Source organism: Chenopodium album, chromosome 15 (genome assembly GCF_948465745.1).
Source record: "Chenopodium album chromosome 15, dcCheAlbu1.1, whole genome shotgun sequence".
Taxonomy (NCBI): domain Eukaryota; kingdom Viridiplantae; phylum Streptophyta; class Magnoliopsida; order Caryophyllales; family Amaranthaceae; genus Chenopodium; species Chenopodium album.
The window spans coordinates 23,521,540-23,593,628 of NC_137848.1; positions in this window are offsets into that span (position 1 = coordinate 23,521,540).

Genomic DNA, 72,089 nt, shown 5'->3' on the forward strand with positions numbered 1-72,089 from the left:
GTTGATTAGATGATGATGTTAGAGTAGTAGTTTGGCTAAGGATTGGGTAAAACATGTATGATTGATTGATTGTGCTTAATTTGGGGATTATGTTGATTAATTGTTGAGATTAAAGTGATTAATGGAAATTGTGCATGTGTGTAATTCGATTAGGTCTTGAGAATTATGCTAGATTGCATTGTGAGTCTACATTGATACGGACCATTGATTTGTAGCTCACAATTGTCGATTGAGTTCGGTTAGTGACGTTCCTAGTTAGAGTCTCATGTAGTTGGCGCTAGCTAGACCTCTAGGAGATAGCTTGTTGTGGTCTTTTGATTGCTCTTACCATTAGTCTTCGCAACCTTTGATTTGCATGTTGTTCCCGAGTTGCTACAATTGTCATGATTACTTGTTGATCCCCATTCCCTAGTGCTTTGTTTGGTTCTTTGTTTGGTTAGTTGTTGTATTACCTCTTTACCCTTAGACTTCGACCTACCTTAGGCACATAATTTAGAGTGCTTGAACATTACCGTTCCTTTGGGTTCAACCCTTGACTTATCTCTATACTCGTATTTAGGTTTGTTAAGTATTAATAAATTTGTTTGGCTCTAGGAAAGATTAGATAACGACCTACATTTTTCCTATGTCATGTTTCCATTGCCTTAATTATTTCTTTGTCATTTTCATTGTTAGCTTAGCAATGCTCATCATCTTAAGTATGGGAATAGCACGAGGAGTAAGCGGAAGAAGACATATTATTAAACTCGGAAATCATTACATCAAATAAAGAGATGTCCGATGGGACTTGGCTACTAACTATCCTAGGGGTAGACTTTGAAGTAGGAGGAAGAGAAGGAGATACTACTACAAAAGGTTTAAAAGACTCGACTAAGCAAGACTTGAATTCAGACTTAGACTCTGACTCAGACTCAGATGACTCAGACTCGTCGAACATTGGTCCTTCTCCTATTGTTATGGAGATCCTCCTACCACTTGGCGTAGTCACCTTCAAGGTCTTTCCCCATCCTTGGACTAGTCTTTCTGCCGGAGTAATGAGCTTTGTAGGATCGAAGTCTTCGCTTTGCAAGGCTGTTTGGATAAGCGTTGAATTGTCATCGTTGCGCTTAGGCTCGTCTTTCTCGTAGCCAAAGAGTAATCCCATGACATTAAAGTTGCAATCCAAGAAGATCTCGAACCAGGTTGTCTTATCCCATCCTTGACAAAGGGTTCAGGAAATTCGTAACAAGGATATTTCTCACCCTCTCTTATGAATTGTCCGTTTAGAGTGAGAGGATATTGGTCCATTAGGATTGCTTTCTTTTGGGCACGAGCATTCCTCCATGCATTAATCTTTTCCCGGGCTTGCTTATAGCCTTTCGGAGTCAGTTCAAAACCAAGTCCAAAAGTATCTAATTTAGGAAGGCTAGGCGATCCCATTTGTGTTGCTACTCCTTTCTTCTTTCCTAGAGTCATTCCGGGAAAGTGTCCTTGTTTTCGGAGTACACCATTGAATATCATATTCGAATGGAGGTCGTAGTGAAGAGGGGTCTTTTCATCTTCGTCGATAAAAGAGACCTCTTCTGTATTAAAGCCCTATAAGTCTTCATCGTTGTCATCGTGCTCCTCATTTATAATAGGCTTATCTATTGCCTTAATGAAGCAGAACATCATTGTCTCACCTAAACCTCTTGACCCTAGCTGGGTAATAGCTTAGGACACATCAGTTGAATTGCAGCTGAGTAGGCTTTTGTGTCATGCCCTTCTTCAGTCAAAAAACCTTTTCTCCCCGTTCGGGGAAAAGATGTCTTATTGTAGAAGCATCGATAGTGACAAGAATTCCTCCAACTATGGCCTTCACTTGTTGATGAAGGGATGAAGGGACTGCTTTAAGGTCATGAAGCCAAGGGCGCTCTAGCAACAAGTTAAAAGAAGCTTTGGTATCTACCACTTGAAAAGTAGTAGCATGCTCAATGACATTGCCGTGACATTCATCGTGATGGTCCCAAGGACTTAGCGACGAGTGTTGTGATAAGCCCTTATTCCTTGTGTAGATGGAGACAAATCTTCATCTTTTATCCCTAACATCCTCACGGTTCGTAGTGGGCAAACATTAATTGCTGACCCATTGTTTAATTTACAAGAGTCATTTGGACATTCATTCTCTTGCAAATTACTGTGAGGTTTAAGGCCTTATTATGCTTATCACCTTCCGGAGGTAGATCCTTGTTAGAAAAGGTGATTAAGTTGATGGGACTTGGAAGATCACTCGTGAGAAATTAGCTAACCCCTCAGGAGTTGTTTCAGAATCTATCCCTACTCTAGCAAGAGCATCTATTACTGCAACTCTATGCTCACGGGATGTGGCTAGCAATTTCCATACATTCATCTCAACCTTAGTTTTCTTGAGTTGTTTTAGAACATCATTGTTCTCTTTGATGGGTATGGGAATTTTTTGAGTAGTAGGAATGGATTGTGTTTGTAGGGAATATTTCAAGCATCCCACACTTGAGCCCCACTGTGATCATACACTTAAGCATTGTGGCTTCCAAAAGGAAGGAAGCTAGAGCAAAAGAGTCGCCAACAAGTTTTAGGAACTTGTAAACCGTTCACAGGGTGAAGGTTACACCCCTTAACGATCCAGGAGATCGTTAACTCCAATAGGTCTGGAACCATCACTAGAAGTTCGGGGATGAAGGTACAAATTCAACCTAAAAGAGATTGAACCTGCCCTAAAAATAGGCCTCTAATTTATTCTTCTCGTATTCATGTGCGCTTTCTTACTAACATACAATCAATAAATTAACCCTAAACCTGTTTAATCTATGTTGGTTGAATATTAATGCACAACAAATCTATTATTGGCGATCACTTGAGTTATAATCACATTAGCCTAAACAAGATTATTAATTATCTTATTAAGCGTGATTACAAGTACAAATTCCCTTTAAACCTGCAAGGGTGGGCGTGATCAAGCAATAACAATAATAATAAATATAATATCAAGCAACATAATAACAACTTTCTTTTTTTGAATTTTCTAGTTTTTCGCAGCGTTATTTCGATCCTAGTTATGAAAGATATTTCCCAAATTTTCTACGTGTAAAAGTCCTATGTTTTTGACGCCTTACGGATGGTCTATCCAATACGGACCTTTTTATGCTTATGCCAATAATTTCAATCAAAATTACTCACATGAATACTTAGAACGTTTCGAGTCTTATACACTCATTCTAAATTATTGCCAAAATAACTTTTAGGAATTAAAATAGAAATCCTCCCCAATTGAGTCGCCAAAAAACTGTAGGGAATATTTTAAGCATGCCATCCTTGAGCTCCATTGTGATCATACACTTAAATATGGTGGCGTCAAAGAGAAGGAAGCCAGAGCAAAAGAGTCTCCAACAAGTTTTAGAAACTTCTAAACCGTTCACAGGGCGAAGGTTACACCCCTTCTCGATCCATGAGATCGCTAACTCGATAGTGGTCTAGAACCATGACTGGATATTTGGGGATGAGGGTACAAATCCAACCTAAATGAGATTGAACCTACCCTAAAAAAAGGCCTCTACTTTATTCTTCTCATATTCATGTGCACTTTCTGACTAACATACAATCAATAGGTTAACCCTAAAGCTGTTTAATCTATGTTGGTTGAATATTAATGCACTAACAAATGTATTATTGGCGATCACTTGAATTAAAATCACGTTAGCCTAAACAAGATTATTAATTATCTTATTAAGCGTGATTTCAAGTACAAATTCCCTTTAAACCTGCAAGAGAGGGCGTGATCAAGCAATAACAATAATATAAAGCAACATAACAACAATCGTCATCATCACAATCTCAATCAAAGCATAATAATATAAACAAGATCCTAGGCATGATACTAACAAGATTAATAACAAATCCTAGCATGTCACTAAACATTAAAGATCAAATCTTTATCCCTAACATGATACTAACATGATAGAAGAAATAGGAAGCAACCTAAACATAATACTAGAAAGCAATAAACAGCATCCTAAAATGATACTAGGAATTAATATAATCTAAACATGATTTCTATATCAAAAGAATAATTAAGCAATTAAATTACTTACTTTGATGCTTCTTATCTCTTGCTATCAAAACAATACACACGTTAGTAACTTCAATGAAAATATTAAATCTAACGATGAATTCAAATAATTGAAATAAGGATTTAGGACCAACGCCTCAGAAATTATCAACCTTTCATGTCTAGGGAGAAGGCAACTTCGAGCTTGATTATGTGTGTCTAGAACTCATGAATGCGGTATTTTTATTTGAAAAGGGAAGGCTCAGAAAAGGGAGAAAGAAAAGCTATTAGCTTGAGAGAGAGAATAGAAAGATGATTGATGATTGTTGACGAATAAAAACGGAGAAATACAACCCTATTTATAAAAAATAGCCCTGAACGATCAGAAAAAAACCGAATCTTATTAGGAGTAAAACTGCTTCCGTCGCAGAACGACAGAGTCCAGCGCGATGCGACAGACCTGTCGCTGTGCGACAGGCTTGTCGTTCAGCGCCAGCTTTGTCGTTCCGCGCTGCTTCACGCGTTTTCTTAAATCTTGTACGAAATCCTTAATCTAATTAAATTCGATTGACAACGTTCGTACTTATCTTTGAAAATCAGATTTAATCCCTTTAAACACTTGTTTTAATCCAAATAGAATTCTTTATTTTCATAAAAGATATAAATATCACTCCTAATCTCATAAGAACTCAAAATAACCTTCTAAATTATTCTAGAAGATTAAAATCAATACAAATAAATTTAGGAATATTAATTAATGAGCCTTCCACCAAATCATTGGGCCATAAAACCATCTCAGGCCCAATTTAGTATTTTGACCATAACTTCCTCATTATTCATCGGAATTGGGCTTATAATATATCGTTGGAAAGGTCTTTTCAAGCCCAATTTAACTACACCATTATTGGACCCTTATTATGGACCAAACTAAATTGGACTGGACATTTTCGTAAATAGAGTTTGTTTTCGAAAACAGAAAGAAGAGTTATTTTATTAAAAACAACCGCATCACAAGACTTTTCACACTTTCACCTCGTTCCATAATCAAATGACGTGAAAGTTACTCATCACTGGGTTTAGTTTTTGGGGATACACAATTAGGTGTCTACAATTATAAGAGTCTTGAATTTAACTCTTGAACCTATGCGATCCTTAGGAGGAATTTTCTTATCCCCTAGGAGGTCTTTAATGTTCGCTTTGTCCTTTCTCATGTTTTGAACCTTGTTCTTGTCCTTTAGAGATCTTCCAAGGAGGAGGAGCTTTGTGGGACACAACTTCCCATAAAGGCCTAGCGCACCAATACTCATCAAATCTTTTTGCATCCTAAGAAACAGGAAATTCATAAGGGAGGCAAAGATCTCCTGAAGGAATGGTTTGAGCAAGACCATATTGTCACTTTACCCTAGAAGGGCAATAAAAAGTTAGCTTTGATAAACTTGGAATTCGACAAAAGGGTTGAGCATTAACACCGATCATCTTCTCAATTCTCCACCAAGGAACAATCCACTTGATGGAAAAGTTGCGAGTTTTAAAGATCCTACTCCACTCCCGACGCCCCATCATTATGGAGAAGCGTTTCTTCCTTCTTACAAGACAATTAGGAGTATATTTTCAATGTTTTTAGGAGGGCTAATTAGCTCTAGCCTTTCCATTAGCCAAATCTACAAAAATTCAATGCAATAATTTATTATTACTATACAAAGTTATATATTTTTTATTTCTGTAATTAAAAATATTGATTTTCTACCTGTAATAAAATTGGATAGCCTCGATGGGGTGCTTTTGGATCAATTTTTTAGCTCATATAAGCTAAGCATTGTTTCTCCAACGATTAGTGGCATGGGATTTCTCCCGGCATCCACTTGCTCCACAACACAGGCTAAAATAGCTTGACCTTTATGCATACTACCATTAGTGAGTAAATATTGGCTAAACATAAAAAAAGGAAATCCCTTCTCTTGTAAACATGAAAAGATGCAAACATTTTAAGATCAAATTCAATGCCATTAACTATGAATTTCAAATCATTACCCTTGAGGTTAAGAAATCGCTCAAAATCTTTGTAGTAATATTCATCCAACCTAGGAATTACTGCGAGATCTAGAGAAGGGAAGCCAATGATGGCACCAAATTCTTCCGGCATAGGGGAAATTTCATCATCTCGTAGTCTAAGGCAATGGGTATTGGGATCCCAATATTCTAAGGCGGTATGAATAAAATCTATATCAAGATCTACCCCCTTAATACCATATAAACCCCCCAAATGGAAAAAGTCAAGCTCTTTTCTATCTTTAGCGGTTAGAGAACGACACCACTCACGGGTTGTATCACAAAAATTCCTAGGCATAACAACTTATTTGGGAATTAACAAGCTAAAATTTTGTTGGTTCGAATTGTGCTGGAATCGGCAGATTTGGGGGCTATTTATAAACAGAAATCGACGCAGATCGAATTCCATTCGAATTCGAAAAAACAAAAACCATCACGCCGTGACAAGGCTGTCGCTTCGCGATAGCCTTTATCCTCTATGATAAAACAATGCGCTATACTGAAAGCATTTTTTTCGACTTTGGCTCGGGTTTGTACTTTCACTTTACAGTTTCCCAACCCCTTTATCCTTATTCAATTTTATTTTTGGCTTATTTTAGTCAAATTTCATTTTTTTCATTTTGTCTTTTTAGGGGAGAAAATCGTATACCCTCCAAGATAATAAAAATAATGACGAAAATTTTTGTGCAAAATTTATTACATTCCTTTCACACACACACATGCACATAAAATAACATAAAATGAAAAATTAAAATGCATAAGATTAAACTATATAGTAATACTAGTATGTATATACATCGCATAAGAGTCGATAACATGTAAAGTCCTATATAGTCAAAAGAAATAAGCACAGGTATATCTATGACCCCGGAGGACGAATGCTGAATGTATCGTAAAACCGCAAAGTCCGCTGAGTCAACTCCTGTGCAAAGTCAGCCTCTCTTATTGGAGGAATCGAAACAGTAGGGCCAGCACATCTTGGCTCACAGTGCTGAGGCTCTTACCGCCGTGGTTTCTGCGACGATGAGCCAACCTCGTATGTCCCACCGGCCGTGAAAGGGGCAAGTATCGGCGTGCCCTGACCAGGTGGTCTCATTGGCGTATCCTCGGAAGAAGAGCCAGAGTCCTCCAAGAAAACAGTACGATCCTACCCCTCTTGCCCGTCCCGGTTCTTAACCGAGGTACGACGGTGTCGCGATCCAGATCTCTCCCTTTTACCCTCTATCCTCAAACGAGTACGAGACGGAGGAACTAGATGAAATCAAACAGTAAGATAAGTCAAATAAGAAACAGAAATGCAAATACAAAACAAGATAAGAGACATACCTCTCTCGCACCACCATCCCGACGGCATGATGTCTGATGGCTCAGCCTCACCAGCTGATAACGAAAGACGTCCATAGCTCTCGCCATCCTCGTCATCACCTCGCGAGTAAACTACAAAAAGAAAAGGGATTAGAAATAACCGAAATATACATACAAACAGAAACAGGAGATAAACTTGCCCAAGTTTGACGTAGACGGATCGATCTCTCCACTAGACGCCACTCCTCAGGAGTTGGGGGTATCGTCTCCCCGACCAGCCCATAAGACCCCTGATAAGCGATGGACATGTTCGAAGGTACAAACTCCGCAGCCTCATCCTCAGCCCGCGAAGATAAAAGATTCCAACAAATTAAACCTCATTGGGGGCTACCAAAGAAAAAATCAATAGATACAAGAACATACCTCCGCTTCCTCCGATATCGAATGTGGTGGAGCTAAATGCAGAAAAAGTCTCTCAGCGTAGTACTGGGTCGGGTGGCTGAAAGTATGCCCAATTGAGGCCAGCTAGCGACGAATCCATAAGAGTCATAAGACTCACCTGGTCCATTATGTGCGGTGGAGGATGAGTCAGAACGATGAAGAATGCGGACAAGTGCTGAATCACAACCCTCTCGCCCAAATACACCATATCGTCGTACGTCCCCTGGAAGTAGCGCCGCTGAGCTGTATACTAAATAGCTCACGTAAGAACGTCCAATCCGACCCATGGACGGAAAACAGGATGAGGATCCTGAGAAAGGAGATATCCGTAAGGTAGTGTCCTACAACGAAGAATAAGCAGAAATAATGGTAGTAATTCGTACCGCTAGAATCGACTCTCGCACGAGTCCAGTAGCAATCATGCCAAGATAACGGCCTCCCCAACTAGCAGCAATAGGAAGCCCTCGAGGCAAAGACCTAGCCGGAGACAAGATCAGAAAGTACTCGTAGAACCAAACCTGTAATAACAGGAAAGTCAGCAAAAACTAGCAAGCACGAAATAGTTAATTAGAGGAAAACGAGAGTATACCTCTACGATCCTCAAAAAGTTAGAGTGGGTGACCTCTTCATTGTAGCTCCAACGACAGGCGAGTCGCAATCTAAGCAGAAAGTCAGCATGCCCAGTCAAAAGTCCCGACCTGTCTAAGGTTGCGAAGAGTAGGAAGGTAGTAGAGCAACGCTCGGCTACCCTTGTCAAGGGAGAAGCTCTTTGACAGAAGAATCAGAAAAAAGATGCGCACCTGCTGCTCCAGGGTGGTCGCATCATCTTGGAAGGCCGCCATTAGTAAAGACCGGCGGACGGATCGACCGCTCAGCTGTCCTGCTCTAGACTCAGCACGAGCTCAGACGACGATAGGACCTAATAGCTCTTCCACCTCTGGTGAAGAAAGAGTAAGGTCCCTACCAAGAGGAATAGTATTCGACCAGAAGAATGGAACTTGTTGGTGGTCTCTCGAAAGAACTCCACTAGAGCCCGCACTAGGAAGCGACTCGACTCTAGAGAATGAAGCACTTGCGTAGTCTAGAACAGAGGAGTCAAACTTCATGACTCCCAAAGCGTGCGTAGCTCCACGTTGTTGCGAAATTAGGTGTACTAGAGATGCCCAATGTCACTGTTGCCCGAGCCATGGCAACGAACACAATCATCAATGATACCACACCGAACGCGCTCCGAGATGTGAAAGGTGGAGGCAAAGTGTAGAGTACGCCTATCCCACTCAGGGAACTCCCCAAGACTTGTGGACGTACCTTCGCCGATGTCGACAGGCTCGTCCTCTCAGTGAGCTCCACGAGAGCGTGAGCTGGAATCACGACGTCGGGCCATACTAATTATGTTCCAACATAAAGGAAGTAAATTAAAGGGTTTTATAGTATCTAAGGTTCGCCTAACTGCATGATACTATGTTCGTCACAAAAAAAAAAAAACAGAGTATGTAGTACCACAACAGATCGTGTTTTTTATTCAAGCAATAACAACATTTTTTGAGCAATCAAACAATTTCTTACAATATTATAGCAAAGATTGTGACAAAATAAGCACAAAAGGCAAGCAAAAATATGAAGAACAAGCTACATTATGCTCATGAACTCAAGATGCCCAACAATGGAAAAACATTTGTTTCTTCACCAAATTGAGTCAAACACGTACCAAAACATTCCTAAGGTGATATAAAAACATAAACAAGCAATTTCATGGAAAGAAATTTGATAAACCAAGCAAAACAAGCAAGAACAATTTTGGATTTTTGGAATATTCGCAAATAAACATGCATGAAATTCTTCCAAATTAAGAGGAGTTGGAGGAAAACTTACATGAATCGGAAAACTAGAGATCGAGAGCTTTGATTTGCAAGAAATTTGAGCGAATTTGGTTGAGAAACGAGCAAGAACGACCAAGGTGAAATTTCGAGCGTAACCGAACGAAAATGAGTAGCAAACGGCAAAAATGAGAAAGAAGGGGTTTTATTCCGGAAAACGTGATTCCATCGTGCACGATGAAACCATCGCGCCGCGACAAGACTAACGCGACGCGATGACACGTGGCAGCGCGCGTTGGCTTTTCTTTCTTCAGCGATACAATTCTTGGGCCCCATAAGTAGCTTATGTGGACTTAAATCGACATTTTAGGTTCCTTGGTACGCTAGTTAGCCCCTATAAGTAAATTGACATGGTTAGTAGTCATCTCAATTACAATCGCAATAAGTGATCAGCCTGATAATGGTCATCTCACTTTACTTAAGCGCCTAAGTATTGGCTCATCACAAGCACCGAGGTATTGGTTCACAAGTAAACGCGAGTGCCAACCGGCTCATTACATCCACAAATGCAACGAGGTACTAGCATAGCAAAAGCACAAGCGAAGCAAAATCACAGCAAGCATTCAAGAAAAGCATCAACATAGCAAATGTTCAAGTGAAGCATTAGCAAATTAAAGATCATTACAAGCAATGATTTTCGACGAATTTCACTTAGGTGTAAAAGTTATCATTAAAATGATCAAGTCAAGGTATAGATGAGATTTTGGAGACAGCTATAAGCAGCTGTCTTCTACAGTGGCAAGGTATTGCCGTGGCGAGGTAATGCCACAGAATTGGAGAGAGCTACAAGAAGTGATCTTCGACGATGTCCCGAGGTACAGAGGAAATTATCTACAACGATGTGGAACTGCTGTGGAAAGGTGTTGCCACAACAACGGAAGATAGCTACATGCAACAATCTTCGATGATGTTCCCTAGCTTGTGGAGGATTGACACAAACAAACAAAAGATGGCTACAAGCAGTAACCTTCGACGGTGTTCCTTAGCTTGAGGAAGAATGTCACAGAAAAAATTTAAGATGGCTACAAGCAGTCACCTTCAATGATGGCGCTCCCTAGCTTGTGGAAGGTCGTTACTACAAAATGTAAACAAATTTGCTACTTTAGAGACGTGTGCTCGACGGTGCAAGATAAGCGTTTCTAACTCTTTTATCTGATCAACTAACGCTAGTTTACAGGTATCGGCGTTACAAGAATGATTTAGGATCGCATAAGTTCTGAATCATTCTCCGTCCCTATCACTTCTTTGACTTTAGTTTTTAAAACTTACGTTTCTCCAAACTCAGTTAAAGTGGAAGCTTCTGTAGACTCAAAATTGTATCTCCACAAAACTAAACCTAGTGATGAGTACTTTTCACGTCATCCTAGATTCCTATGCCTATAAATAGGGGTCTTCGTTCAACCCTAAACACAAGGAAAAATAAGAATTCTAAACCCTAGCATTCTTAAAACCCTAATCTCTCAAGTTCTCTTATTATCATACTACTTTTCCCTTCTCTTTCTAACTACTTTTCAATCCAAATACATTCCATTAAAGCCCTTGAAGGTAAGAAGAAGGAGAAAAGTCCATATACTCATAAGAAGGATATTTAGCATAAAAGAAGAACGATTAGTTTCCTGAGCACTTAGATAAATTACTTTTCTTTAATTGTTTAAATAACTTTTATTTATTTTTAAGAAAACTATCAATTCATTTAATTCACATAGATTCTTGCGTTAATTCAAGACTAGAATTTTAATAATTAATTGATTGTTTTATCACCTAAGTCAAGGCAAATATTGTTATTTCCTGTTCTTTTCACGAATTCGAATTAACTAAGAATAACGAAATTCGTTGCAATGTAATCTTATGTCATTTATTCTTGTAAATAAAATCAACTAGCTTAGTTTTAGGTACCACGTTGCATATATTGTTTGGTGATGAAATTGTGAAAAAAGAAGAGCTAGTAGAGGCCGCACTAGGGCTAGAATAGCGATTCCTCCCTAAAAGAAACGTTATTTTAGTATCCTCGCTCCCGAACTAATTTCTGGTATAAGTAGACCTATTTGGGCATGGGGTAAAATTATTATTTATTCTAAAAATCATTAGAACCCTACTTGGGAGAAAGGCATGAACGAGATTTATGATTTTTCCTGAAACTCATTGTCGACTCCTTACTAGTTTTTTACAAAAAAGCATAATGATAGGATTAACTCTAATTCAACGGTCTCCCAAACAGTCAGGAATTCAAATCATAAAATACCCTAAAAAGTGTAAAGTCCAAGGATTTTAATGGGCCATGAGCATAAAGGAGAAGGGTCCCCTACAATGGGCACACCCTCATTACAGCTCACATCATGGGATTTCCACCTATCAAATCATCCAAATTTTTTATGGAGGTTTAAGCCCTCAAGGAAAATCTTGCCTAGATGTGAGAGCTGGAGGACTTATCATGAACAAGATGCAAGAGGAGGTGGTGGAAACAATTGAAGATTTAGTGAGACATTACATGGATTGGCAAGAGGGTGAGAGGGAGTCGACAAGCAAAAGCGGTTCTACGGTGTATTCGGTCGACCACCTTAATGCCATCAACAGTGTGTCCTGACAAATTTTAAAATTTTGGGAAGGAGATGACCTCGATCGAAGCAAAGTTCGAGAGTGCTTCGTCACAAGCACCAATACTTCCCTCCCACAATAAGGGGAGAGTTATATCTTCTAACTCTACTCCTCTTTCTACTTCAAACAATATGCCAAATGGTTATTTGTTTTGTGATATTTGTGGGTCGTATGATCATGATGCTTCCAATTGTCCACATGCTTTTGTTGATAATTGTGATGATGTTGATAATAATGAAAGTAAACAAGTGAGTTTTGTTTCAAACAACAACAATGGGCCAAGATTTAATGGCCAAAGGAACAATGGGAATAAGAACTTTCACCAACAAGGGAACTTTGATAATTATAACAAAAATGAAGATTATAGAAACCAAGGAAATCAAAATTTTTAAGGAAACTATAACAATCAAGGTTATAGTGGTTAAAGTTAAGGTCAAGGGTATGGAAACCAAAACTAAAATCAAGGTTATGGTAACCATCACAGAAATTATGGCCAAAATCATGGCCGGGGTAATTGGAGAAACTATAATCGGGGCAATTTTCAAAATAACAATCAAAGGGGACCCCCACCCGGATTTGCTCCAAGAACTCAAGGCAATGGTGACAATTCCTATGCCCAAACTTTATCTTCTAGAACTACTTTGGAGGAGATCATTTAGAATCAAACAAAAATCTTGAACACCTACATGTCGGTGAGTGACAAAAAGTTCAATGAGATGATGAAACACAACAAAATGCTAGAAACACAAATCACTCAATTGGCAAACACCTTGAAAGAGTGTGCTAGTCCTTCCTCTTTACCCTCTCAAGGAGTTGATCCTAAGAAACTGGTCTTTTCTATCACAACTAGGAGGGGTAAATTTCTTGAAGAGAGTGTTTCGAGGAAGAGTGAGGAGGGTGAGAAGGCAAGTGTTTTGTGAACGAAGGACGAGCATGATATATCAATAGAGAGAGTCAAGATGCCAAAGAGAAAGTGAAAATTGCAGAAAAGTTGTAGAAGATGTGGTTAAGGCCAAGCTTCTATACCCCTCAAAAGTTCTTGAGGAACAAAATTGATGATCAATTTTTGAAATTTCTAGCCATGCTTAAGGAAGTTCATCTTTCCATCCCTTTCACCGATGTTTTGACTCAAATGCCTAATTATTCGAAGTTTCTTAAGGAGATGTTTAGTGACAAAAGAGTGTGTAATGAAGCTGAATCGGTGGATGTTGGGGAATGTTATAGTGCCTTGATTCATAACGATTTACCCCCTAAGATGAAAGATCCTGGAAATTTCTCTATCCCTTGAAAAATCAATGCTAATCTTTTTTAAAATGTTCTTTGTGAACTTGGGGCTAGTGTTAGCATTATGCCCTACTCCATTTTCATGAAACTTAAGCTAGGAGAGCTCTTTTCAACAAACATGACACTCTAACTAGCGGATCGCTTCATCAAGTTTCCCAAGGAGAGGATTGAAGATGTACCCCTTAAGATAGGAGATTTCACTATCCCCGTTGATTTCATTGTTCTAAAAATATAATAGCAGAAGGTACCAATATACCTATCATTTTTGGGAGACTTTTCTTAGCTACTTCGGGAGCTTTGATTGATGTGATAGGTGGCCTTATAACATTGCGTGCTGGTGATGATAAGTTGAGCTTTAAGCTTAAGTCTATGCATGAATCTTTGTCATATGTAAAAGACATTATGGGTGTGAATTCCCCTTATTTGAATGATAATGTTTGTATGGTTGTGTCTTCATCTAATGATGTTTGTGAAGTTTGTGATGATGATTTTAACAAATTTTTGAGCAAGCTTGGTATTTAAGATGTTAATATATCATCAAAGCTTGATGATGAGGAAATAATCGAGATATCTTCACGGTTTGAGCTCTCGACAAAGGAGGTTGAAGATGACTCCCTATGTGTTGATGGTGTGAAACTGTCCACTAAGGTGTGTAAGAAGACAAAGAAGAAAAAGAGAGTTTCCATGAAGAAGAAATGACCTTGAAGAAAAATAAGCTTGATTCGGTGTCTATTAAGCGAGAGGAAGCGTCTCATGAAGTGGATTTACCAAGGATTGACATGAATTTTGATCTCCTAATCGCTTTGAACAAAATGGTTTTCTTTGACCCTCCATGATTTGGAGGAAGGGTCGAGCTTAGGACCTAAAGCAAGCGTTTCTCGAGTGGCAACCAGGATTTCTAACCTTTTTCTTTTCATTTTATCTTTTCATATTTTTCTTTTATTTCTTTCCTTTCTTTCACTTGTTTGTGTTTGAATTTGTAGGATGTTTTCATGGGAATTGGATTCCTTTGAGCGAGCATAAGCATTATGAGGTGTTGTGTGTTTCATGATGAGAGTGTGCTCGATGTTCTCAAATTATAAGTCATATGGGTAAGGTAATCATGAAGGTAAGAGTTAAATCATTGTTTTATGATGGGAAAATAAGTGCTTTTAATGTGAAGGAAGTTTGTTCTTGGTGTGTTCATTATGGTGCTCTCATTAATTTGGGATGTTGAACCCACTGTCAAAGCGTTTTGAATTTGGTATGTTTAGTGGGTTCAACAATCCCGGGATGGTATGGAAGCTTTGAGCCCACAATCGAGCTCACCGACAGGAGTGTCAAGTTGGCACAGGCGTGTAGCAGCTCGGCGCGGGCACGCGACCTGACTGTGCGTACGCGCAGCCTCATTGCGCGGGCGCGCATATGCCCTGCCGAGCCTTCATCTTCTTCTTTCTTTTCTTTTTCCCTCATTTTCGTCATTTCCTATCTCACGAACACACCTATTTTCTTTTCATAAACACTAACCCTAACCCTCAAACCTCACATTCTTCACTCTAATCCACAAATTTCTAACATAAATCATCATAATCTCACTCAATTTTTACCAAATTAACCAAATTACATACTACTTCCCTTAATTTCTTCTTCTCTAAGCTTTTTCCACCACTGAAGGCAAATTGGGGATTTTCATATTGGAGTGATTTGGTGCTCAAAACTTGTTCAATCTTACTCCTTGTATGGTATAATCATCTTCTCTAATCTTATTTTAAATTATTTCATCAATTTTGTTTGAGAATATGGTTTTTCATAGTTGTGAATAGTAGTAGTACCATTTTTTATTAATTTGGTGATTAATTTGGCAATGTTGATGCTTATAATTGTTGTTGGCTAATTGTTTTTGCTTCACATGTGTTGTTGTTAATTGTATAGCTTGTTTGTGAAAATTTTGGTGACAAGTTGAAGAAGTTGGATTTTGTGATATTGTGGTAGTAGCTTGTGGTGATTGTTGTGGTGATTTAGTTGGAGTAGTGTAGAGTTGTAGTGTTGCTATTGTGTTTGTGGTATATTGTGTAGTTGTTTGGTTCTTGGTTGTCCACATTGTGGTGTAATCATGTCAAAAATTTTGAAATCTTTAATCTTGAAGAAGAGAAAAACCCAAGTTACAATTGAAGAACCTACACCTTCAAACTCACCCTCATCCCAAACACAACAAAACAATAAACCTCTACCTTTACCTCGTCTCAAATTTGCAAACCCACTTCACAAACCAATATACAATGACTTCAAGAAAAGGATCTTGAGGCCTTCTAGACACTACCACCAGCAAGAGATGATCAAATTAGGCATCGATGAAGATCTATGGGTGCTATTTGACAACCTAAGAATTGGTGGTTTTGTGAATACTTGCTACCGGACTTATCTTGAACCCACAAGAGAGTTCCTTGCATCATTTTCAACCACTCTGGTAAATATGCCGATTTTGAGATATCATTCCAACTCTTCAATGAGCCCTGCACTCTATCTTCTTTTCCCCGAGCATGAGTTCTTCAATGGTTTTGCGGAGAACGCTTGGTGGACTGATATATTGGGCTTAGATAAGTTTGTCGTCCGATACTCCCTTGCTAGTGACATTTTTCAGCAATGTCTTCGAGTTCTTCATCGACTTTTGGGATATTCGGTTTTCCCAAAGCAGGATTTGGGTAAAATGTAAAAGCTCGAGTTGGTTGTGCTATGGTAAGCATTAGAGAGGAGTGGCGTAGGAGGTTGAACTTGGGGCATATCTTCATGAGTAGTTGTGTGTCTATGAATGGTGGAAGGAAATCCACGGAGATTCCTTGTGCTAGCATGATTATTTAATTGGCTACAAAGCTTGGGTATAGCCGCTACCTAGCCTCTTGTACTCCGGTGGGGGAGGTGGAAGAACTTTAGCTTGACATCTCACAGCTTAAGCAAGTGAACTTCCTAGCGAAGGATAAAGAAGGTGTTCGATTGGTTGTGAAGGAACGTTCACCGGTGCTATCTTCCTAACCCCTCCTTGACTTCCTTGCACTGACATGCTCCCAACATGTAGTTCGTCCCTTCGAGTAACTGACTCCCCGGTGATGATGAGATGGAGAATGTGCTCGATGAAGAAGAAGAAGAAGAAGAAGAAAAAGAAGAAGAAGAAGAAGAAGAAGAACAACAACAACAACAACAACAACAACATCAATTCTCTAACCCTGACATGGAGGCCTTGAGTGCTCAAATGCATGGCATGCAACTATGTAGGAGAGGATGTACGATCAAGATTTTGAATCAATCTACAACCAAATGAGAGGCATCTCCGAAATGCAACAAGATATGTTCATCCAAAAACAACAAATATATGATTCTAGTGTTAACCGTGGCGATATCACCCTCGTGGTTAATTATCCATATTTTCCGCCCCAACTTGGTCCCGTTTTGTCTAGTGGGGGTAATGGTAAGCCAACATACCCTTATTGGCCGGGTCCGCAAGGATCCAACACCGAGACTCGTTCTTTCACGGATGAGTACGGTAAGTACGATTACTGTGTGTCCGGTGGGAGCGACTATAGCGATGATCCCAACTACCCCTATGTCGACCCCACCCATCCTCTTCCACTTGAGTTGCCTGAGCAATTCACTCCCTAGGCCCCTTGGCAACAAGATAACTTTAGGGGCCATTATGGTTGGCCACCCGGCTATACCGGGGAATGGGATTCTTATATTCCCCCATCCGGGTTTTCCTACAATAGGGATGAAATTGATGATGATGTCGGGCCTAGTGGTTAATAGGTCCCCTTCTTTGTGCTTTTTCCTCCATCCCTTTTATTATGTGGTATTTTGCTTTGAATTGTTAGGATGTTGAGATGTATTTTTATCTAGCTTGGGGATCCTTTTCTTTGTGGGAAAGAACCGATGGGCCAATATTATTTTTGTGTACTTCCTTGATTCTTATTGCCTTGATGTTTTGTGATTGCCTTTCTTGATCGTTGGATGATGTTGTTGAGTATTGTTGCTTGTTTTGATGATGATTTCTATGTGTGTCTCTTAGTTGTTTCGATGATTGTCTTTTGATGATGATGATGGTGGTGGTAATTTCATGATGATGATGCGAATAATGATCTAAATCCCTTTAATCCAAACACCTTGAATCCCAACCCTATAATCCAAATACTTTGTAGATTAGTGTATAGTTTTATTTTGTTATTTTGTTTTGAAGTTACTGACCTTTTTCTTTGTACATAGTTTCCTATTCTATTTTATTCTCACTTGGCTTCTAGGTTCATGTTATAGCTATATGGTGCTCCATGGAGGTGGAATTTTACTTTACCTCATTTATAGTGGCTTAGCTTGGATAACTCAGTGAGATCTTTCTAATTTTCCTCTTTTTCTTTTCATTAATTGTTTTCTTAGACTAGGAATAGTTTAGGATGAGTTGAATTGTTCGAGGATGTTTGCTTTTAACACCATATAGGTTTTTGGGGTCATTAACGCTGTTGTCGAATGACCACTTGTTTGTTGATTGAGATTTATATGATTAGCATGCATCTTTGTACCTTTCTTTCTCTTTTCATTTTCTTTTTTTTTTCTCTTTTCCTTTTTCTTTTCTTCTTTTGATAAAAAAAATGATTTTGAGGCACTATTTTTGGTATCTTTTGATGTTTTGCTTATGATTGGGACATAATGCCATCCGAACTTTTACTTTTGAATAAATGGTTTTCTATATGGTAATGATATGCAGGGTTTGAGAGCATGCTTGGTTGATTCTAGGATAGAGTATTCTAAGGTAGTGTGTTTAGAACTTTTGGGACCTTGAAACCCGAGTCTACTTGTTTGTGGTAAGATGGTGTTGCTTCCTATAGTGAATTCGAAACTAATAATGAGTTATTGCTACAACCATGTGAGGTTTCATTCTTTCCTAGCCTTCTACACATTTTGCATGAGCGACACATGGATCCTTGACTATCAATTACTTTATCTAGAACTTCACTACTTTTATCACCCGAGATCGCAACTGAACCATTTAGGAAGGACAAAGACATCATTTTTGGGTGGTAATTTTTCTTTTTCTAGGATAGATTTTGTTTCTTCATTTTAGGTTTACTTTTGCCTACTTGCTAACCATTTGAGCCATATACCTTCTTTCAAGCCATATTATTCGCTTTTGAGCCTTTTACTTCATTCTTGTTTCCATTCTTGGTTTTTGTGAAGTAATTGATCATTATTGTTGGAGAATATGGTTTATAAGTTTGGATATTTGAATCTCATGTTGAAAGCAAGATTGTATTGTGAATATTTTTGTGAATAATGGAAAATGCAAAGTTGAAAAAGCCCTCCATAGTTAAAAGAGGCGAGGACAATGCAATTAAGCAAAAATAGAAAAATGAAAAAATGAGAAAAAGCAAAGGACAAGCAAATGCTTTGGCAAAAGTTATAAAAATGAGAAAAATGAAAAAGTTCAAAAATATTTTGATGTAAGTGTATTTCTCCCTATTTAGAGCATTGAGGACAATGCTCCATTTTAGCTTGGGGGGAAGCGTTCTTACGCTTTTTGTATATATGATTGTGATTTTGGCTTTGAATAAGCTTGGGGGTGTTGGTGTTTTTGTTTGGTGATTGCTTGATTATGGTTTTAAGGATTGATCACCCTTTGCTTCACAATTAAGGTATACCACCAAATTTGGATACCCTTACAAGACTTTACTCGTCCTCATTGGCGATTTTTGGGTTTAAAGGGATTGTTGTAGCTTAAAACAACCATGATTCTTATGAAAGTGAGTCTTAGTGTACAATCTTATTCCTTTCTTTTTCTTATTTGAATAAGTTTTTCATCCTTTTCCTACTTGCTTTTGTTTTGCTTAAGGAAGAGCAAAAGTCTAGTTTGGGGGAATTTGATGAGTGTCATTTATGACACTCATTTAGCTTTATTTTGGTTGATTCTAAGTTGCTTTTATAGCTCTTTTTATATCTTTTTCTCTAGTTTCAGCCTTTATTTCTCTGGTTGGTTCTATCTTAGTTGTTTTCTTGTATTCTTGCATTTTCTTAGTTTATTTTGCCTTTTCTCTTTTATTTGTTTGATTTTCTTTGTTTATAGGAGAACGGTGGTGTCCAAGGCTCACCATGGCTCTTCCTCGGGTCCTATGAAGCTCAAGATGCAAGTTCATCACTCCTTTGTAGCTCACAAGTCAAGGTGTGCAAGCTCCAAGTCTTCAAGGCTGCGCTATCATGCTACGCCGACTTTAAGAAGCGGTGTTGAACCCACCGTGGCACGTTTAGAGACTGCCACACCCAATGTTCATTAAGTGGAGCGCACAGGTTGCATCAATGATCACACGAGGAGGATCCCTTGCTCCTAGGCGCGCCGCCCCTGTCTCCCGTTCCGTACCCCCTCCTTCGCCGCCGCGCAATCTGAAGTGAGGGCGCGCCTGTACGGGTCTTTTTAGGACGTCTAACTAATTTCTCTTTTGTAGTTTTAATATATATAGATTTTCTTCCTATTTTTTAGTGAGCTTTTTTGGGTTAAGATTGAGAGTTAGATTTTCTTCCTATTCTTGTTCTTAGATTCTAGAGAGAGAAACTTGATGATTTAATTATTGCTACATTTAATCTCCATTTTTTTTTTATTAAAGTTTTGTAAGAATTTTTTTCCATAGTGGCAAGCTAAGAGGTCGAACCAATAGAAATAGAAGGTGAATGCTATAGTCTCGTGTTAAGCTAACCCGAAGAATATAGAAATGGTTTGGTTAAGCAAGAATTAAGCAACACAACAAATCAAGTACAAGAAATCAAAATCACAAGCACTAGGGAATTAGGATCCACATACATTTACAATAGATATGCTAATTGGATATGAGATTGATCAATCAAACATTGCAAAGAAAAATAGTAATTGCAATCAAGAGGACTCGATAGGCTATTTCCTAAGCGTCAAACTAGGGGTCTCTACGGATGACTAGCTAGGAACATCACAAATCAAGTTCAATCGATAAATGTAACCTCCAAATCAATGTGTCGTTTCATTGGAGAATCATAATGCATTCGAGCATGAAAAACAAGGTTGATCACTCATTACAAATTAAGCACATGCACAATTCTATCAACCAATTTAATCACAACATCAAGTTAATCTAAATACACCAATTAGCTATGATCTATCATTTGTGCATGCTTCACCACATCCCTAGCAATGAATATACTCACTACACATTGTGTAAATGAAGAACAAAACAAAAGAAATCACAATGATCATCATCTCAATCTAAATCAAGTAGAAATTCCAATCAATTACACTATCAATCTTAATTTCAAGCAAATCAAACAACCTAACATGAATCTAAAGCAAAGCAATTAATAGAAATGAATTACAGGAAGAAATTCTCACTAATTGTCATTGATTGAAGGAAAATCCACACCAAATTGAAGCAAATATGGAAGAACAAATCAAAACCAAGACTTTCTCCCTCTAAAATCTACGAGCTAAAGTGTCCCAAACTAAACTTCTCTCTCAAAAAATCTAACTCTCTCTAAAAATAGAAAGAAAATCTATGTATAGTAAAACTAACTAAGGAGAAATTAGTTGGATGTCGAATTAGAACCCGTACAAGAGCGCCCTCACTCCGAATTGCGCGGCTACAAAGAAAAGGGTACGGAAAGGGAAGCAGGGGTGGCGCGCTAGCGCATAGGAGGTGCGCGCTCGCGCCCCTGGAGCAACGTGCGATCATCGATGCAATCCGAGCCGCCCACTTGATAGCCATTGGGTATGGCAGTCCAAAGTCAGGTCGACAGTGGGTTCAACACCGCTTCTTGAAGCTTGCGCAACATGAGAGTGTAGGCTTAAAGACTTGGAGCTAGCCCATCTTGACTAGTAGGCTACAAAAGAACGATATTCTTGCATATTAAGCTTTATAAAGCCCGAGGAAAAGCCATGGAGAGCCTTGGACATCACCTCTCTCCTAAAAACAAAGAAAAATAAACAAATAAAAGGGAAAAAGCAATAAAAACTAAGAAAATGCAATGAAAAAGGAAAAGTAACTAAGAATGAACAAACTAGAGAAATAAAGGCTAAAACTATAGAAAAAGACATAAAAAAAGCCATAAAAAGAACTAAGAATCAACCCAAATGAGGCCAAATGAGTATCATAAATGTCACTCATCAAGGACAAGATCCTCATGGTTCTTTAATTTTCAAATTAAAATCTCGAGGGATCCTAAGTGGTTATTTCTTGATAAGTTTAGTTTTTGCAGCAGACTTAAGTTAAGTTAAGTTATGAGGGGATGACACCAATAATCTATTGTCGAGCAGATTTAAGTAAATCAATTCTTGCAAACTTCCCAACTCTTTAGGAATAGTACTAGAAAAACTATCGCTGGCAAAAATTGATGCAGACATCTCCTTAGAGCATATTGTTGGAGGTTGCAAAAAATAGTTGGATTTTCACATTAACTAATAATCTCTCTTGGAACTGGACTCGTGAGGGCGCTCTGTTGCAAATCAAGAGAATCCTATTTCTTTAGCTTATCTATCTCAGATGGGACACTTCCATTTAACAACTAATAAGCAATGCCTAAGAATTTTCTACTTTGAGAGAAATTTAGTCTACTATTAAGGATATCTAATTTACTTTGAGAGGTATTAAGTTTATATATAATCCTCTCAAAACTGATTCAATTTACTTTTAGAGATATAAAGTTTACTTTTTCATAATATTAGTTTACTTACCACAAAAAAAAAGCTTGCTTTTTTGTATGATTATAGAGTGTTTTTTAACGGTTAATATGTGAGGAATCGATGCCTTATTTTATTTTTCACTCTATTTTTATGCATTTTTGTGTATTACTTGCTTCACGGGTTATTATTGCTTTGATGACATTTAAAGACATGTACCGACCGCGCCTAAGGTGGCACATCCGTGCGAAAGTATGCACGTCCGTGCCGTACCTTAACACGACCGTGCAAGATACAGGGTACAACTATTGTTCCAACTTTCGGGTTCTGCACGGCCGTGCACATGGTGGCACGTCCGTGCAACTTAAGATGCATGTCCGTGCCGACCTTGGCACGTCCGTGCAAGCCTGTATTCGAGCCGATTCTTGCTTTCTCTGTCCTTTTTATTTGGGGGTTTTATAAATACCTCCCTTAAGCTCATTTGTACGGATATTCTTCTCTCTTAGTTCCATTAGGCTCATTCTCTTAGTTAGTGCATAGTTTTCTTCTCCCTTAGTTTAGATTCTCAAAAACTCAATCATTTGTAAGAATTATTTGAATTTTGTTTTATCAATTTGAACAACAATTATTCTCAACAATGAAGCATCAATTAGTAATCTCTTTCTCTCTCCTTTGTTGTTTGATTTTTTGATTTTATCTTTGATTAATCTTAGTTGTTCCTTAATCTTTGTTAATTGTTCTTGCATGTTCAATCCATCCTTGCTTTATCACTCTCCTAGCTTACTTGAATTCATGATAACCCTAGATTTAATTGTTAGCTTGTTGTCCACCATGTTTAGTGAGTAGTATCGTAGTTAGGGGTAGGGTGAAAACCCAACCAAGCCATGGTTGATTAACTTGGATTTATTCATGTTCTACTTTGGATTGATAGTTGTTTGTGCTTGAATTGATGGTTGCATGTGTATTTTGGTGACCACTTTATGCTCATGTGTTCATCCTCACTTACATCGAAAGAAGGGGTTTAAGGATGAGTCCTTTCTTGTGCAATTAGATTATGCTACTCTCCTGATTATGGATGTTTGGGTTCATTGAATAGGATGCTTTAGTGTGATAATTAGGTCCCAATTATTTGTGCTTCATCCTTGTCATGTTAGTGTTTTATTTAGGGAATAATTATGCTGTGACTTTGAAATAAGACAATATTAAGTTCCTATTTTATCACCCATGTATGCTCATGAATTATTCTTACTATTCAATATTAGGTTTGGTTGATGTTGAATCCCATTTCCCCTAGCGTTTCTCTATATAGAAGTTAGCTAATCAAAACCCAATTTGTGACTGAAATAGCTTACAACTGTTTGATGAGTATTTAGGTTGTTTTTATCTTCTTTTCATAGCTTTCTTTCTTAATAAATGCTTAGTTTTATGCATTTTCTCTTTATTTCCCTTTTTTTTCTCTTGTTTTGAGTTTTTATGGTTTTTCTTTTGTTTTCTCCTTTATTTCTCCTCTTTTCGTGGTTGTATGTATTGTACGAGGTTCGGGTCTCGATATTGGTGGTTTTCTAAGTTGGAATATGCTTTTGGAGTAAGCTCATAGCATTGGAAAAGCTTAAGATGCAAGGAAGTGGATGCTCCAAGTTCTAGGTCTTGCACTCTCAAGCAGTGCTCTCATGAAGATGTGGTTTCGAACCCATTGTCAAGTCCATTTGAATCTACCATGCTTAGTGTCTATCATCATCATGCTGCATGCACACTTGAAGCCCCTTTTGCGAACGCGTTGAGCATTGAAGAAGTCGAAAGAACCGCACGGGCGCACAGCTCACTTGCGCGGGCGCGCACCACCCTTGTGCTGGCGCGCAAGCGTGGGTTCCCGGTTTCGTTCGGTACACCACTCTTATTAATACTTATTTTAAACCCGATTTTTGTATGATGTTTGTGACATAATTTTAATCATAATGTTAGCTTAGTTTAGAGTTCTCTCTCTAGTTTTAGGGTTAGTTTTAGGAGTTGATTTAGCGAGAGAAAGTGAGAGATTTCATTAAGGATTCGAGAGATTGAAAATTGAAGGTAACAATTGTATTGAAGATCTCCATAATTAATCAATGAGGATTTCTAACTCTATCTCATTTTATTGTTTTGTTTAGATTCATGTTGGTTTGACTTGATTTTGATGTTTGATTCTTGATTAGAGTAGTTGTTCTTCATATCTTGTTGGCTTGATTTCTTTAATTGTTTGTTTATTAGATGATGATATTTGAGTAGTTGTTTGGCTAAGGATTGGGTGAAACTTGTATGATTGATTGTGATTAATTTGGGAATTGTGATGATTGATTATTGAGATTAAAGTGATTAATGAAAGTTTGCATGTGTATAATTTGATTAGGCCTTGAGAATTATGCTAGATTGCGTTGTGCTTTCTAATAATACGACACATTGATTTAGGAATTGGAATTATCGATTGGTTTGGATTTTGATTCTCCTAGTTTGTTATTCGTAGAGACCACTAGCTTAACGATTAGGAGATAGCGCTTTAATTCCAATTGATAACTCTTATCATTAGTCTTCATAACCTTTGATTGGCAGGTTCTTCCCAAGTTATTGCAATTGTCATGATTACTTGTTGATCTCCGTTCCTTAGTATTTTATTATGATGAGCGTCATTTTTGGTGTTCAAAAGAATAAGATTTAGGTTCATTTTCTATATTTTCTTTCATTATTTTCATATAATTTTCTTAGTTTTCTTTTATTTTCCGCTTTAATAACTCATTTTGGTTTTCGATTAGTTTTTACGAGTTTTTCATATTTTTAGTTCTTAATTCGTAATTCATAATTTTAGTTTTAGTTTATTTTATTTTTGTTTTCTCCCTTAGTTTTATTTGTGTTTTGTAGGTGAATAATCGAAGTTTAAGTTGTCGCGCACTCGTGATTGCGCTCTCATCGTTTTTGGTGATGAACAAGTCAATTTGCACATTTAGGGGCTGCCTTGCTCGTGGGCATCACATTAGGTCGACAGTCGAGAGCGGAGACGAACCACACAAACTCCTACTCACGCACAATCTCACAACTCAACAAGCAACTTTCCTTCAATTCACGAGCAACTACAACAACAACCCCTTAGCACCGAAACACCCAAACTAGCCACCAATTGCACCACCTTCCAGCCGCAACAACCTCGAGCTCCCAACAGCCGTCAGCTTCCCCTGCCCCCCCAACAACCGCAGTAACAGAGCACCTAATCAGCCCACACACATTTCACCTCCAATCACCACCAGCCCGCATCAATCTCTGTCACCGGAAACCACCAATTTGCCATCACTGCCACTCCTATCAATCAACCACCAACTATTCCACCACCTTCCCCTGTTTTCCTCCGCAAGCCGCAGCTCCAAAACGCGCAGCCCTTACTCCACCTTTAGCATCGAACAGCCACAAAATACGTAGCTGCTACCTCCTGCTCCAGCCGCAACTAACGCACCTCCATCCAACCAGTTCGCCTCCAGCTTCCAGCCCCGAAAACACCACCGGCAGACCTTCAACATCCACTAGTGCGTTCATGCAGACCCACTAGTGCGTGCGCACAGCAGGGTATGATTTAGAGCCTTTGATTTTGATGGAGTTTGTGCGTTGATGTTGGTGATTTGCGGTGATGACGTGCGAAACATGGGATAATTTCCCAATTAAATGAAGCTAAATCGAAGTCCACTGACTTTGTTTCTTTAAATCTTTCTTTCTTTTAATTTTCTTTTTAATTTCCCTTTTATTTTCTTTTTCATTTTATTTTCCTTTTCTTTTCTTTTATTATTTTATTTTTCATTTCTTTTCCATTTCTTTTGTTTTCTTTTCTCTTTTATTTTCTTTTATCCTTGTAAATATAAATACCCATTTTCGGGGTAAAATTAAGAGAACAATTTTAGAACAATTAGAATCTAATTTTAGATCTCATATTTTTAGCTTAGGTTGAGAGCTTCTCTCTCTAAATATAGGGTTAGTTTAGGAGTAGTTTTAGAGAGAGAAAGTGAGGGATTTCAATAGTTATTTGAGAGGTTGAAGATTCAAGAAGACAATTGTATTAAAGATCTCCATTATCAATCAATGAGGATTTCTCACTCTCTCTCCTCTATATTGCTTTGTTTAATTTTATGTTTATTTTGTTTAATTTTGATGTTTGATTCTTGATTAGTGTAATTATTCTTGATATTTTGTTGATTCTTGATTTCTTTTGTTGATTTTTGATAGATGATGATTCTTGATTAGCTGTTTGGCTAGGAATTGGGTGAAACTTGTATGATTGATTGATTGTGATTAATTTGGGTATTGTGTTGATTGATTGTTGAGATTAAAGTGATTAATGAAGGTTTGCATGTGTGTAATTCGATTAGGTCTTGAGAATTATGCTAGATTACATTGTAATTGCTAATGACACGACCAATTGATTTAGGAAATGCAATTATCGATTGGTTTGGATTGTGATTCTCATAGTTTTTTATTCACAGTGAACCCTAGCTTAACGATTAGGGGATAGCTCTTTGATTCCAATTGATAGCTCTTATCATTAGTCTTCACAACCTTTGATTGGCATGATCCTCCCATGTTGTTGCAATTGTCATGATTACTTGTTGATCCCCGTTCCTAGTGTTTTATTTGTTTGGTTGTTTGTTTTGTTAGTTGTTAGTGTTACCTCTTACCTTTGAATTTGACCTAGCCTAGGCGCATAATTGAGAGTGCTTGAACATTACCGTTCCTTTGGGTTCGACCCTTGACTTACCTCTATACTCGTATTTAGGTTTGTTAAGTGTTTATAAATTTCTTTGGCTCTAGGGAAGATTAGATAACGACCTACATTTTCCCTACGTCATATTTATTTTCTCGTTTGTTTTAGTAGTTGATTAGTGTTACTCTCTTTACTCTTGACTTCGACCTAGCTTAGGCGTTAATTGGAAACACTTGAACATAACCGTTCCTTTGGGTTCGACCCTTAACTTACCTCTATACTTGTATTTAGGTTTGTTAAGTGTTTATAAATTTTGTTTGGCTTAGGGAGGATTAGTCAATGACCTAGTTTTTCCCCGAGTCGAAAATGGGGCCGTTGCCGGGGAATGGTGTTTATGTTTGAGTGTTTTTGATTGCTTGAGTCTAGGTCTTTGTATATACTCTTATTTTTTTTTTATTTTTGTTTGTTTTGTAAAAAAAATAGCATGTCTCTCATTTCCACAATATGATTGTAGGCATCGTTTGAAGTGTGGCTATGTTAAGCATGTGTTAATATGCATGTCACTCATAGGAAGTGGGAGTTGACGTATACGATAAGGAACAAATAAAGTAGAGAGCCGCCAACAAGTTTTTAAGGAACTTGTAAACCGTTCACGGATCATAAAAGGCAACCACGAATAAAGGGACAACGATAGGCAACAACGATTGACCCGTGAAGGTTACACCCCATTCATAATCCATGAGATTACTAACTGCATATGGTTCGGAACCATGAAAGGAGGATCGGGGATGATGGTACGAAGTAAGTTATGGAGTCACATTGGCCCGTATTGGCCTCTATTCGATTCTTATATTGAAAAGCATTCCTGTGATCTCAAAGGCATACAAACAAATTATTCAATTCGCTCTAAACTATTATTATGCTAAATTGGTTGAATATTAATGCAACACATAATTCTAAAATATTTGTGATCACTTCAATTAACAACAAGAATAAAGGAACATAAACCGGTCGTCCAAATTATCTTATTAGTCGTGATTTTCAATTACATATTCCCTTTAAACATGCAACATGGTGATCATAATAACAATAGAATCATTAATATTGGAAGCAATTCAACAATAATCCAACAATTAATACATAACAAACATAATAAAAATTGTTAAAAAAATAATAGAAATAAAAGGAACATGATTCCTTACTTTGACTTTGTTTGCATGCAACTACAAAATGATAAACGCACTAGTAACTTCAAGGAAATTAATAAAAAAATAATTGAAATTAAATTAAGGATGATTTGGGGCCAAACCTTCAAACAGTTCTACCTTTCACGCCTCGGTTTAAGGATGGAACCTCGGGTAAAGTATGGACTCCTTGGAGTGCTTGAGGCAAGTATTGTGAGAGAATAAGGTAGGCTAGTGTTTAGGCTAGAGCATAGAAGAGAGAATTATTTGATGCCCTGAACTGTAGAAATGAGGCTCGTATTTATAGAGGAAATGAGTAGGGGATCACACGGAACCCTAGAAAAGATAAAACCTTAATTTTAGGCAGCATGAGATGGCATGTCTTCCGTGACACGGCATGTCTGTCGCGACACGACAATGGGTGCCGTGACATGGTATGTTACGCCGTGGCGAGGTACAAAATTTACCCTAAATGATAAAGCGCGTAAAGTTGTGTACGCGGAGAAATCACAGAAAAATCCCGTGTCACGGCCTATGTACCGTGACACGACATTAGACACCGCTACGCGGCATCGTCCACCGTGGCGCGGCATATTCTACAGTGTCGTGGTGTACAGTTTTCCAGAAATGCGTCAAAATTAACTTTTTACCTAATTAAGCTTGGTATTTTTAAGTGTTGTTCTCATAATTTTGGGCTATTTAGGTGTATTATTCGATAATCGGGCTCAATTAATGAATAATACGAAATGAATTATAAAGGGTTCGCTCCAAAATACAAATTGGACTATGCTTTGACTAAACATTAGGATTGATCCGTTGACTATTTTGTGAGTTGAGTTTGATTGAACATGGACTTTAAGCACTCCCGGGGATAAATACTTAACCCGACCAATATTGGCGGTAAAAGGTTGTTCATTATCGGGTTTTGTTTTGGGGAGAAATTTTTAGGTGTCTATAGAAGCCCCCACTTTGACTGGGTTTGTAAAAACGTAAGTTTCAAAAACGATAGTCAAAGTAGTCTATAGGGACGGAGAATGATTTAAGACGTTCTGCGATACTAAATCACTCTGTATACGCCGATACTTGCAGAAAAAATGTTAATTCCACAAATAAAAGAGTAAAGGGATAGAATTCGTATCTGACACCAGTGTATCGGTGGTAAACGAGTTTGGTAGTTTTCTATGCGTGAAGAAATCCACCGGATGATGTTTGTTGAAATACTGTCTATGCTTGAGGAAAGTCGACAGATGATATAATCGCTGACTTCTTCGCCTTAAGAGGTGGCAACGACCGATAATTTTCCATGCTCGAGGAAAAACTTGTCTAATGATTAGATTGCAAGTCTCTGTGTATCGAGAACCTTACGTCGTGAATCGTCTTCGCCTGTGAGATGATCACTAAAAATGATGATGGTTCGATTGTCCCCAAACGTGGGTTGTGAATGATTAGAGCTTCAAGTCGAGTACTCGTCCATATTAGGTGCTTGAAATATGAATTTGATGCTTGGTAGGCGTAAAATGGTAATTTCAGTATCATTTAAATATCAGTTAGAATTTCCCGCGAGTTTTTGGTGAAAAAATAACTTTAAGAAAGCTGCGGAAATTTATTCAAACTAGTCAAAGATGCTTGGAATATTTGCTGAAAAGTTCCTGAGGTGTGCAGGTCACGCGCGTACAACGTGCCACGTGGGAAATTGCCGTGATACGGCGTATTTTGCCCATGCGGCATTTCATTTCGTGACACGGGGCTGCTTTTTCAGCTGCTGCAGTCACGTTTGCTCGAATTTCGCGCCCCTTGACCTGATATCTTTCCGTGTCACGTAAGGTATTACCGTGACACGGCAACAAATACCGTGACGTGGGACATTATGTCGTGTCATGGCGGTTTTGTTTTCCTTTAAATTCGAAATTTCGGCTTCTTCCTCATTTCAGTTTCATTTTTTTTTGCTCTTCGAGTTTCGTCTTCGCTGCTGCTGCTGTTCTTCGCACATTCTCCCTTGTTACTTCACCATTTCCACTCAAATTTCTTGCAAAGTTCCTTATTTTTTGCATACTTACAAGAATCCATGTATTACTTTCTTTTTATCTCAAATTTTGCTTCAACGAACGATTTTTGCATGAAACCCTTAAAGAATCAAATTGGAGGTTTTTGACTTTGAGCTTTTATGTCGAAATTCTTGCTATGATTTTGCTTGTTTATGTATGTATGTTGGTTTGTGAGCAATTTGAGACCAAGTTTGCATGATTTGGTGAAAAAATGAGCAAATCACCATTTTTGGTACTACTTTGTGCATGAATGGTGTTCTTGTTGTTCCTTGTTGTTTCTTGCACTTGAAATGATGATATAACTATTGTAGATCTTGTAAAACATGATATAATGTGCCGATTTATTGTTTTTATGTTATTTCAAAACATGCTATGTTTTGTGCATGTACTACATTGTCATGGAGAACATAATATCATGCGATTAGGAGAACTGTTGTATTAGTTTGTCATGGAGAAACTAAATACTAGAAATGATCCCATTATTATCTTGCTAATTTCTTAGCCTTGAGGTTAAAATTTAGCGTATAATGGGAAATGCGATTTTAGGTCATGCTGTTTTGAAAATATAACTAAATAACTTAGGAAATGACGCTATGTATTTAGATTTTTATCTTTTTTTTTTCACATAATAGCATGCCTAGACAACGAGACTGAGATATTTTGACTCGTGGCCGGCGTCAAGCTTTGAGAGAGGACACTCCCTCAGTTCACGAGGATATGGACGATGTCTTGGAGCTCGAGCCTCGCCCCTCTACGAGCAGGGTTAGGTGGGCCTCACCCTCGTGGACACCAGACGAGTTAGTTTTCTGTCATGAGAACCATGTTTCTCACCGTCCACTTGCCGGATTAGTCGATGTTGTACTTCGCCATCATGGTTCAGGAGTTAGAGATTTGATTCCCCGGTTATACGGGGTCATCATAGGAGATCCTATTACCAACGCATTGTGGGAGTCTGCTGGTTAAGGCGATTTTTACTCAGCGGTTGGGGGGTTTCGCAGCCCCCGAGGCTGTGGTTCGATAGTCGTCCGAGCGTTGTTGGAGTATTTTTGGGATACTACCAACACTTTTCACTTCGCTTGGGGGGAGATGACGGTGACTCCTCTCGATTTCAGCATGATCAGCGGCTTGCGTTTCACTGATCAGCCCGTTCAGCAGATTCCTAACCTCACTTGGGGGCGACTGAGGTAGTGGACTTGTTAGGTCCTGTTGTTCACCATATCAGGACTCGGCAGGTGCCTCGGGGTGGTCCTCGGATTGGGCGGTCAGAGTTGGCTTCTATTCTAGCCCATGGTTTTGATATTGCTGAGATGACACCTGAGCAGCGAGTACGGATCTTCATCTTGATCCTTATTTCCGAGACACTTTCCCAAGATAAGAGTTCTCGCGCGCTCCTTTGTTACCTGCCGTCTCTGACCAGGATCGTTGAGATAGGCTCCTTTAGTTGGGCTAGTCTGAGATTTGATGATCTACTCTCGTCGCTGCATCATGGTTGTAGGCAGCTGAACGATTATCTCCTATTGCCGCCTATGGTCTTTGGAGAGTTGTAGAGGTGACGATCTTTTTTCTTTCCTCCCTAAGCCAAACAAAATTTATAAACACGTAACAAACCTAAATACAAGTACAGAGGTAAGTCAGGGGTCGTACCCAAAGGAACAGCTATGTTCAAGCGCTCTCAATTATGCACCTAAGCTAGGTCGAAGTCGAAGGTGAAGAAGTAACACTAACAATTAACAAAACAAACAACCAAACAAATCAAATACTAGGGAATGTGATCAACAAGTAATCAAGACAATTGCAACAAATTGGGACAAAAATTCCAATCAATGGTTGCAAAAACTAATGATAAGAGCTATCAATTGGAATCAAAGGGCTATCTCCTTATCGTTAAGCTAGTGGTCCCTACGAATAACAAACAAGGAGAATCACAATCCAACCCAATCGACAATTGCAATTCCTAAATCAATGGGTCGTGTCATTAGCAATTACAATGCAATATAGCATAATTCTCAAGGCCTAATCGAATTACACACATGCAAACTTACATTAATTACTTTAATCTCAACAATCAATCAACACAATTCCCAAATTAATCACAATCAATCAATCATACAAGTTTCACCCAATCCCTAGCCAAACAACTACTCAAATATCATCATCTAATCAACAAACAACTAAAGAAATCAAGAATGAAAAAAAATTGAATCTAAACAAAACAATAAAATGGGACAGAGTTAGAAATCCTCATTGATTGATTATGGAGATCTTTAATACAATTGTCAACTTGGACCTTCAATCTCTCAAATCCCCAATAAAATCTCTCACTTTCTCTCTCTAAATCTACTCCTAAACTAACCCTAAAACTAGAGAGAGAAACTCTAACTAAGCTAGAATTATGATCAAAATCCTGTCTAAAAATTATTACAAAAATCAGGTTAAATAGGTATTTATAAAAGGCGCAGAAACCAAATCGAGCGAAGCCAGAAAGAGGGAGGAGCGCCCATGTGGGCAGGGGCGCATGCCCGCGCACGAGGCATGCGCGCCTGCGCATGGGGCCTGCGCGCTCGCGCATGGGCTGCGCGCGCCCGCTCTCGTGGGTTGCACGCCCGCGTTCTTCTGGGTTTCTTCGACTTATTCGCCGCTTAGTGCTCTCACAAATGGGTCTCGTGAGCTCCAATTGATAGATATTGGGGGTGGCGGGTTTTAAGGGCCTCCAACGTGGGTTCAACACCATCTTTCATGCTAGCACGGCTTGAGAGCGCAAGAGCTAGAACTTGGAGCATCTACTTCCTCGCATCTTGAGCTTTCCCAATGCTATGAGCTTACTCTAAAAGCATCTTCCAACTTAGAAAACCACCAATATCGAGACCCGAACCTCGTACTATACCTACAACCACGAAAATTGGAGAAATGAAGGAGAAAACACTAGAAAAATCATAAAAACACAAAACAAGAGAGAAAAGGGAAATAAAGAGAAAATGCATAAAGCTAAGCATTTATTAAGAAAGATAGCTATGAAAAGATGGTAAAAATAACCTAAATAATCATCAAATGAGTGTCATAGATGACACTGATCAGTTTTGCTTTTACTTGTTTGGCTCATGTACTTAAAGATTATTCTTATTGTAGTTGTGGTTCTATAAGTACTTTCCAGGATTATCCCCTCGATGGTGTCGCGAAGCGCTCCACGGCTTTCCTATTGGTGCCAGATGGCGTGACCGGGGCGAGTCTCGAGTGGAGGCAGTACCGAGTCTGCTAGGATTGCTGCGTCGGGGTACCACCACTATTGGCATAAGGATCGACTTTACAGTGTATTTCTTTCATTTTGATATTATTTCTCGGCATTCCCTGTATTCTTTTATTGTTTTCAGGTCCCAGTTGAGGTCTAGTATCGACCTTGGTCTGGCTTAACTAACCATCCCGAGGCTTTAGAGCGCTCGACGTGTTGTACCGTCTTCTTTGGTACATCACGTATTGTCTGATACCTTGGAGAGAGCGTAGTCCATCAGCACAGCATTAACCGTTTTGTGGTGCCATTGCCTCCGCCTGCGTCGATGTTGCACTCAGGCTTGTTGGAGGCACTGGTAAGTAGAGGTGTAATATCCCGTATTTTTATACGTATTTTATTTTAAATAAGTATTTTTTTGAGGTATTTAAATAATTTGAAATGAATTATTTATGACATTAAAATTATTTATTTTAAATAAGTTTGGAAATATTTTATAAAAGGAAAGTTTTATTTAATTAATTAGTTTATTAAGTGGGGATTTAATTTAGGAAACTTTTATTTTTGTAAAGTTGTATTAGGAAAGGGATTAGGAAAGATTAAAAAAGGAAAAGTCTAGGTAAGAAGGGTTTCTAGAAAAAGGGGTAAAAATATTTAACACTTGGCCAAATTAAACTTTGCCTAGAGTGGAGACTACCCAAGGTAAACTTTCTCTACCTTCTCCTTTATTTTCTTTTCTTTTTTTCTTTCTTTTCCCCTTCCCCTTTTTGCATGGCCGGCCACCACCACACACACCACCGGCTGCCACCTCAACCACTGGCGCGACGGCCAGCAGCCGCAGCGGCACCAGTAGGGCGCGGCAGCAGCCCAGCCGTGCCATGGTGGTGCTGCTTCCGTTCGGCTTCTTTAAAAAAAAATTATTCTTTTTATGTTTTTCTTTTGTTTAAATCCTAGATCTAATTATAAATTATGAGTTTTGTGGAGATTTTATGATGATTGATTTTTAATATGGTGCAAATTAATTTTCAGATTTTAATTCTAATTAAAAGCCCCAATTTTTGAATCCCTAGATTGGGAATTTTAACTACCCATTAATTGGGATTAATGTACGATGTTTTAAATTAATTTTTATCTTGTTTTAATTAAATTATGAGCGGTTTAATAAGAGTATATATTGCTAGAAATTTGTGTGGAGTAGATTTTAATGCCGTGTCATGATTTGGTTTCTAGGAGACTTTGAAGTGATGATTTCTATTAGTCGTGGCGATTTTAAGATCGTATTCAAGGTACGTTCGCTTACTTAGCATATTTTTAATGATGTAGTAATATGCTAGGATTGATTATTTAATCCCAAGTAGTGTCATGCTAGATTATGATTGGAAATTGTGATTTAGTTGATATTGGTGATTAAATTATGAAGCATGATTTATTTGTGATAGATAAATGATATGAAAATAATTGTTTGGCATGTTGAATATGAACCACACTTTTATTTATGGCATGATAGAAAACATGTTTAATTAAACTAAATGTTTAATTTTGTTTGGAATATTAAAAGGGAATTTTATTATGCTTCATATATTTTTTATTGATGCTATAAGCATGAGAAAGGAGCAATTTAAGTGTCTTTGTACACGAGAATTAAATTATATTTTGGTGCCTTAGTGCACTTAAGGTGTTCCTAACACCGAAGGGTAGGAGTTGTGGCGCATTATGAGTTTAAGGTGTCTTTGACACCGAGGTAGATTTAAAAAGGGTTCAACATTAAATATTATGTGGTCACTAACTATTCAAGAATTAAATTGGAATGTTTAATTGTTTGAATAATTATTATGATTGAATGATTATGGTTTGAGAGTCATCACCAAGTTTAAGAATATGTAAATAACGTCAGCACCAAAACACTTGGAACCTATACACCTTAAGTATGAACATATGGGGGAGTTTTGGGGTTTTATATCTAACCATAACTTCTACTGGGAGTACAGGACGCTGTATTTTCCTTTTATTATTATGCGCAGGAATTCCGCCACTTGCGAGTGGTTCTTTTATACTGGCACGGTTAGCTCCCGTATTATTACCCTTTTATTGGGGCAGGTAAGGGGGGAAACCCGTTCGATGCATAATCAACACTAAATAAATTATTTAGTTACTTAGTTAAGAAGTCTTATTGTATGTTGTGTGCTTGTAAACAGGTGCAACGAGGTAAGTTGTTTTTTGATTGGTGGAAGCATGTTAGTGTGTTTAACTACGCTTATGTACTCAACTTTGCTGATTGTGTGTTTGTTGGCCTTGTCTTTACCTTGGCCCTATGATGACCCATTTTTAATGGAGAGTAGTGGAAACAAGTAGAGAGAAGCTTTCAGGTGATGAAGCATATTCGTGATGGGTATGAGTACGTGAAGAGCAAATCATGCTAGTTTTCTTAAGTTTATGATATGTTTATTGCTTTAATTATTTTATGATATTATTGTTTGTGAGACTAACGCAAAGGTTTTAATTTGGTTCGGTTTTGTTGAGGGCCTACAATGGTTCCAAGTTGTAGGTTGACTTTGTTTTACTTTATTTGACTTTACTTTTGTTGGTTAACTTTTAAGTTGAGTCGTTTTGAATGTTTTTTAAGATAGTCTTACGCTGTGTGTCTTTGATAGTTGCCTTAGTCGTTTTCACGGAGGCGGTAATGTCTTAGATTTTCCTATTTTGAGTTTTAAACAGAGCAAAACAGGTATTTTAAAAGAAAGGAATTTCTGGGGTGTTACAAAGTGGTATCTGGGAGCTTTGGTTGAGATTTTATTACCACTAAAGCCAAATACGTGCTTTAAAGTATTCTGTTTTAAACTTGGCCAAGTACTTATTTATTTGTGGATTTCTAAAAAGAGTTATTTTGTTTAATTTTATTTTGAGAAGATCAAATATTTTATTTCATTAAATTAAAAACCCTAAATTTTTTTTTATGACAGAGGCCCGAAATTTTTTTTTTTTTAATTAAGGGAGGTCCAAATTTTTTTTTTATTATTAAAGGTGTCCGAATTTTATTTAGGGGGGGGGGGGGGCGAAAATTTTTTAGTCTTTTTGATTCGTATTTTCGAAATTTTTTTTAAGAGAAGTCAAAAATATTTTTTTAGTTTGTTCATTTTGAAGGAAAGCAAGGATTGAGGTAAGTATTATGTGTTAAAAGCTTTTAAAAGCATGTTAGTGAGATTGAGTAGTAAAAAATTTGAGCATATAAGTTAAAAATAATCATGTTCTTGTATGCAATAATATTTTGGTTGTGAATGTTTAATCATGTGAATGGATTGCTTGTGAGCATGTAATTATGTGACTAGAAATAAGATAATTTTTTGACTGAACATTGAACCTAATTCATGCAAGAACTATATTATTTGTTTTCTTTGAGTAAGGGAATTCTTTTCTAAGTGTTTTCCATTACAGGATGTCGATTCTCCCTAACAAATTCACCTAAATTGGCACTCTCGTTAAGAAAAACAATGAACATCCCTACGATTACGTAGAAAAGATTCACTATTTCTGTTCCTACATGAGCAATGTCCTAAGGGACATGATTTATGATAATCCTGACCATATTTCAGCTATGATTGTTCATTGCCTTCCGGATGAGCCTCTTTATCTTGCAGGGGACATCCCAAACTACCACAAGCATAAGGATTATTTTGGACAATGGTACGCAAACTACAGATTTTTCATTACTTATCTCATTAAGGTCGAGAAAGCCTATTGTCAACGTTTTCACATTCCATACCCTGCCTACTATTACGACAATCCATTAGGGAATAATTCGCCATCTACTAGTCACCAGTCAGGTTGTTCTTCTTCTTCTTCTTCTTCTTCTTAGGGTGACCAAGCAGAAAATGGAAAGCAAGGAAAGGGAGATCGTTCCCTGATGGAAATTTCTAACCTAAATCCACCTCCAACTCCAATTATAATAGATATTTCATCTAATGAGGAGGAAGAGGGGGAGTTTGTGCAAGTAGAGCTTGAAAAAGAGTCACCTGAACCATGGAGGAGACAGATGATCCTGAGTTCGATCTTGGAAGCTACAAACAGTCCGCTGATAAGAGGGACAATGTTCGAAAGGATTAGATTTTTATGGTTTCTTTTCATTAAGGATTCTTAGTTTTATTTTTAGTTTATCGTTCCTTTCAGTTTTAAAATTAATAAGTGGCATGACCACAGTGAGTCAGTGAGCTTATGTAATGCATAAGCTTTTGGAACTCATTTTTATTTCAATAATTCTATTTATTTCCATATATTAATAAAACTTCTATTTATTTTCTATTCAATTAATTTATTTTATTAACAAATAATTTATTTCACTTCCCAAAATTGTTCATCTTAGTTTATCATTCTAATGAGTCAAACTTCAATTAAAAGCATTCCAATAAATTATTTCTAAGCTATGGGAATTTATGGGAATTATTTTTATTTATTTATTGATGCTTTATTAAATGTGTGGTTGGTTAGCAATCAATAATTAATTGACAAAGCTACAAATTTAGGGAATTTTAGCTTTTTCTATCTCAATTTATTAGCTTGAAATTTACTGCGAATGTTTTAATGGTGTTAATTAATAGATGAGTGTATGCCTTGAGAGCTAACCAAGACCATATCTAATATAGACCTTTATTCATAATTCAGGAGAAGAAAGATGGCAGGGGGAAGTGGTAACAATAATGATGGGAGTGATCTGAGTGAAGTTGTGAGGCAATTGGCAGTTGTTGCCCAACAGTTAGCAAGGAATTCAACTAATAATGGGGATGCGCAAGGAGAGCTTTTCAAGAAGGTGACCCAAAGCAAACCACCAACCTATCAGGGAGAGCCTAATCCTACCATACGGGAAAATTGGTTAAGGGAGTTTGAGAAACTGTTTGGGGCAGTTGGATGCCCAGAAAATTCTAAGATGGGTTGTGCTACTTATTATCTGAGGGGTGAAGCTGGCCTTTGGTGGTAACAAAATAAAGATACCATTAGTGCATTATTTGGATTCAATTGGACTAAATTCCAGGAGAAAGTGAGAGATAAGTTTTATCCTAGCTTCTTACAGAAGCACAAAGCCGAGGAATTCTCAAACCTTAAGATGGAGGACATGTCAGTAACTGAATAATACACAAAGTTTATTGATCTGTCTCGTTTTGGTGAAGAGTTTTTTCCTATAGAGAAGGCAAAAGCTAGAAAGCTTGAGAGTGGTTTGACTACTGATTTGTAACTGAAGTGTATGGGAGAACCGCACACCTTTATGCAGTAGAGGTAAAGAAGAGGAAAGAGTTGGGGAAAAGTTCTGGAAACCAACAGGGTAACCAAAACAACTTTAAGAAGCAGAAGTATCACCATAACAACAATAACTTCCACGACAACAATAATAATTCCCAAGGTAAAAATCGTCAAGGAGGACGGAACTTCAATGGAAGGGCTAGAAACTATAACCAAGGGAATAACAAGAGTAAAAGGCGTTAGTTTTGCAAGAGGTGCAAGAATAACCACCTTGGGAAGGATTGTGAAGGCAATTTGGTTACTTGTCGAGCTTGTAATAAGCTGGGGCATAAGGAGTACGAGTGTTTCTCCAAAAATCCTAATGGGAGCAAGCAGAATAATAATTCAAGGGGGACTCAAAGGAACTTTTAGGGGAACAACAATAACTTTTCTAGGAATAAGGGAGTGCAGCAGAATGGAGCAAAGGACAACAACAACAATAGTGGGAATAATCAACAAAAAGGTGGAGCTACAGGGAAACTGAATGTGTGTGAGTAGGTATAAGGCTGATTCCACGAAAGATCTCATCACTGGTACTTTTTCTATTAACTCTATTCCTGTTAAAGTTTTGTTTGATTCTGGTGCAACTTTTTCTTTCATTTCAAAGGGTATTGTTTCAAAACTTAAAGATTGTTTAAAAACATTGAAAGTGGTTGACCTATCTATACCATCCCTACGGGTGGGGTAGTAAAATGTCCTAAACCTTTAGAGACGTACCTTTAGAAATTGAAGGGAATGTGTTTCTGTCTGACCTCATCGAGTTTTTGGTTAAGTGATTTTGATCTCATTCTTGGAATGGATTGGTTGAGCAAGTACAGCGCAGAGATTTGTTGTCGATCGCATAAGGTGAAAATAAACACAAGTGAGAATGAGTCAGTGACTTATTCGATGCATGGTGAAACCAAATGCCCAAGGTTAATATCCGTGTTAAAGTTAGCAAAGTACATTAAAAAGGGGCATCCAGTGTACTTCTACAGTGTGAGAAACACGGATCATGAGGAGGCTGACCTTGTCTAGTGCATACAAATCATGGTTGAATCCTCGAAGTAGGAGAGAACGAGTTGGATCGCGTAAGTTTGATGGTGATGTGAAGGAACGACTTGGAAGTAAGAAGGCACCTTCTAAAGATCGTCTTTGTCCGAGAACGCAAGGAATTGAGTTTAAGACTCCTATCATGCCTAAGAAGAAGAGTTGGATAAAAGGAAAGGGTAAAAAAAAGATGGTGTATAGAGAGAAACAACCTAAGAAACCTAAGAGAGGTGAAAGGGGTGAAAGCTCTACTAGGGGTGTGACGGTTCGAGCTACGAGGAACACACTGATGGTGAAGGTTGACCTAGTTGACAAGAAGAAAGAAATTCCTAAGGCTAAGAAGGATTAGACCAATATTTCTTTGCATTTATGATTTAAGTTTTAATTTTGAAATAAGGCGCATGATGCCAATAATTTTTAAATAAGGCGTGTGACTTTTTATTATTATTTTATATATTTATTTATGCGAGTAAAGAAGTCGGACGCAATGGAAGCACAAGAAATCGTCAAACGAAATAATCGTAAAATAATCAATAAAGATGCAAAATCCCGAAAAAACTATCTGCTGTGACACGGTACGTTGCGCCGCGTCACGACAATCTTTGCTGCGTCACTAAAATTTTTGCCGCGACACGGTGCTTCTCTGTTGTATATTTTCGCTAAAATTCCACCGTGTTGCGGTAAGTTCTGCCGCGTTCCAGCATTTCCTGCCGTGGCATGGTGCCTGTTACTTTGTGATTTTCTTTGTTGTATGTTGTAGTTTTGTTGACGAAGAAGGGATTTTTATTTTTAAAGTGGCCGGGCCCCCTTGAGTGCTTGCCTACGTATCCTTAAAAGGAATCAGGCCAAACGTAGCTCTATTGGGTCTTTAACCCATGCAACTAGGCATAAAATTTCTTGAGTTGATGCAAGTTGGTTAAATTATGAAAGCCGTTGCCATCCGTGTCTACTAATTGTGCCGCTCTACCCGACAAGATGTGCTTGATAATGTATGGACCTGACTAATATGGTCTAAAATTTCCTATTGTATCTAAGCCATTTTTGCGAAGTGCCTTAACCATTAAATCATCTTCTTTGATATTCCTAATCATGACTTTTTTATTGAAATGTCGTGCAGCCATAAGTTGTTGGTATGTTTGGACATGATGCAAAGCTACCAAGCGTTTTTCGTCAAGTAAGACTAGTTTATCATATCTTGCTTTAATCCTGTCAACTTCATTTAGTTGGCTTTCTAACGCAATCCGTAGAGAAGGGATCTCTAACTCGATTGGTTCAACTCCATAGACTAAAGAGAAGGGGGTGGCCCTGGTTGATGTACGAAAAGAAGTTTGATAACCCCAAAGAGCGAAGTGTAGCTTTCTTGGCCAATCTTTATAGTTTTCCGTCATTTTTTCAATGATGGTCTTTACATTCTTATTGGCCAATTCAACCGCGCCATTGGTTTGTGGCATGTAAGGTGATGATCTGTGATGTTTGATGTGATATTTATGTAATAGTTCAGCGCACTCGGCTTAGAAATGCATCCCATTATCACTGATCATTTCGTGCAGTACACCATAGAGGCATATGATGTTTTTCTCGATGAATTGAGCTACATGTTTTGCCGTGAGCTTAGCATAGGAAGCAGCTTTGACCCACTTGGTGAAGTAGTCTACTGCTACAAGAATGAACTCATGTCCTCCTTGTCTTGGTGACGTTATCTTCCCAATAATGTTGATTCCCTATGTAGAGAAAGGCCATGGAGAAGTGTATGTGTAGAGAAGTAAAGGTGAAACGTGTTGTAAATTTGCGTAGACCTGACACTTCATGCATTTCTTGACATATTCGTGGCAATCTCTCTCCATGGTAATCCAATAATAACCTTGTCATTGAATCTTTTGGACTAACATCTTAGCATTCATATGCGTTCCACATATTTCACCGTGAATATTTTCCATGGTTCTGTGTACTTCTTTCTTATCTATGCATAAGAGATTTCTCCTTTGTGCGATCCTTTTGTGGAATTCTCCCCTGATGAGCAGATACTGTGAGGCCAAGAGCCTCATATCACGGCGTGCCCTTTTATCATTGTTAGGAGGGTATTCTTCCTTCGTCACATAGTTAAGGATGTTTGTATACCATGGCTCTTCATTTTCTTCTTGTTATTGTCGTTCATCATCAAGTGCGTGAACATAAGCCGGCTCTATCTTCTTTCTATAGTCAATGGCATTCTGACTGTGTCTCTTGGAATTCGCACCATTGATGCCAACTTAGCTAGTGCGTCGGCAAACTGATTCTCTTCTCTAGGCAAGTGTGTGTATTCCACTTCATTTAGTTGCTCCGTGAGAGTTTCTAGATAAGCTTGATGCGTAGCGAGACTTTCACTTCTCACATTCCATCTCTTGGAGATATGGTTGATGATTATTGACGATTCGCCATAGATTCTGAGCTTCTTGATTCTCGAGGCCACAGCTATTTCTAATCCCAAGATGCATGCTTCTTATTCTGCAACGTTGTTGGTAACATCAAAATCGAGCTTCATGGAAATTGGAATGTGCTCTTCGTTGGGTGATACGAGCAAGACTCCTACACCACAACCCTTTTGGTTTGAAGCTCCATCGAAATAGAGTGTCCAATTATCATCTTCGGTCATGAGTAAATCTTCGTCAGGGAAATCATACTCTTCTTCTTCTTGCTCAACTTCTTCCAGTGGGAAATCTGCTAAGAAGTCAGAAACTGCATAGCCTTTGATGGCCTTTTGCGGTACGATTTCAAGTCAAATTGAGCCAGGTTAACTATCCACCTTGATAATCTGCCGTTGAGTGTTGCCTTCTCGAACAAGTACTTGAGAGGATCCATCTTTAATACAACATGCACTGTATGTGTGAGCATGTAATGTCTTAATTTTTGTGCGGCCCACATGAGTGTAAGACATAACTTTTGAAGTGGTGTGTATCAAGTTTCATAGCCTTAAAGCTTCTTGCTCAAATAATATATTGCATTTCCTTTTCTCTCGATCTCTTGTGCTAGCATTGCTCCCATCGTTTCTCTTGTGACTGTAAGGTAAAGTCGAAGAGGAAAGTAACGTATTGCTGGTGCTAGCACAGGTGGATTTGCCAAGTACTCTTTGATCGTGTCGAAAGCTTTTTGGCAATCATCGTCCCATGTAACTGGAACATTCTTATTTAGCTTCTTGATTATAGGTTCATATATGATGAGTGTCATCTATGGCACTCATTTAGCTCCTTTAAAGATGATTTTTCATTGTTTTTACGTCTCTTTTATCTCCATTTTTCTAGTTTTACTTGTATTTTCTCTATTTTGCATTTTCTTTAGTTGCTTTCTTATTGTCTTTCTTTTCTTAGTCTATTTTGCATTTTCTTCTTTACTTGTTTTCTTTTCTTGATTTTAGGAAGTTGGTGATGTTCGAGAACCTCATTGGCATTCTCTCGGGGTATACAAGGCTTAGGATGCATCCCAATTCCTCCTCTTGAAGCTCAAAATAAAAGGAGTGCAAGAGTCAAGTCTTCAAGGCCGTGCTCTCATGCCGCGTGGACATTAAAAGACAGTGTTGAACCCACCGTAAGGGCTTCAAGTGACTGCCTCACCAACAAGCATCATGTGGAGCGCACGGGGACATCCTCAAGCCCATCGAGCCAATCTCCCCTGCTCCCAAGCCCGGCCGCGCGCGAGGGAGGAGTGGCCTTGCAAGCCACTGGCGCGGCCGCGCAGGTTCCAGGTGCGGCCGCGCGTCTCTCTTCCCCCTGTTTTCGTACACATTTTGTTGCGGCCACGCTCAGGGATGAGAGGCCGCGCCTTTTGAGGTCTCTTTTGGACATCTAACTAACTTCTCCTTAGTTAGTTTTATTATATATAGAATTCCTTCATTTTCTAAAGAGAAGAAGAAGTTTTAGACAAAAATTTTGATCATACTTTTAGCTTAGTTGAGAGTTTCTCTCTCTAATTTTAGGGTTAGTTTAGGAGTAGATTTAGAGAGAGAAAGTAAGAGATTTCAATGGTGATTTGAGAGATTGATGATACAAGGGTGACAATTGTGTTGAAGATCTTCTCTATTATCAATGAACATTTCTAACGCTATCTCATCTTATTGTTTTGTTCAGATTCATGTTTGTTTGATTTGATTTGGATGTTTGATCTTGAGTAGTGTAATTGTTTTTGATATTTAGTTGATTCTTGAAATCTATAGTTGTTTGTTGATGGATGATGATTCTTGAGTAGTTATTTTGCTAGGAATTGCGTGAAACTTGTATGATTCAATGATTGTGATTGATTTGGGAATTATGTTGATTGATTGTTGAGATTAAAGTTATTAATGTAAGTTTGCATGTGTGTAATTCGATTAGGCCTTGAGAATTATGCTAGATTGCATTGTAATTGTTAATGACACGACAAATTGATTTAGGAATTGCAATTATCGATTTGTTTGGATTATGATTCTTCTAGTTTGTTATTCGTAGAGACATTTAGCTTAACGATTAGGAGATAGCTCTTTGATTCCAATTGATAGCTCTTTTCATTAGTCTTCACAACCATTGATTAGCATGTTCTTCTAAAGGTTTTGCAATTGTCATGATTACTTGTTGATCCCCATTCCTAGTGATTTATTTATTTGCTTCCTTTTTTTAGTAGTTGTTATTGTTACCTTCTTCACCCTTGTTTTCGACCTAGCTTAGGCGCCTAATTGAAAGCACTTGGACATAACCGTTCCTTTGGGTTCGAACCTTGACTTACCTCTATACTTGTATTTAGGTTTGTTAAGTGTTTATAAATTTTGTTTGACTTAGGGAGGATTGGTCAACAACCTAGTTTTCCCGCCATCAAAAATGGCGACGTTGTCGGGGAACGGTGTCTATGTTTGAGTGTTTTTTATTACTTGAGTCTAGGTCTTTGTATATACCTTTATTTTATTTGATTTTAGTTTGTTTTGTGTAAAAAAAAAAGGCATGTTTTTCTTTTCCTCACTTTGATGGTGAGTCTTTTAAAGTCTACTTCTATAGACTTATAGGATTTTTGAACTATAATTGTTGTAGTCTTTGGGAGGCTTGTGAAATTTGTTATTTTGGTTTGAATGAGCAAACTAGGGATGAAGTTGAATACATGAATTTAGAGCATTATCAATCGATGATGCTTGGGATTTTTATGTTTGGCTTGCTTGGGATGTTTATAATAGGGGTAATCATGTTTTTAATATTGATATGCAATGTCTTGATTCTTCTTATGTTAGCATGAATTCCCATGAATTGTCACTTGATCCCATAAGTGAACTTAGAACAAATGATTTCAACTCTATTTCCCCTTTTGTTCATGATGACGAGGTACATGCTCAAGTTGATGCTAATGATGTGTTTTAATTTTCTTTATTTTTTACCATAACTTCTTGTGATGTGCGTCGTTCCCTTAATAACGAATCTCATGTGTTTGATTGTGCCCCAACTCCCCAATGTGATGAATATGCTCGTGTTGTTAATGTTGATTCTTCCAATCTTGGTTGTACTTCTTCTTCTCTTATTGAGCCTCAACCTTCTACATCTTTTGAATCTCTTATTGCTATTTTTGAAACTTAAATTAGGCATATTGAACTTAGTAATGAGCTCGGGCCTAGTAAGGAGTCAATTCTTAATTCTATGAGAAGTCAATTAGAGATGATGAAAAAGAGTGATGAGCGTTTTGTGGATGAGAGAAGGAGACGTGGAGAGCTTAAGAACCAATTGTCATCCTTGATGCCTGTTTCTAAAAATGCTAAATCTAATGTGTGTTTTGAGGATGATGATTATGATTTTTAACAACCAAGAGAGTGTGAGGATCCTATTAAAGAGCATTTGAGTGATGGTGAAGGAGTAGAGAATGAAGAGTGTGTTAAATTTGAAAGTCCCAACCCCTTCTCCAATCTTGATGAGTCTCTTGTGCATGATTGTGATTCTTCTATCCATGAGTATTTGGACTCGTTTGAGGTTATGTCCAATATGCTCTTTGAGAGTCAAAAGAAAACCCATAGCCTTTTGATTGAGTTCATTGAGGATGCTTCATGGGAGAGAGATGAGTTTGAAATGAATTTGCATCCATTCATGCATAGTTTTGAGACTTTGGGCTTTAAGAATGTTGAGGGAGTTGTTGTTCATTGTTGTGATGGAGGGGATTATGTAGTTCCTCTTGGAAGTTGGATGTTTGAGGAAGATGGAGATTATAAGTGTTCTTCTTTTGAGGATTCTATGATTGATTTCCATGCTCTTATTGGTGATTTGAGGCATGGTGGTGAGAAAGAGTTCATTTGTGAGACCATTGCCCCTATTCCCTCTTCTCATATCCCTTTTTCAAGGAAATTAACAATATCCCTTACACTCCTATATCCCACCCTTCTTTTGTCAATAAGCCTAATGGGGACCTCCTTGTCTATGATAATTTTCATGTCCCTCATTCCTCTTCTATTGAGGAAAAGGGTGATTTTGCCACCCAAAAATATCTTGAGGAGATTTAGCCTTATTTTTCTTTTTCTTCTTCTTCCTCTTATTTTGTTGAATTTGCTTTTGATTTTTCTTCTTTCTCTTGGCATCTCTCCCCTCATAGGTGTGCACTAAGCTTGTTGCACATCCTCTTCCCGTCATTTGCATACCTTCTATCTTACGAAATGTGTAGTAGTGCATTTGACAAGCTCTTGCATTCGTTGCAATATTATTTACTAGAGCGGTCAAGCTTGGACCATAAGCAAGCCTTTCTCGGGAAGTAACTCGTGTTTTATTGCTTTCATTTTCTTTTGTTTTTACAATAGATTTTCTCTCATGGAAATGTTTGTGTGCCTTTTGATAGGTACATGACTTGGTATACTTTGGTGCATTGGTTTGGATCAAGAATCAAGGAAGTTTGACTCCTCTTTCTTAACATGTGGCATACAAGGCATTGCTTTGGAGGAAATTAGCTTTGAAAGGTTGAATTGGGTCATTTGCGGGAATTTACACCAACCTAAATCTGGTAATATCTTTCCTTGCTCTTTCTCTAATGGTTGATAACTTGTTGGACATGTGTTGGTTTGTTGGATTGATCTCTTTGTTTTCCCCTCCCATGGTATCTATGATTTATGTTTGAGCATGTTGTCTCATTCAAGACTGGAGAAGGGTATTCTATCATGTTTGGTGGGATTTGGATTCATATGTGCAATGCACGATTGAATACACATTTCCATGTTCTTTATTTTGAAAAAATTCCAAAAAGATTTTTGTTTCTATCAAGGCAAATTTACATTGTGTTTTTGTTTTGTTCTTGGTTTGGACATAATACTTTTGGACTTGTATACCTGAATGCTTTTCTTCTTAAATGGTAACGATGTGCACGGTTTGAGAGTATGTTTGGTTGATTCTAGGATAGAGTATTGACGTAGGGAAAATGTAGGTCGTTATCTAATCTTCCTTAGAGCCAAACAAATTTATAAACACTTAACAAACCTAAATACGAGTATAGAGGTAAGTTAAGGGTCGAACCCAAAAGAACGGTAATGTTCAAGCATTCTCAATTATGCGCCTAAGCCAGGTCGAAGTCAAGGGTAAGAGGTAACACTAACAACTAACAAAACAAAGAACCAAACAAATAAAACACTACGAATGGGGATCAACAAGTAATCATGACAATTGCAACAACTTGGGAAGAACATGCCAATCAAGGATTGTGAAGACTTATGATAAGAGCTATCAATTGGAATCAAAGAGCTATCTCCTATAAGTCAAGCTAGGGTTCACTATGAATGACTAACAAGGAAAATCACAACCCAAACCAATCGATAATTGCAATTCCTAAATCAGTGGGTCATGTCATTAGCAATCGCAATGCAATCTAGCATAATTCTCAAGGCTTAATCGAATTACACACATGTAAACCTTCATTAATCACTTTAATCTCAACAATCAATCAACACAATTCCCAAATTAATCACAATCAATCAATCATAGAGGTTTCGCCCAATTCCTAGCCAAACATTTACTCAAGAGTCATCATCTATCAACAAACAACCAAAGAAATCAAGAATAAACAAAATATCAAGAACAATTACAGTAATCAATAATCAAACATCAAAATTAAACCAAACAAACATGAAATTAAACAAAGCAATAAAGAGGAGAGAGAGTGAGAAATCCTCATTGATTGATAATGGAGATCTTCAATACAATTGTCATCTTGAATCTTCAATCTCTCAAATAACCATTGAAATCCCTCATTTTCTCTTTCTAAAACTACTCCTAAACTAACCCTAATCTAGAGAGAGAAGCTCTTCACTAAGCTAAAATATGAGATCTAAAATTGGATTCTAATTGTCCTAAAATTTTGTTCTTTTAATTTTACCCCAAAAATGGTTATATTTACAAGGTTCAAAGGGAAATAAAAGAGAAAAGAAAATAAAAGAAAAGGAAAAAAAATAAAAATAAATTAAGAATGAAATTGAAAAGAAATAAAACTCCAATCAACCGAAGTCAGTGGACTTGGTTTAGCTTCAATTAATTGGGAAATTATCCTATGCTTCCCACATTAACACCCACCATCATCATCAAGGTGAACACGCTCTAGTGGTTCGGCACGCACGCACTAGTGGTTCTGCACGCACGCAGTAGTGGGTGTTGAAGGTCTGCCGGCGGTGTTTGCGGGGGTGCAAGCTGGAGGCGAACTGGTTGGCTGAAAGTGCGTTAGTTGCGGCTGGAGCAGGGGGTAGATGCTATGTACTTTGTGGCTGTTTGGTGCTAAAGGTGGAGCAGGGCCTGCGCGTTTTGGAGCTGCGGCTTGCGGAGGAAAATAGGGGAAGGTGGCGGAATAGGTGGTGGTTAATTGATAGGAGCGGCAGTGATGGCAAATTGGTGGTTTCTGGTGACAGAGATTGATGCGGGCTGGTGGTGATTGGAGGTAAAACGCGTGTGGGCTGATTTGGTGTTAATTGCGAGAGCAAGGGAAGTGCGTGAGTGAGAGTTGGTGTGGCTCGTCTGCGCTCTCGACTGTCGACCTCATGTGATGCCCACGAGCAAGGCAGACCCAAATGCTCAAGTTTTGCGTGTTCATCACCAAAGTTAACGAGAGCACAATCACGAGAGCGCGATAACTTAAACTTGCAAATGGACTTGATTTGAAATACACATCTTGACCTCGAACAAACACCTATACAAAACACCAATTAAGAAAAGAAAACAAAATAAAATAAAACTAACTAAAACTACGAATTAAGAACTAAAAATAAGAAAAACTCGTAAAAACTAATCGAAAACCGAAAAGAGTTATTAAAACGGAAAATAAAAGAAAACTAAGAAAATTATATGAAAATAATGAAAGAAAATATAAAAAATGAATCTAAATCTTATTCTTTTGAGCGGCATAAATGACGCTCATCAAATTCCCCCAAGCTAAACTTTTGCTCGTCCTCGAGCAAAACAAAATCCAACCCAAGGGAAAATGATGACACTATTAAAGCAAAGAAACAAACAAGAACACTAAGGAGGATGAGAATATACACTAACTCACTTTCGTAGGAATCACGGTCAATTTTCACAACTAAAGACAAGCTATTTAAACCCCTAGATCGTTCTAGATGACGAGTGATGCTCTCGTAAGGGTTTTCTAAGAGATTAACCCATAACTCTCCCAAAGGAAACAAATAAGGCAAAGCATAAAAAGGAAATTAAAAGAAAAGTAAAGAAAACATATGTTCTTGAAATGACTTTTGCAAATAAACAAGCACAAATGGATGCAATTCTTCCTAAATAAGTAAGGGAGTGCACGTTTCAAGATATCTACAATTGATTGAAACATAGGATATGCTAAGCATAGAGAACTAATGAAACGCAATTCACTTTAATCTCAAAAAAGTTTCAACACATTCTCCCAATTAGCTTCAAATCTACCTTTAATGAGCATCTCAATGGTTCCACAAAGGAACCGGAAAAGAAAGAAGTTTGAGGCTACTCGACATCTCGACTATTGCACACCGCTCTATAAGCTTGACCTACATCTCCCTCCATCGACTTGTGACTCAACCACAAAGGTCAAAAGGTCTTGGAAAGGGTTGTAATGTAAGGGCAAAAAGGGTGAATGTAGGCTAAAATTTGAAATTTGGTGGTATACCTAAATTGTGAAGCAAAGATTGGCCAAATCTCAACAAAATAATCAAGAAATGACCAAACAAAAACACCAACACCCCCAAGCTTATTCAGAGCAAGAATCACAAACATATATACAAAAAACATAAGAACACTTCCCCCCAAGCTTGAACAAAGCATTGTCCTCAATGCTTAAAATAGGGAGAAAGACACTTACATCAAGATATTTTTGAGCTTTTCATTTTTCACATTTTTATCACTTTTGCCAAAGCATTTGAATTTGCTTTGCTTTTTCTCATTTTTTCATTTTTTTCACTTTATTTCATTGTCCTCGCCTCTTTTAACTATGGACGGCTTTTTCAACTTTGTATTTGCTTTTTATTCACAAAATATGTACAACACAAACTTGCTTTCATTATAAGAACCAAACAATCATTCTCATCCACCAAAACTCCAACAATAGAGACCAAATGCTTCACAAAAACCAATGATGGGAACATAAATGAAACAAAAGGTTCAAAAGCTAAAGATGTGGCTTGAAAAGAAGGGTATAAGGCTCAAATGGTTAGCACAAAAGCAAATGAAAACCCAAAACAAAGAAAAGAAAACTATCCTAGAAAAGTAAAAATTACCACCTTGAAAATATGCCTTTGTCCTTCCTAAATGGCTCGGTCGCGATCTCGGGAGATGAAAGTCAAATTCTAGATAAAGCATACAATAGTCAAAGATCCATGTGCCGCTCATTCAAGATATGTATAAGGCTTGAAATAGAAAGAAACCTCACATGGTTGTAGTAATAACTCACTATTGTTTTCAAATTCACCAATAGGGAGAAATTGCAAATTTTCAAAAACAAATAGAATTCGGCTTCAAGGTCCCAAAGGTTCTAAAGACACTACCTTAGCATACTCTATCCTAGAATCAACCAAAGATACTCTCAAACCGTGCACACCGTTACCATTTAAGAAGAAAATCATTCAACAATACAAGTCCAAAAGTATTATGTCCCAAGCAAGAACAAAACAAAACACATTGCAAATTTGCCTTAAAAGAAACAAAATCTTTTTGGAGTTTTTCAAAATAAAGAGCATGGAAAGGCACTCATTTGTTCTCTTTTAGGGTGATTTTAGATTGCTTTTATAGCTCTTTTATTTCCTTTCCTTTTTCCTTAGTTTTGCTCCTTATTTCTTTAGTTTGCATTTTCCATAGTTGATTTATCCTTTTTCATGCATTTCTTTGTTTTTCTTGTCTTTTTCCCTTTTATTTTCTAGTTTACTTTCATTATCAGGTTAAGATCGTTGTCCAAGGATTCTCGAGACATCTTCCCGAGTTTTGCATTGATTAGGATGCCTAGTGTTCTCCATTTGAAGCCAAAGTATGGAGATGTGCAAGTTCCAAGTAACCTTAGGCCGTGCATTCAAGCCGTGGGGGCACCAATTTTGGTTTTAAACCCACCATCGAGGTGCTTTTTGATCTGCCATGCTCCGTGTTCATTAAGCACACCAAATGGAGCGCACGAGTAGAATCAAGATGAAGGGGAAGGAGGCTGCCCTGTTCCCAGGGACGGACTTGCGCGACTATGGCGCGGCCGCGCCTGTTGCTCCCCCTGTTCCATACCCATTTTTGCGCAGCTGCGCATCCTCTTGAAGAAGACCGCGCCTGTACGGGCCTATTTGGACGATCTAACTAATTTTTCTTTGTTAGTTCTACTATATATAGATATTTCTTTTATTTTTAGAGGAGAGAATTGATTTTGGAAAAAGAGGAGAGAGAATTAGAATTAGAGTTATTAGAGAGAGAAACACTTGTTCTTAGATTTTTAGAGAGAGAAATTCATGGTTAATGATTGATGTTTAATGATTTTAAGCACATTTTCCTTTGATTTCACCAAAGTTTGTAAGGATTTCTTTTATTTTAATGCAATCTTTAGCTTTTGATTTCAATTGTTTGTTGATTATTCAAATTTGTTGATTAGTTGATTGAATTTGGTTTCATTGGAATAATGATGATGAATTTGTTGATTAGTTTAGTTTTGATTTTGATTTCATTCATGGATTGTGAGTAGTTCACTTGCTAGGGATGTGGTGAAGCATCTTTGAGTGATGGATCACAGCTAATTGGGAGGTTTTGATTGATTTAGCATTGTGATTAAATTGGTTGATTGATTTTGTGCATGTGTGTGATTAGTTAAAGAGTAGCTAACTTTAATTGTCATTCTAAATTGCATTGTGTGCCTACATTGATACAGACCATTGATTTGAAGCTCACACATATTGATCGAGCCTGGTTTGTGACATTTCTTGTAGAGTATTTCTTAGTTGGCTCTAGTTAGGCCTCTAGGAGATAGCTTGTCGAGCTCTTTTGATTGCATTGTCTATCTTCCCTTGCAATACTTGAATTAATCAATATCCAACTCGATTGGTATGTGTCCATTGTAAGAATATGTGGATCCTAAATCCCTAGTGTTTGATATATTGATTTACTTTGTGTTAGCCTTGTTTGTTTAGTTGAACCTAGATAGCCTACATTTCCTTTAACGCTTCGAAATAGCTTGACTTTGGCAATAGCTAACATCCCCCCATTCCTAGTGGTTCGACCCGAACTTGCCCTATTACTAGGTGTAGGTTTGGTTACAAATTTAGTTTTGATTGGAGGAATTTTAGTTTCAACGACCTAGAATCCACCTCGCATCAGACGGTCATCTAATATGCTAAGGTAGTGTCTTTAGAACTTTTGGGAACTTAAAGCCGGATTCTAAATGTATTTGCAAAATTGAAATTGCTCCCTTTTGGTGAATTTGAAACTAATAGTGAGTTATTGCTACAACCATGTGAGGTTTAATTCTTTTCAAGTCTTCTACATATTTTGCATGAGCGGCACATGGATCCTTGAATATTGTATACTTTATCTAGAATTTGACTCTTGTCTCCCGAGATCGTGACCGAGCCATTTAGGAAGGCCAAAGGCATATTTTCGGGGTGGTGATTTTTCTTTTTCTAGGATAGTTTTATGTTTCTTTATTTTGGATTTTCATTTGCCTTCTTGCTAACCATTTGAACCATAAACCTTCTTTTCAAGCCATATCTTTAGATTTTGAGCCTTTTATTTCATTCTTGTTTCCATTATTTCTTTTTGTGAAGCAATTGATCATTTTGTTGAAGATATGGTGGATGAGTTGTATAATTGTTCTTATATTATATGCAAGTTTGTGATCTAAATATCTTGTGAAAAAAAGGCAAATGCCAAGTTGGAAAAGTCGTACATAGTTAAAGGAGGCGAGGACAATTCAATAAAGTGAAAAAATTGTAAAAATGAAAAAAAATGAAAAACCAAAGAAAATTCAAATGTTTTGGAAAAAGTAATAAATGTGAATAATGAAAAAGTTCAAAAATATTTTGATGTAAGTGTATTTCTCCCTATTTTAAGCATTGAGGGCAATGCTTCATTTTAGCTTGGGGGGAAGCGTTCTTACGCTTTTTGTATATATGTTTGTGATTTTGGCTTTGAATAAGCTTGGGGGTGTTGATGTTTTTGTTTGGTGATTGCTTGATAATGGTGTTGAGGATTGATCACCCTTTGCTTCATAATTTAGGTATACCACCAAATTTCAAATTTTAGTCTACCTTCACCCTTTTCTCCCTTACATTACAACCCTTTTCAAGACCTTTTGACCTTTTTGGTTGAGTCACAAGTCGGCGGAGGGAGATATGAATCAGGCCTATAGAGCGGGGTGCAATAGTTGAGATGTTGAGTAGCCTTAAATCTCTATCTTTTTCCGGTTCCTTCAAGGAATCATGGAGATGCTCGTAAGAAGTGGATTTGAAGCTATGTGGGAGATTGTGGTAAAATGTTTTGAGATGAAGGTGAATTGTGTTTCATTAGTTCTCTATGCTTAGCATATTTTATGTTTCAATCAATTTTGGATATCTTGAAACGTGCACTTCCTTTTTTCTTTAGAAAGAATTGCATTCATTTGTGCTTGTTCATTTGCAAAGTCCATTCATGAACATTTATTCTCTTTTCTTTTCTTTTGGCTTCTTTTTCATGCTTTGCCTTGTTTGCTTGGTTTGAGAGAGTTGTGGTTTAACCTCTTAGGATACCCTCACGAGACCTCACTGTAGGACTTTAGATACTAATAAGCGGAATTGCATGAATCATATTCATAAGCATCTAAACACCAAGTTCAATGCATAACACATAAAGAACAAATAATAATACCTTTGAAGCGTTAATCCACGTGCAATCGAGCAAGAATAATGGGAGATAAAGAACCCCAAGTGTGATTTCTCTATTTAGTCCACGGGCACAGATTAAACCTCCACTAATGCTAGTTAGTTGTGATTAAACCCTTTTAATTAACCTTCAACGAAGAAGAGAGACACGAACTAACCACGATCCACCACCACGAACACCACGAGCCACCAAGGGGGTGGCCGGCCGTACGGATAGGGAGAGAAAGGGAAGGGTCGTGTGAGAGAGAGAGATTAGGGTTTGGGACTTGGTTGCTTGAATTAGAATTAACTGACTTGTGAGTTCTACAGTCAATATAAGTCATGGATCTTATTTATAGATCACATCTCTAAATAAGAATCCATGTCAAGCCCGAACTCCTTGTCCTAATCAAACTACTATAGCCCAACACTCCTTGTATTATGTCATGATCTCATGAGGCCCATTAATGGGCCTCTAACTTATTTGACCCAATACCTTTTTGGGTGACCTTGTAGGATCCTATCTATTGGGTTTTGGACTATTTAACTAGCCCAAAGATCATTTTCCACATTTAGCACTAGACAATGACGTCCCTATAGAATGAACTAATTATCTCCATAATAGTGATCCTTGATAAATCTAGTAATTGCACTTATCGAAGACATAATTCCTTCACTCACTCGTCCTCATTGGAGACTTTGGGCTTTTAAGGGCTTGTTGTAGCTAAAAATAACTATTTTTTTTCTACGAAAGTGAGTCTTAGTGTATATTCCTATCTCTTTCTTTTTTTTTCTTATTTGAATAAGTCTTTCATCCTATTTCTTCGTGCTTTCTTTTTCTCGAGGATGAGCAAAAGTCTAGCTTGAGGGAGTTTGATGAGTGTCATTTATGGCACTTATTTAGCTTTTTTTAGGATGATTTTTCATTGTTTTTACATCTCCTTTATCTCTTTTTCTCTAGTTTTACTTGTATTTTCTTTATTTTTCCTTTTCTTTAGTTGCTTTCTTATTGTCTTTCTTTTCTTAGTCTATTTTGCATTTTCTTCTTTACTTGTTTGCTTTTCTTTGATTTTAGGAAGTTGGTGATGTTCGAGAAGCTCATTGGCATTCTCTCGGGGTATACAAGGCTTAGGATGCATCCCAGTTCCCCCTCTTGAAGCTCAAAAGCAAAGGAATGCAAGAGTCAAGTCTTCAAGGCCGCGCTCTCATGCCGCGTGGACATTAAAAGACGGTGTTGAACCTACCCAAAGGGCTTCAAGTGACTGCCTCACCAACATGCATCATGTGGAGCGCACGGGACATCCTCAAGCGCATCGAGCCAATCTCCCTTGCTCCCAGGCACGACCGCGCGCGAGAGAGGAGCGGCCGCGCAAGCCATTGGCGCGGCCTCGTAGGTGCCAGAAGCGTGTAGGGTTTTATGTACTTAAATGTGGAATTTCACGAATCATATTCTTTTGCACCTAAACAGGATCTACAAGCCTAACACATAAAGAATCACATAATACATAACTTTGACGCGTGATTTCCACAAGCAATTGACTAACAATCAAGGAGATAATAGAGCCCCAAGCGTTGCTCCTCTACTTAGTCCACGGGACAGGATTGAACATCCACTACTGCTAGGTAGTTGGGCACGAACACTTCGAACCACCTTCTACTGAGAGGGGAGTAGAAAACTGACCACGAACACCACCACACCACCACCATGCGCCACCTTATACTAAGGGTCGTACGGTTGTACGGATGTGAGGAAGGGAGTAGGGAAAGAGATTGTGTGAGGGTAGGGTTTGGTTGCTTACTAGTAAATTCTCAATTGTCTGGTTAAGTGTGTTATGTCAAACCCTAGGCAAGGCCTTTATTTATACATCATATGTATAATTAGAGTCCAAACCAAGCCCACAATACTCTTCCTTTACAACCCATATGGCCAGCCACTCCATGAGGCCCAATAATGGGCTTCTTTCTTTTGTTCAATCCAGCACCCTTTTGTGCGACCTTATAGGATCCATTCTATTGGGTTTTGGACTATTTAACTAGCCCAAAGATCATTTTCCACATTTAGCACTAGACAATGACGTCCCTATAGAATGAACTAATTATCTCCATAATAGTGATCCTTGATAAATCTAGTAATTGCACTTATCGAAGACATAATTCCTTCACTCACTCGTCCTCATTGGAGACTTTGGGCTTTTAAGGGCTTGTTGTAGCTAAAAATAACTATTTTTTTTCTACGAAAGTGAGTCTTAGTGTATATTCCTATCTCTTTCTTTTTTTTTCTTATTTGAATAAGTCTTTCATCCTATTTCTTCGTGCTTTCTTTTTCTCGAGGATGAGCAAAAGTCTAGCTTGAGGGAGTTTGATGAGTGTCATTTATGGCACTTATTTAGCTTTTTTTAGGATGATTTTTCATTGTTTTTACATCTCCTTTATCTCTTTTTCTCTAGTTTTACTTGTATTTTCTTTATTTTGCCTTTTCTTTAGTTGCTTTCTTATTGTCTTTCTTTTCTTAGTCTATTTTGCATTTTCTTCTTTACTTGTTTGCTTTTCTTTGATTTTAGGAAGTTGGTGATGTTCGAGAAGCTCATTGGCATTCTCTCGGGGTATACAAGGCTTAGGATGCATCCCAGTTCCCCCTCTTGAAGCTCAAAAGCAAAGGAATGCAAGAGTCAAGTCTTCAAGGCCGCGCTCTCATGCCGCGTGGACATTAAAAGACGGTGTTGAACCTACCCAAAGGGCTTCAAGTGACTGCCTCACCAACATGCATCATGTGGAGCGCACGGGACATCCTCAAGCGCATCGAGCCAATCTCCCTTGCTCCCAGGCACGACCGCGCGCGAGAGAGGAGCGGCCGCGCAAGCCATTGGCGCGGCCTCGTAGGTGCCAGAAGCGTGTAGGGTTTTATGTACTTAAATGTGGAATTTCACGAATCATATTCTTTTGCACCTAAACAGGATCTACAAGCCTAACACATAAAGAATCACATAATACATAACTTTGACGCGTGATTTCCACAAGCAATTGACTAACAATCAAGGAGATAATAGAGCCCCAAGCGTTGCTCCTCTACTTAGTCCACGGGACAGGATTGAACATCCACTACTGCTAGGTAGTTGGGCACGAACACTTCGAACCACCTTCTACTGAGAGGGGAGTAGAAAACTGACCACGAACACCACCACACCACCACCATGCGCCACCTTATACTAAGGGTCGTACGGTTGTACGGATGTGAGGAAGGGAGTAGGGAAAGAGATTGTGTGAGGGTAGGGTTTGGTTGCTTACTAGTAAATTCTCAATTGTCTGGTTAAGTGTGTTATGTCAAACCCTAGGCAAGGCCTTTATTTATACATCATATGTATAATTAGAGTCCAAACCAAGCCCACAATACTCTTCCTTTACAACCCATATGGCCAGCCACTCCATGAGGCCCAATAATGGGCTTCTTTCTTTTGTTCAATCCAGCACCCTTTTGTGCGACCTTATAGGATCCATTCTATTGGGATTTGGACTATTTGACTGGCCCAAAGATCATTGATCACGTCTAGCAACAGATAATGACGACCCAAAAGAACGAACTTAATTATCATCAAAATTCGATCCATTATATATCTAGTAAATGCACTAGACGAAGACATAAATCCTTCAATCTCCCACTTGTCTGAGACAAGTGTGCAATATTCAAATTGTTTAAGTCAATATGTGTCGATTTGATAATATGATTGCATAACATGTCGAGATCATATTAATCTACAAATCTTTTCTTGAAATCTGAGTTAGATTTGCAAAACAAATGATTACTAAGTAATACATTTGAGCGCGGCCACGCATTCATTGAATTCTCCCTCATCAAGTTGCAATGACACATTCTTACATAAATTGGTAGACTCAATCCAATCTTGTGGCAACCAAAGCTGCCACTCAACTATTGAAGTAACCAGGAAACATCCTTTATAATATCCAGTTACGGGAAGACGTTTGAATGCACCACAGTCAAATCAATCATTGAATGAAATCAATGTTCCGCTCATGTCAGAGGAATCCACTAATATATCAGGAAGCTCTATACTTGAACTTCAAAGTAGGTCAATAGTTCTCATGCATCATCCATGCATATCCATGTGATTGACCGAGCATCACTATGCCCCTATAGCCCATGAAACTGCGCTATCGAATCAATCTTACATGATAGTCCATTTGTTGAAATCATTCATGTCCAATTTAATGATTTCGAACTAGGAACTTAAATAATATATGAATTTTGTTCACTTGTTGAGTTTTTTCACTAGGTCATCAACCTGATGAGCCCATCAATTCATAATTATTTTGGACATTTTATTTAATTTCAAAAACCATAATTAAATAATATTGAAACTTTGTTTCAATTGATAAACATAATTTTGCAAGTTAATGTATTACTTATGTGATATGCTTTCTTAAAACATATACAACTTAAATTACATAACTTGCTTCAATCCAAGAACCTTAATATGACGCTCATAACTTGGTTATGGAAGGGGTTTAGTCAATATAATTCATGAGACATTCTCATAAATATGAATTTTGCAACTTCTAAATTTTAATAATAATATTCATCTCCATACACCAAGAATTTTCTTTCACCCTTTACTAGGAGTTAAAAATTTCTAATTGCATTCCAATGTTACATTGGATTTCGATTGAAATCTATCATCACTTGTTCTTAAAACATGTAAATCAAATAGACGAGTATAGTCCATGACATGCATGATGCATCCTTTGCAAATTGCATAAGGAGCATCACTCAAAACCTTAATTTCATCAACCTTTCTCAAAGCATTGAATCATCAAGCAATGTGCCATGTTACATGGGATTGAAACTCTTTTCAATATAATGTTGAACCTCATAAGAATCTTATCAATATAAACTTCTTAACCAAACTCCAACATCCTTCAAGACCTATCTCAATAGATCTTGAATCCCAACTGTACTCATCTCCCTCTTCAAGGTTTTTCATACACAATGCATTAACCATTACTTGACTCTTTAAGCAATGAATAATTCCTCTTTAGACTAGACCAAGAAGACTTTATAGCTCCCACTAAACATCTTGTATACATACTTCATTTTATGAAAACATCAAACAATTTTGATAACTTACAAAATTAAGAATGCTAACTCCATGATGCTTTCTTTTATCCATAAATGAACCTCTTATGAATACTTTAGGATTATTGGATTTTCAAAACTATTTTGATTGTATCATATACAAGTCTTCTTTCATGAACCATTTCAAGAAAATGTTTTTGAAATCCATCTACCAAATCTCATAAGGTAGAAATCAGTAAAATATCTTTAATAGATCTTTAGAAACATGACTATTGTAAAGGCTTCGTCGTAGTCATAGTCATACTATGAATTTGTTTAACCCTTTAACAAGTCTTTGATTTGGTTAGAAAACATTTTTCTTCCTTGTCTGTTTTGTTTATTATGAGTCTCACCCAAATAGGCAAATTAATCAAGTGTCATAAACCTGGTTACATATTAAGAATCTATTTAAGATTTCCATGGTTTTTAAACCACTTTGGAGTTGTAACTTGTCAAATCATCTTTTTATTACTTGCATAATCATCATGTTCCAAAATAAATATTTTAGCACTCTTAGTCAATATGAAATCATATTTCTTTGGCTAAGTTTCACGTATGCTAGTCATCATTGTGGGTTTTATGCAACAATTGAAACTTATACAACAACTTTGTTTAGTTTTCAATGAGAAACGATAATTGAGGTTGTGTACTTGGAATGCAGTACCTTCGACACATGGTTATTATTTCCATTACACTTAATGAGACCACGCGATGTCATTTGTAACATGAGGTGAATCATGCTCATATTGTTGCTTTCATTCGATTATTTCCCAAATTTCTTCAAGATTTTCGAATTAACTTTTCTTGAACTCTTTCAAGGCTCTCGAACTTTTCGAATTAGCTTATACTCCCACTTGCCTTTTGAAGAGGCATATTTAGCATAGGGTGAACCGACCATGGTTTGAACCATATTTGTTTGTTGCTTTTCTCAAACTCTTTTGAGATTTACACTACTCCCACTTGACCTTTTGGAATTGACCTGTTTTCCATAAGGGCACCTACTTGAGCAACAAACATTTTTTGCTAAGTATGAGTTGTGTAGTAGTACCCCATGCTCTGTATAGGAATTTCTACGTGCATTAAACGATTTAATACAACTTTTATTGCTATGTAGAAAGACTTTATAAGAACTTTTCTTATCCATATCATATATGAAGCCTTTGCTACAATTTGATTTGACATATGTATTATGTTTAGTTTTGTAGCTTACCTTAAAAGTATATCCCCTGAATAATGGTTGGAAGATAGGGTATTTTCATCCATTATCAAAATATATTTCATAAAGATTGATAGCTCCTTTATAAACACATCATAAGGTCTCTTTTGGAGTTTGTTGTAAAACGATTTCACAACTCTTGGATGTTAACGTCTTGGCTTGAATTCTCATTGTCACGATCATATCGTAATAAAGCGAATACATAATGCCAAGTAAATCTTGACTCAAACTTTCACAATTACAATCATATTGTAATGTAATAATCATTATCTTGTCAAGTTGATACTGAACTTCATATTAGACTTTTGAACTTTTCAAAACTTTTCATACTTTAGCTTCAACTAAGCATAAGTGATCATATCACAAATGAAGTTTCATTGTCTGTCTCGAATTGTTGAACCTTAGATTTTCTTACATTGTTATGTATTCGACCTTGAGTTCATGTCATCATTTCTCTAAATGGTGACTTTGTCAAAATTTTCAAATTAGAATGAAGTTCACATATATCAATAGATTTATAATCTAATGATATTGAAAGTCCATCCCTTTGGATCTTCCGCGTGAGATGTTCATTTTTCATTTGAATTAATTGACATTTTAGAAACAATTTATATAATTATAGAAATGGTTTATCTATATCTACCATATAGAGTTTTTAAACCTATTTACCTACTCAAACAAATTGACTCAATAAAGCATAGAATAACATTTACTCCATGTTTTTGAATTTTCTATGCTTAGTCATTACTAACATTTAATGGTATTTCGATAATGTCAAGAATAAATAACATTTACTTAATATTAAGCCACAACTAGGTAAGGTGAAAATAAGCTTCTACTTGTAAAGTTGCAACTTTTGCTTCTAGACTTGTAGATTTTACTTGTGAAGTAGCAACATTTGCTTCTAAACTTGTAGATTCATTTCTCCCTTAGCCATACTTCTTTATTTACTTCAACCACATTCTCAATGAGAGTGAATAAAACATGACATTGCATGTCCAAGAAGTAGTAATATGCTAAATCAATTTCTATAATATACTTCTTTAATTGGAACATTTCCATTCTTTTACCTTCCACCTGTTTGTGGTAGTTTCTAATCAATTGAATTTGGTCCATTTAATTTAAAACATTTATTGTTCATAACAAGTTTTAGCATGTAAGTAGTTCTAGTTTTGAGAAGTAGCAACTTGTTTGCATTTCTTGGCCTATAACTACTTAATGCAATCCTCACATATTCTTTTACCTTTCCCATTTGAGTCACTTAGAACATTTCTCTTAGGTTCAAAATGATGCTTTGCTTAAATTTTAAGCACTTTTCATGATTTTGCTAAGTCTATTCATTCATTATTCATATTTGAGTTTAATAACCTATTTAACTCCATATGAAATGGATGAAGAATAATATCATTTGATCAACTTTTGATCATAGAGATTTCCAATCACTTTCTTATATTCAATCATATTGAAGATAAGAGATTTTATTGGACTTCTATACTTGTCTTTTAGAGGATTTGCACCTCTCATCTTATTCTAACCTTTGAAACACTTTTCAAAATGAAGATGATGTTGGTATTTTATTCAAACATTTTGAGTTAAAGTAAACCAACTTATGACATGGGTTTCTAAAACTTGCTTTTAGAACCATCTTAGCAAAGTTGGAATATAGGTTTATGGATTATCTTTTAACCTTTTGAGAACATTTCCCAACTTTATTTTCAATCAAGGAGATTGTGTATAATAATAATATTAGAACTAATGTTAGAACGAAATAATACTTATAAATGCAAAATTCAATTATGTTTAATAAAATTTAAAGTACCATAAGCGAATTAATTTGGTAACTTTAAAACACTTCATTTAATTTAAATGATCCAAATTTGAATTAAGTGATTCCAAGACCCTTAATTTGTGCAATAATTGACTGGACTTTGGCCCTACCATCAACCATTACATTTTCAAGGTGAGTAAAATCTTTACTGATTACAACTCTTGTAACTCTTGGTTAAATAAATAACCATCACATGTTTAATTATTACACTTTGCTTCAAGGTTCTAAACGCTTTAGGTAACTTTGTCGAGTATAACCAATTAAAATTGTAAAACTTGATTTACCCCAACTCTCCCAAGATATAAAATGACACCCAGCTTTGGGATGACCTATCGTAAATATCAAAGGTTTATTGGGTTTTTAATTGGAAAAGAAACCTCAATATTATCGGGACCTAAATTCATTATGTTGTGATTAATTTAGTGAACTCTAGCGCGTCATCACAAACATCAATAAAATCTAACATGCATAATGTACTGAATGCATAAATAAGACATAGCATGGCCCCTAATCCTAAGAAAACTAATAAAGTAAATGCTCCCACTTGAGACTTCATGGATCTCATCCACCTCGCTCCTTTGGGCCTTCACTTCATGGGATTCTTAGATTAACTACAACCTGTAATTCTTCTCTATTCTATTTACTACTTAAATAAAATAAATAAAATTATAAAAATACTTTATCGGTACGTAGACCGTACTTTAGATTACAAAAATACATCACGATGCGCATATCGTATTTAGCAATTTACTGGGCCATACTAGTCATTATATAGCAACATAATATCATATTTATAAAATTGCCACATAATAAATCACTCATCATGCTTTCCTAAACTACAACATCGAATGTTCATAATTAAGGAAACACGACACCTAAATATCTCATATTTGAAATACTGCAATTAGATAATATCATATATTATTCATGACCATCAATAAAATATCATATATTTTATATTAGGCATGAGATAGAATCAAATCTTATTTTAATCTAAAAATATAAATCATATTTATCCTCAAAGATTATCCTAACAAAAATAGGAAATTCTATCCTAATCACAAAATTCAAATCGATTATATCCTAAAATAATTATGGGATAATCACACTATTTAAATAAATCTTTATCCTTTTGGAATATGCTTAAAATATCCTAACAAATACTATCAAAAATTAACAACTTTAATTATGGACAATAACCAAAATTAACAAAATTAAATATTTTATCCCAAATAAAGATTTTATTTCAAAACAATTCTATTTTATCCCAAAATAAATCATATTTATCTGAAATATTTTAAAATAAAAATAATTTTTTTTTTTGAAAAAAAACGTGCACCAGCCACTGTGGTGTGGCCAGCCTAAGCCGGCCCCGGTGGTCATACACCTGACGGTGTACGATGCCGAAGCAGCGGTGTAGCAGCAGCGGCAGCGGTACCGTGCAACACTTTGTACAGTGTTGCTGCTGCTCTTTTGCTCTCGGACCTCTGCTTCCCTACCCCTGCCCTCCCTTTTGGACCACCATCGCCGGCAGCCACCGTGGCTGGGCTACCTAGTCGCGGCTGCAGCCTGAAATCTTCCATCAATTTTTTTTTATTTTTTTAAAATTAATTTCAATTTTAATCAACAACTTTTGTTAAATAAAATTAATGTGATCCATGATAAATTAAAACATAACTTTTATGCTTATTCATCAAATTAAAATTAAATTAACAATCTAATTTTAAAATCTAGGGTTCTTCATGAAAAATAATCCCCAATTTAATTAAACTTTTAAATTAAATCATTTATACATGAAATCAACTAGATTAAAATCATGATGCATTAAACAACCGAAAATATTCAAAAACCAAAACACAAAAATCAAAATTTTAGGGTTTAGTGTTTCGAAAAATTCGAATCTAGGGCTAGAGGTTTCGAGATTTTCAAGCATAATAGGGAAAAATTCGATCCATTCTAGGCTATTTTGAGCAGAATTAAATCACATTTAATCAAATTCCAAAAATTAAATCTCCATTTAATATAAAGATTGAACCATAATTAAATTATTCTCCCTCTTAATTGAATGAAAATTTGTGGACATCAAAGATTTATGATCAATATGCGTAAATACAAGAAGCTAACTGATACCACTATAGGGTTTTAGGTACTTAAATGCGGAATTTCGCGAATCATTTTCATTTGCACCTAAACAGGACCTACAAGCATAACACATAAAGAATCACATAATACATACATTTGATGCGTGATTTCCACAAGCAATTGACTGACAATCAGGGAGATAATAAAGCCCTAAGCGTTGCTCCTCTACTTATTCCACGGGATAGGATTGAACCTCCACGACTGCTAGGTAGTTGGGCACGAACACTTCGAACCACCTTCTACGGAGAGGGGAGGAGAAAACCAACCACGAACACCACCACACCACCACCATGCGCCACCTTACACTAAGAGCCGTACGGTTGTGCGGATGTGAGGAAGGGAGTAAGGAGAGAGATTGTGCGAGGCTAGGGTTTGGTTGCTTACTATTCAATTCTCAATTGACTGGTTAAGTGTGTTATGTCAAACCCTAGGAAAGGCCTCTATTTATACATCATATGCATAATTAGAGTCCAAACCAAGCCCACAATACTCTCCGTTTACAACCCATATGGCCGACCACTCCATGAGGCCCAATAATGGGCTTCTTTCTTTTGTTCAATCCAGCACTCTTTTGTGTGACCTTATAGGATCCATTCTATTGGGCTTTGGACTATTTTACTAGCCCAAAGATCATTAATCACGTCTAGCAACAGATAATGACGACCCAAAAGAACGAACTTAATTATCTCCATAATTCGATCCATTATATATCTAGTAATTGCACTAGACGAAGACATAAGTCCTTCAAAGCGGCCTGATGTAACTCCAAATGCATACTTTGCTGGATTTAATCTCATGTTGTGTTTGCGGAGTCGTTTAAAGAATTTGCGAAGTGCATTGATGTGGCCTGGTTGATCTTGTGACTTGACGATCAATAATCAACATAGACCTCCACCTCTTTACGCATCATGCCATGTTACAATGCTGTGGCTGCTCTTTGGTAGGTGGCACCCGCATTTTTTAACCCGAATGGCATTACCGTAAAGTAGTATGTACTCCATTGTGTAATTGTAAACACCTAATTGTGTCTCTCCAAAAACTAAACCCAGCAATGAATACCTTTTGCATCATTAGTTATCGAACGAAGTGAAAGTATAAAAAGTCTTGTGATGCAGTTGTTTTGATAAAATACCTTTCTTTCTGTTTTCAAAATCTACTCTATTTATGAAAATATCCAGTCCAATTTTATTTGGTCCATTATAAGGGTCCAGTAATAGTGTAGTTAGATTGGGCTCGAAAAGAGCTTTCCAACGATATATTATAAGCCCAATTCCGATGAATAATAAGGAAGTTATGGCCAGAATACTAAATTGGGCTAGAAATAGTTTTATATGGCCCAATGATCTAGTTGAGGGCCCATTAATTAATATTCCTATAGTTATTAGGATTGATTTTAATCTTCTAGAATAATCTAGAAGGTTATTTTGAGTTCTAGTGGAATTAGGATTAACAATTATGTTTTTTAGAAAATAAAGAATTTTATTTGGGTTAAAATAAGTATTTCAAAGATATTAAATCTGATTTTTAAAGATAAGTACGGACATTAATTAATCGAATTTAATTAGATTATGGATTCCGTACGGATATTGGAAAACGCGTGAATCATTGCGAAATGACAGAACTAGCGCTCCACGACAAATTTGTCGCACCGCGACAGAGGTAGTTTTATTCTAGGTTGGATTTGGTCTTTTTCTGATAGTTTCCGGGCTATTATTCTTATAAATAGGGTCGTATTTCCCCATTTTTATTCATACGCAATCATCAACAATCATCTAATTCTATTCTCTTCTCTCTTCAAACTAATAGCTTATTCTTTCTCCCTCTTTCTAAGCCTAGCCTTTTCCAATAAAAATACCGCATTCACGAGTTCTAGACACACCTAGCCAAGTTCAAAGTTGCCTTCGCTCTAGACGTGAAAGGTTGATAATTTCTGAGGGTTTAGTCCCAAATCCCTATTTCAATTATTTTAATTAATTGTTTGATTAATATTTTTCTTGAAGTTACTAACATGTGTATTGTTTTGATAGAAAGAGATAAGAGGCAACAAAGTAAGTTATTTTATTGCTATATCTACAGATATCATGCTTCGATTATTTTGATTCTTAGTATCATGTTAGGATATTAATTAATGCTTTCTAGTATCATGTTTAGGTTACTTCCTATTTCTTCTATCATGTTAGTATCATGTTAGGGATAAGGCCTTGATTTTTATTGCTTAGTGACATGCTAGGATTTGTTATTAATCTTGTTAGTATCATGCCAAGGATCTTGCTAATATTATTATGATTTATTGAGATTGAGAATATTATTATGATGATAATGATTGTTGTTAGTATGTTGCTTGATATTATATTATTATTGTTATTGCATGATCACGACCTCTCTTGCAGGGTTAAAGGGAATTTGTACTTGAAATGACGCTTAATAAGATAATTAATAATTTTGTTTGGGCTTATGTTATGTAATTCAAGTGATCGCCAACAATAGATTTGTCTGTGCATTAATATTCAACCAACATAGATTAAATAGGTTTATGGTTAATATAATGATGGTATGTTAGTCAGAAAGCGCACATAAATATGAGAAGAATAAAGTAGAGGCCTATTTTTAGGGCAGGTTCAATCTCTTTTAGGTTGGATTTGTACCTTCATCCCCGAATATCCAGTCATGGTTCCAGACCACTATGGAATTAGCTATCTAATGGATCGTGAAGGGGTGTAACCTTCATCCTGTGAACGGTTTACAAGTTCCTAAAACTTGTGGGTGACTCTTTTAATCTAGTTTCATTCCCTTTGGACGCCACCATACTTAAGTGTATTATCAAAGTGGGGCTCAAGTGTGAAGTGATGCTTGAAATATTCCCTACAGTTTTTGGCGACTCCGATGGGGAGGATTTCTATTTTAATTCCTAAAATTTATTTTGGAAATAATTTAGAATGAGTGGATGAGACTCAAAATGTTCTAAGTATTCACGTAGGTAATTTTAATTGACATTATTGCATAAGCATAAAAAGGTCCGCATTGGATAGACCATCCGTAACGCGTCATAAACATAGGATTTTTACACGTAGGAAATTTGGGAAATATCTTTCCCAACTAGAATCGAAATAACGCTACGAAAAACTGGAAAATTCTAAGAACAGAAAGCTGCCGAGGCATGTAGGAACTGACCCTGAGGAAATAGTGCGACAACAATGTCGCGTGGCGACAGGGTCATCGTTTCGCGACAGGCCCTGTTTTCTAGTGCAAAGTTCTTCCAATACCGAGCCAAAAATCTACCTTCTTATTTCGACCAGTTCTAGTATTATTTTCTCAATTCTACTTCCTGATTGCGTTTTTCTCATGTTTCTAAACCCATATGCGTTTTACATATGGCCATTAACCTCTAGCAATTCACGCTCCATCTACCCAATCGAACGCTCATTGCAACGAAGCGTACATCCGAGTTTGTGAATTCACCAAACCGTGGAAGCAAGTTTAACTTGTGGGGTCCCATCCATACGTGACAACCCTTCCAAAGGTAAGGCTTCCGCGCGATGCATTCGAACTCATAACCATGGACCCTCTTTGACTAACCCTTATCCTTGAACATCAGAGAACTAGAGCCATGGTTAGGTTGCAAACTCATTGCAATATATTGTGCCTACTTGACTACTTGTGCATCTCTTGCTTGATTTACACTAACCGTGTGTTTGGCTTGTGATTGAGTCTAAATAAACTAATTAATGACTAAAGGACTTTGCTTAATTAATTAATCAATTAATATAGTAATTAAAGTCTAAGTAAATTGATCGAACCTGACTTAGTACGGTTAGAGGTTTTTTCCTCTAACGTAGAACAATGGAAACAAGCCCAGACCAACATTTCAGCAATGACGTCGAGGTTTGACCTGTAGCGCAACACGCTAGTATCCGGCACGACACGAAAGCAATGTCACGCCACGATGGTGTTAGCGCATCGCGACAGTCCCATTGTTTGCGTAATGATCCAGTTTCCCGCTTGAATCTTCATGCTGAGTCTAATTAATCAGTTTATAAACGGCAGAAACCGTATTTAGTCCTTATTTAAGTCTAAGCACGTAGTCCCATGGTGTTACACAAAGTGTCAAATCATGCCACTTTCACTCACCTCTAAAAGCACACACTTTATATATATGTTACACCTTGACCATGTCTAGAGAGTCTTTGTGCGCGTGTTTTTCCGTCATGTTTTTTAGGGGGGTAAGTCGGATATTTATCCTCCAAACATAACCATGTTGTTTGAACCCTATACTTGATTCCCAAAAATATGCACCCTATTTTTTCTTTTTTGCGTTTAAAACCAATAAAGTCAAAGTCAATTTGAGTCAAGTCATTAAAACAAATATGATTTAATTTACAGCTCTTGGTCTAGAAAAGAAGGACGATTAATCATGGACAACACCTTCGTTCAAGTTCTACTCTTCGATAAGCCCATCAGACACAAGAAAAAGTTCGTACTATTGGCTTCCCAACAAGAAGTTGATGAGCTTAGGTAAAACCTTGCTAGTCTAAGCGAGATGATGAAGACCCTTGCTCTTCAAGTCAATGACCCTGCGAAACAACAACAGATGGAGTGAATGGAGGAAAGCATGAGCAAGCTCTCCAATGACTATAAGTTCTAGGGGGTTATCTCACAAGGGGTCTAAGTGGATAAGGAACTTCTTCCGCAGAAGTTCAATGCCAATGACATCCCTAAATTCATACTAATTGACAACCCCTACTTTCACTGAAGAGCCTTTGAAACTATAATGAACATTAAGGGGATTGATAAGAAGGTTTTCCACACGTTGTTCTCATTATCTCTAGAAATCGTTTGTCAACAATGGTTATTTTCCCTTGAAAAAGAGAAAACCTCTTCTTGGGATGGCATAATAAACTCTTTCATAGGTAGATACAAATGCAACGTCCAAGTCAAAACTGACCATAGAGAACTTGAGATGTTGAAGCAAAAAGAGAAAGAAGGTTTTACTTCTTTCTTTAATAAGTGGAAGGAAACTTCCGCTAAAATGGTTGAGGTGGGCACTGAGAAAGAATCTGTAAGGATATTCATCAAGAATCTCCTAGAAAAGTAATCTAAGCATCTCAAATATCAAAGCAATTTGAACACTGTGAAGGCCGTCTATGACGTAGGAATTAACATCGAAGACGACCTTGCAAAGCAAAAAGCTGCTAACAACTCCAACAGTGGCTGGAAAGGAAAGATGACAATCCTTCTTCTTCCAAAAGTATCCACTCAAACAATGTTAGCACCTTTAATCTGAATGAGGTCCTAGCTATGAACAATCATGGACAAAAGAAGCCATTTAGGAGAAACTTCACACCTATTGGCATGAGTTATGACACCGCATTTGATCGCCTTCATGAAAAAGGTCTTATAACTTCTATTGGACCATTTGGGGATCCACCAATCGAAAAGAGGATAGCCAGCTGGAACCCCAATGGACATTGCAAGTACCATCAAGGTTGGGGCCATCTTATTGAAAATTGTTGGAAGCTAAAGGAAGCTATTCAAGATCTCATCGACAATAACAAACTTCCATTGCCTTCGGCAAGCAAGAAGCCAAGTATTAATAAAGCTTCACTTTCAGATTCCTTGGCTATTTTTTATGAGGAAAATCATGTCGATCCAACAACCCTCATGAAACCAGTTGAAGAGATTCATGCCATCGAAGAAGAGGAGGAAATCTTTTTCGATGCCAAAGAGCACACTATAGGTGAGTCGCCTGCCAGTAAAGAAGAGGTATGGCACCTTATAAACACGTTGAAAGAGGCAATTGATGTATGTCATGATAAAAATGGTGTCCTTCGAACAAGTGTATTATTCTGATAGAGGATTCTTTCCATGTGGGATCTTTTTTTGAAAAAGTCCCACATTGAAAGATGAGTGAAATTCTTAAGGAAGCACTCCTTATAAATAGCCAAGGAATACCTTGGGATTGTTCACTTGAGTAAGGTGTTAGAAAAGGCATCTCCATTGAGAAAACCTTTAAACACATATAATTACTCAAGTATTAGGTCGGGCTTAGCTAATCTCTAAGCATTGGACCTTGTCGGGGTCGAGTTGCAGGTGGATTTGCGTAGGAAGTCTTCACGCGAGCGAGACTAAAAGCTTTCCCAAGTAAGAGCTCGGGTTACGAGCGAAGCACGCGTCAAAGGTAATTAATCTTTCCCTAATTCTTGTTGTTTAAGTTAATTATGTCTTGTGATTATATTATTTGTGAGTGTGGTCTTGGCTCGAGTTTTCTTCCGCGGTGAGTTGGACTCATCGAAACCCAATAGCGGTATCGGAGCCTTGATCATGTATTTTCATAATCATAATTTTTAAGGTGTTTTATGGCTTTATTTTTCTGGTTTTATGTTGCTAAATAGATTAGTAGCTAGGTTTTATTAATGTTTTAACTTGTATTAGAGCTGATTTCAGCCCTGAACCTAGATTTTCGCCCAAAAATAGGGAATTGTGGGTGGCAAAAGTGTTCCGGAAATGATTTTATCCTTTAAGGGACTGTGTTTTTGGAAAAAATCCAACCAGAAATGCCTTTTTCGAGGGATTTTTCGTTTTGACGAAAAATTTTAAGTCTTTTTTACCGTGAATATTAATGGCATATTTATGGTGATTATGTATATGGTTCTTTCCTTAATGTTTATGCAATTTTAAACCTCTTTCAGCATGGTTACTTGGTAGTAATTGGTGCTTGAAAGATTGATTTATATTTAAACATAATTGCAAATCCATTGCATTAAGTGTGAAAAATTTATTCTTTGATGCTTCTAAGTACTAAAGATTCAATCTTTAATTGTTTTAAGTGATTGACACTTTGAGTTACTAAATTCCATGAATTTTTGGTTGAACTTTTGATTTAATCATGCATTAAGTTTATTAGAATCATAAAGTTTGAATCTTGTGATAGAAATTTCATTTATCTTCATATTGGAAGATATAATTTTTCAAGTATTCACAAGTTAAAGTTGGAATCTTTATTTGAATATTTGTGTTCATAATTCCAAATCCCCTTTACTTTGTCAAAATCTCATGATTAATTTAAATTAATAAAATTAATAGTGAGTTATTACCCTCGTTCATTTTGTTGCACCAAGTTAAACCAATTTTATTAAAGAATGGTTCTTGGAAATAATTTTGGTTATGTGCACCTTGATGAATATTTTATTTAAGTTGAACTTGTATCAATGTTTTCATTTAGGCTCATTTTATTAATTCTAAAATTAATTTGTAGTTAATTATTTAGTCACGCAAAATTGGGGTTAAAAACCCGGGTATATTGCACGGAAATCGAGGGCAAAGCATCCCTTGGCAAGCCGGGCTGCATAGCAACCCTCTTGTGGCTACCAAGGGGATACCTCGAAGAGGTTCGGACCTGTGCGTGGTTGCTGCTCACGTCCAACAGCACGACCAGCCAACCATGCAGGCGGATGTGCGTGGCTCGGCTGTCCGTGTTTCGCTTGAGCGTGCTTGAGCCTTGTGGTGCGGAACATGCTATATATGTATGTATGCATGTTGGTGCTTGATAGGGGTTAGTGTGCGTATACATTGCTTGTAAAGAAATGTGGTGCAATGAGGACTCCAAGTCTTGGTGCTAGGCACATAGACATTTTGGACTACGCATTTTTTGTGTTCTTTTGCCGTTTTAATTATTTTAATTAAATTTTGAGGCTAGGCCTCGGTTTTGTGGGGCATTGGCAAAATTTTATTTTGGAAAAATTTTAGGTTTACCGACTTAATTAATTGGATTAATTAAGTTGGATGCGGAATTTAGTGGGA